The 70,953-nt window shown below is 49.9% G+C and overlaps 1 protein-coding gene across 5 annotated transcripts; it reads right to left on the bottom strand.

Annotated features, from left to right (window-relative positions):
- Positions 1-20,298: 20,298 nt before the first annotated feature.
- LOC102459519 (guanine nucleotide exchange factor for Rab-3A) lies at positions 20,299-62,982 on the bottom strand. 5 transcript variants are annotated; one of them, XM_075928378.2, is made up of 11 exons: positions 62,559-62,982; positions 40,733-40,970; positions 40,310-40,405; positions 39,070-39,147; positions 37,515-37,730; positions 31,896-32,021; positions 29,695-29,823; positions 29,482-29,594; positions 25,782-25,881; positions 24,236-24,302; positions 20,299-23,879 (listed from the first exon to the last, which is right to left on the bottom strand). In XM_075928378.2, the coding sequence occupies exons 1-11, from the start codon at positions 62,717-62,719 to the stop codon at positions 23,797-23,799; spliced, it is 1,407 nt and encodes a 468-aa protein (XP_075784493.2). In that variant the 5' UTR covers positions 62,720-62,982; the 3' UTR covers positions 20,299-23,796. The 5 variants fall into 5 exon arrangements, with proteins under 5 accessions (XP_075784493.2, XP_006111802.1, XP_075784491.1 ...); XM_006111740.5 differs by lacking the exon at positions 31,896-32,021 and adding an exon at positions 28,404-28,427 and having other exon boundaries at positions 62,559-62,977; XM_075928376.2 differs by lacking the exons at positions 31,896-32,021; positions 62,559-62,982 and adding exons at positions 28,404-28,427; positions 58,287-58,443.
- Between the last annotated feature and the right edge of the window lie 7,971 nt (positions 62,983-70,953).

Genomic DNA, 70,953 nt, shown 5'->3' with positions numbered 1-70,953 from the left:
GGACAGGGCCTGGTCTCTTATTTTCCTCACTGGCCTTCCCAACCTGTCAATCAGTCCGAGCTGGAGTGTTGGCTGCTTTCCATTGTCTCTGGGGTCTGTCAGTCTCAGGGCCCTGATTTCTCATGGAACCTTCCCCTTTTGATACTGGGAGCTGGCAAACCAAAAACTCCCACAGAGTTTTAGTAAGGGGCTAACAGTCCCCTTACATTTGCCCAGCTCCCTGTGAACTCTGGCACAGTTGGTGCCGAGCTCCAGCAAAAGCTGCATCACAGGAGTGCAAACCCTGCATTTCTCTTAAATACATAAATAAGAGAAAGAACTGCCCAGTGGTAGGGAGCTAGCCAGAGGCCTGGGTATGTTCACCTGCCAGAATTCCTCTGTGATTGCAGGGGAGTCTGTTAGCCTCTCTATGCCGCAGTTCCCCTTCAGGGATAATAGCACTGTCCTACCTCACAGGCCTGCTATGAGCATAAATACATTAAAAACTGAGAGGTGCTCAGATATGATGGCAATCGAGACAACATAAGTATCTATGGGTATGTCTACACTACAATGTTAGTTCGAACTAACGGACGTTAGTTCGAACTAACATTCAAAGCCGCTACACTAGCGCTCCGCTAGTTCGAATTTGAATCGAACTAGCGGAGCGCTTAGTTCGAACTAGGAAAACCTCATTTTACGAGAATTAAGCCTAGTTCGAACTTACTAGTTCGAATTAAGGGGTGTGTCGCCCCTTAATTCGAACTAGTGGGAGGCTAGCCCTCCCCAGGTTTCCCTGGTGGCCACTCTGGCCAACACCAGGGAAACTCTATGCCCCCCTCCCGGCCCCGGACTCCTTAAAGGGGCACGGGCTGGCTACGGTGCCCGTGCCAGGTGCAAGCCTGCCAGCACCCAGCCAGCAGACCCTGGACCTGGCACGGCACAGAGCCAGCCACCCGATGCCCCCCAGCCCTCCCCCTCTTCCCGGGACCAGGCTGGCGGCTCCCGGGAGCTTGCCCTGGACCGCAAGAGGCGGGCACCTTCCTGGGCTAGTGCGGACATCGTGGACCTCGTCCACGATCTCCGCACTAGGCACAGGAAAGTGGCCGTCTAGGGCAGGAGAGCTGCCAGCCTGGCCACCCAGGAGCAGGTGTGCATGAAAATCAAGGGGGTCCACTGAGACCCCCGACCCTGAGCCCTGAGCTTACAATGGCCGTCCTGGGTCAGACCAAAGGTCCATCTAGCCCAGTAGCCTGTCTGCCGACAGCGGCCAACCCTAGGGACCCTGGAGGGGATGGACCGAAGACAGTGACCAAGCCATTTGTCTCGTGCCATCCCTCTCCAGCCTTCCACAAACTTTGGTCAGGGACACCACTCCTACCCCCTGGCTAAGACCACTCCATGGACCCAACCTCCATGACTTGATCTCACTTCCCTTTAAACTCTGTTCTAGTTGTAGCCTTCACATCCTCCCTGCAGCAAGGAGTTCCACAGGTTAACTATTTGCTTTGTGAAGAACAACAACTTTCTCTTACTAGTTTCAAGCCTGCTACCCATTCCTTTAATTTGGTGTCCTCTAGTCCTTCTTTATGGGAACTCATGAAGAACTTTTCTGAATGCACCCTCTCCACCCAACCCCTGCTTTTACAGACCTCTATCCTGTCCCTCCTCCATCTCCTCTTTTCTAAGCTGAACAGTCCCAGTCTCTGTAGCCTCTCTTCATCTGGGACCTGTTCCCAACCCCTGATCATGTTAGTTGCCCTCCCCTCTTCCAGCCTTTCTCTTCCCCTCTCCCACCTCCTTTTCCCAGTCTCCCCCAGTTTTGTTCAATAAAGACAGATTCCATTTTGGAAGAAACGTTATCTTTATTTTGTACATCAATAAGAAGGGGGGCTAGGGAAGGGTAAGTGGAAGGAGGTGAGGGAGGAATGGGGTACGAGCCCCCGATGGGGAGGACTGGGCTGGCTCTGCGGGCTTCTGGGGGTGGAAGCTCTCTTGCAGCCCCCTGATTGTCCCCTCTCCCCAAATGGCAGCCTGCGGCAAGTGCAGCCGGGCTGATGGCCAAGTGGTGTGATGTGCCCAGTGTGGGTACTCCGGGCAATCCAAGCCAGGACTGGTTTTCAAGCGGGGCACCCCTTAGAACTGTCTGTCCGGGGTGGGGGTCAGGACCCTTTAAGCGCAGCCCTCGGCTAGCCTGAGACAGCATTTCCACGCTCTAAGTCTTCCTCTGATGCCCTGCCGGCACTGCTTCCGGCCATCCTTAAGCCCTGTTCAGAGTCCACTCAATGTGGACTTGCTAGTTCGAATTAGCAAAACGCTAATTCGAACTAGTTTTTAGTTCTAGACGCGTTAGTTCGAATTAGCTTAGTTCGAATTAACTAATTCGAACTAAGTTAGTTCGAACTAGCGCTGTAGTGTAGACATACCCTATGAGAGAGAGTGAAAGAAATGTGACTCTTCCTGGTTCATCTCAATTGGAAATAGAATGAAGTGAATGCTGGAGGAAGCAGTCTGAGAAGGGGAGGAGAAGAACCTGAAGTACCACCCCTTGCTGGTCAGAGGGACATTCCAATTCTCCCCCAGTGATTTCCCTCCCAGTAGTGCTGCCTTCTTGCTACCCTGCGACCCCTCTTCCAACAATGGACCTGACTCTTCACCCAGGCATGCGCTGAGAAGAGGGCACAGGAGGAATGTCTCCCTTCTCTACACCATCTCCTGCAGCCATGGAACAGGTTTGATGCTGCTTCAGCTCTGCACACCTGCACTTCTCGCTATTTGTTGGACAAGCCCTGTGCCCAACCTGTGCTAATTTGGATCCTGCTGAGGTATCCAGGCAGTCTTTTATCAGCACATTCTGCTTCTTCAAACCTGCTTCACGCATGGAGCTGTCCTCACCTGTAATTAAGAAGCCTTCCCTGGGTGGTCTGCCAGCTGTACTTTCTGGTACAAAGCCGGCACCATGGGCCTGCCCCACATCCATAGGGCTGAGTCAGGATAAAAATGCTGTTAGAGGCTTCCAATAGCTATTTCAGTTCATGGAAAGTAACCACTCAGATCCTGCTGGGATAAAATGCAGAGAAATCTGCATTTCCACTCACTCAAACTAGGCAACTAAAATCTATCATGGTTACAGCCAAGGGAGCCATTTGTGGGGGCTAGGGTTTGAACCCCCGGGATTTCACATTGGAGGTCTGCTTAAAGCTGCATGCCCTGACTCCAGAGGCAGTTTTTAAATGCTACAGAGTTTGAGCTGCTCCCAGTTTTGCCTTTGGGGCAGGGAGTTTGTTATAAAAAGAGGAAGGTGGGGTGATTAAGGATAACAAAAGACTGGGCATTCCAGTAACTGAAGGATGGTTAGATCATCATGAAAACATTGCCAAGTATTCCCTTTAAAAGATATGGGGGTAGGAAATAATAGGAATAAGTGTTGTTCTGCTGGGATTTGCATTGGGATCACTGTGTTAAACTTACAAATGTTCTTGAAAGGGGGTGAACAGGGATTAATTCAAAACTGCAAAGTGTTACAAAGTGATTTCACAAAATTTGGTGATAGGGCAACACACAGGCAGATGGAATTCAGGGTGCATCTAGACAGCATCATTCTATCGGAATAAGCTACATAATTTGTGCTATGCAAATTGTGTAGCTTATTCCGAGTCTAAATCGAAAGAGCTTATTTTGAAATGTGGCACTGTCTACAGTATCAGAAGGCTCGCCATGTTAGTCTGGATCTGCAAAAGCGATGAGGAGTCCTGTGGCACCTTAGGGTATGTCTAAACTACATGCCTCTGTCGCCAGAGGCATGTAAATTAGACTACACAACATAGTCAATGAAGCTGGGATTTAAATATCCCCAGCTTCATTAAAATAAAAATGGCCGCCATGCTGTGCCGGCTCAGCTGATCGTCGGCACAGCGTAGCAGTCAAGACGCAGATTGGTCAACAGGGAATGCCTTTGTCGACTACTCCTGTAAACCTCATACAGTAGACTTCCGATAATCCGGAACCTGTGGGACCAAGGTGGTGCCGGATTATCAGATATGCCGGAGTATCAGGAGGTACTATAAGATGGTTATGTATATACTGTATATAAAGTGTTCTTAACCTTTTTTATTGTACATAATGTATACAGTATACTGTAATGTTTCAGTTTTTTTAACCCCTTTTTACCTTTTCGCTCAGTTCAGCTGCTGCCACTGTTACCTTGTGACTCATTCTTTGCCAAAGCTCACTCAAAAGGCGCTTGCCATTTTGATGCTGGACTATCAGGAGTGCCGGACTATTGGATGCCGGACTATTGGAGTTTTACTGTATTAGCTAACCAAGTGAGCACAGTCCTGACCTGAGAGGATGGAACAAGAGCACCCAGTGTTGTCAAGTAACTACACAAACAAATTGCAAATAATCAAAGAGAAGAAGAAGATCTAGGGACCAACGAACCCCTTGTAAAATAAGGACAGAATGTCAGGTTAAGGATAGGGTTGCCCACTTTCTATTTGCAGAAAACTGAATACCCTCACGCAATCCCCTCCCCACCCCTTCTGAGGCTCCGCCCCCTGCTCATTCCATTCCCCTTTCCTCCATTGCTTGTTTTCCTTCACCCTCACTCACTTGCACAGTTTCAGCAGGGGGTTGGGTTGTGAGCTCTGGGTGGCTAAGCTGGAGCTTGGGGGTATGGACTCTGGAATGGGGCCAGAAATGACGGATTCCTGGTAAAGGAGGGGGAACCGGGCTGGAGCAGAGATTTGGGGTACATCAGAAGGAAATGAAGGCTATGGGATGGAACAAGAAATAACAGGTTCAGGATCAAGGAGGGGGCTGTGGGCTGGGGATTAAGGTGCAGGAGGGTGAGGGCTCTGGCAGAGATGTAAGATCAGGGGTGGAGCTGAGGATGAGGGGCTTGGGGTGCAGGAGGGAGCTCAGGGCTGGGGCAGGCAGTGGAGGTGCAAGAGGGGTTGTGGGATGCAGGCTTCAGGTGGCACACACCTCAGGTGCCTCCTGGGAAGTGGTGTCGTGTCCCTTCAGTTCTTAGGTACAGAGGTGGCCAGGGAGGGTTTGGCTATGAGGCTCCCATTGGCTTAGAACACATTCACTTTCCAAGGTTATTTCCACCCTCTCTGGGGCACAGCAAACACAGCTCCCACTATGTCCCTCCAGACTCTGTAAATATGCCAGAATCTGGAATGAAACCCAGACATACTAATAGCAGCAGGCAGCCATTGTATGTGAAAGTGGGTGGGAAGAAACTTATTTAAATAAGAACATAAGAATGGCCATATTGGGTCAGACCAATGGTCCAACCAGCCCAATCTGCCAACAGTGTCTGCCAACCCTGTCTGCCAACAGTGGCCAATGCCAGGTGCCCCAGAGGGAGTGAATCGAACAAGTAATGATCAAGCGATCTCTTTCTTGCCATCCATCTCCATCCTCTGACAAACAGAGGCTTGGGACAACATTCCTTACCCATACTGGCTAACAGCCATTTATGGACTTAACCTCCATGAATTCTCTAGTTCTCTTTTAAACCCTGTTAGAGTCGTAGCCTTCACAACCTCCTCAGGCAAGGAGTTCCACAGATTGACGATGCACTGTGTGAAGAAGAACTTCCTTTTATTTGTTTTAAACCTGCTGCCCACTAGTTTCATTTGGTGGCCCCTACTTCTTATATTATGGGAACAAGTAAATAGCTTTTCCTTATTCACTTTCTCCACACCACTCATGATTTTATAGACCTCTATCATATCCCTCCTTAGTCTCCTCTTTTCCAAACTGAAAAGTCCCAGTCTTTTTAATCTCCCTTCATATGAGACCCGTTCCAAACCCCTAATCATTTTAATTGCCCTTTTCTGAACCTTTTCTAATGACAGTATATCTTTTTGGAGATGAGGAGACCACATCTGTACACAATATTCAAGATGTGGGCATGGGATTTATATAAGGGCAATAGGAAATTCTCTGTCTTACTCTATCCCTTTTTTAAAGATTCCTAACATCCTGTTTGCTTTTTTGACTGTCGCTGCACACTGCATGGACGTCTTCAGAGAACTATCCATGATGATCTCTTTCCTGATTAGTTGTAACTAAATTAGCCCCCATCATATTATATGTATAGTTGGGGTTATTTTTTCCAATGTGCATTACTTTACATTTATCCACATTAAATTACATTTGCCATTTTATTGCCCAGTCACTTAGTTTGGTGAGATCTTTTTGAAGTTCTTCACAGTCTGCTTTGGTCTTAACTACCTTGAGCAGTTTAGTATCATCTGCAAATTTTGCCACCTCACTGTTTACCCCTTTCTCCAGACCATTTATGAATAATGATTGGTCCTAGGCCTGACCCTTGGGGAACACCACTAGCTACCCCTCTCCATTCTGAAAATTTACCATTTATTTCTACCCTTTATTTCCTGTCTTTTAACCAGTTCTCAATCCATGAAAGGATCTTCCTTCTTATCCCATGACAACTTAATTTACATAAGAGCCTTTGGTGAGGGACCTTGTCAAAGGCTTTCTGGAAATCTAAGTACACTATATCCACAGGATCCCCCTTGTCCACATGTTTGTTGACCCCTTCAAAGAACTCTAAGGGTATACCTACACAGCAAAGTTATTTTGAAATAACAGCCGTTATTTCGAAATAACTTTACCAGCGTCTACACAGTCAAACCGCTATTTTGAAATTAAATTGAAATAGTGGAGGGCTTATTTCAAAATTGGTTAACCTCATTCCATGAGAAATAGCACCAATTTCGAAATTGCTATTTCAAAATAAGCGCTGTGTAGATGCTTATTTCGAAATAGGGGGCCTCCAGCCCTTCCCAGGGTGCCCTGGTGGCCACTCTGGGCACAACCAAGAAAACTCCTCTCCCTCCCGCCCCCCCCCATCTCTCCCCCCGGAGAGCCCTTAAAGCGGTAGACTCTGGCCACAGTGCCTGTACCAGCTCCAAGCCTGCCAGCCCAGAGCCAGCAGTCACTGCACCTGACCCAGTGTCCCCAGCATGAGCCAGGCAGCCAGTGCCAGCCAGCCCTCCACCACTCCCCAGGACCAGTCTCCCAGCTCCCAGGAGTCTGCCAGGGGACAGAAAAGGCAGGTGTCTGCCTGGGCCAGTGCAGAGATCAGGGACCTAATTCAGGTTTGGGGGGATGCCGCCAACATCCATAATCTCTGCACTTTCTTTCCCCAGTCTCACCTCAATTTCTTTCCACACCCCGACCCCAGTTTTTTCAATAAAGAGGCTTTGTTGAAATGAACACGTGTCTTTTATTGTACATCAGGAAGGAGGGTTGGGGAGGGGTAAGTGGAAGGATGTGAGGGAGGAATGAGGCACAAGCCCCAGTGGGGCACACCAGGGAGACTGTTATTGCCTTCAGAATGTGGTGCCAGGTTCGCAGCAACATGTCCAGGAGAAGCACCAGCGTGCTCAGGGGTGGCTCCGGCTCCATGCTGCAGAGTGCTGTGGTATCCTGAGTGAGGGCAATCAGAGCACGCCGAGGAAAAAAATGTTTTGCTGTCCCTCAGCGAGGTAGGCAAGCAAGCAGGGAAACATTAGAACTGGCTGTCTGGGGGGGGGGGTCCCTTTAAGCACAGGTCTCAGATAGCCTCAGGCAGCAGCCACACGAGGTAACTCCTGACCTGATGCCCTGCCAGAACCGGTTCTGGCTGGCCTTAAATGCGATTCAGTGTGGACGCGTTATTTGGAAATAAGCTATTTTGAAATAACTATTTCGAAATAAGATATTTCAAAATAATGCTGTAGTGTAGACATATCCTAATAGATTAGTAAGACATGATTTCCCTTTACAGAAACCATGTTAACTTTTGCCCAATAAATTATGTTCTTGTATGTGTCTGACAATTTTGGATCGCCTCTAGAGCCCTTTTTAAATATTGGCGTTACATTAGCTATCTTCCAATCATTGGGTACAGAAGCTGATTTAAAGGATAGGTTACAAACCATAGTTAATAGTTCCATGTCACGTTACTGGATTTTGAGGGGAGCAGCCAGATCACTGCTGCACCCATGGGGGGGGTGTTGGCCCCAAAAATGGTATAAAAGGGGGCCATGTGAGGTGTTGAATAGTAGCTTGCTGTCTGATAATCCTATGTATGCTAGTCATGTGATTGTATAATGCTTCTGTGTGAAATTATAAGCATGTACTTTGTATGAATACTGAATATTTCTCTGCATGTGGTTGAGCATTGGGCAGAGCCTGGCCTATGGACATGCTAATTAGCGAGGCCCTGTGGGACAATGGCACTCAATGGGCCAAGGACACACCTAAAGAATAAGGGCTGAAACCTGAGGGCTGACAGCAGGGAACACAGGGATAGGCCGCTGGCCAGGTGACCTGCTGCAGCCAAGAAGAGACCAGGAAGGATGTATAAAGAGTCCATGTGGTCAACGCCATCTTGGTCTTCAGCTCAGCACTTCATCCCAGAGGCAGCAGTGTAGGGATTGAAGAGCCAGAAAGAACTGTGGACCCATCCTGATCCTAGGATGCGCAACAAGGACTCTTAAGCCAGCAGCTGTAACATCTCTGCTAGAGCCTGCATCGAGAACTGGGAGATTCGATGCATGTAATGTATGATTCTTTAGCAACCTTACTCTCATGCTTTTCTTTCTTGTGGTAATAAACCTTTAGAGGATAGATTCTAAAGGATTGGCTCAGCGTGATTTGTGGGTAAGGTCCAGAGGGTAAATTGACCAGGGATCTGTGGCTGGTTTCTTGGAATCGGACAGAACTTGTTCGGGGTAGGTGGGATTGGGTTCTAAGACCCCCCACTGGTGTATAGGCCTGGGGCCATCTGGAGCACGGATATTGCTGGGGTGTCGGAGGGGTTTTGCTCGTGAAGCTTCAGGCAGGCAGCTGAAGCGCTCTCTGGGACTGGTTTGTGGCCTGTTTGGAAAGGTCACCAGTCTGGGGGCTGTAAGGAGCCCCAAATTTGAGCAATTCGCCCTGAGCGGATGCCCTCAGCTGTGCCCAGACCGGCCCGGTCCATCACAGTAATTTCACATTTGAGTTCTTTCAGAACTCTTGGGTGAATGCCATCGAGTCCTGGTGACTTGTTACTGTTAAGTTTATCAATTAATTCCAAAACCTCCTCTAATGACACTTCAATCTGTGACAAGTCTTCAGATTTGTCACCTACAAAGGACGGGTCAGGTTTGGGAATCTCCTTAACATCCTCAGCTGTGAAAACTGAAGCAAAGAATTCATTTAGTTTCTACGCAGTGACTTTATCGACTTTAAGTGCTTCTTTTGTATCTCGATCGTCCAGGGGCCCCACTGGTTGTTTAGCAGGCTTTCTGCTTCTGATGTACTTAAAAAACATTTTATTAACTTTAGAATTTTTGGCTAGCTGTTCTTCAAACTCCTTTTTGGCTTTTCTTATTACATTTTTACACTTAATTTGGCAATGTTTATGCTCCTTTCTATTTACCTCACTAGGATTTGACTTCCACTTTTTAAAAGATGTCTTTTTATCTCTCACTGCTTCTTTTACATGGTTGTTAAGCCACGGTGGCTCTTTGTTTTTGTTCTTCTACTATGTTTTTTAATTTGGGTATACATTTAAGTTGGGCATCTAGTATGGTGTCTTTGAAAAGTGTCCATGCAGCTTGCAGGGATTTTAGTTTAGTCACTGTACCTTTTAATTTCTGATAGTAATGGGCAGAGGCATCTCACAGAGAGCCAGCTGGGAGGGCAAGAGAGACTCCCTGGTCATGTAACCACATGATTCCTGGGGTCCCAGCTCCCCTCCCCTTAGCTCTTCCCCTCAGCATTCCCTCCTCACAGACAAGCATTGTAACGTATAGCTGGGGTAAGGGGTTCATTCACACAAGAGTTTATATGGGTGTGCATATGAAGTTATAAATGGATATGCAAGAGAGTAAGGGTATGTGTCATGTCCCAGATAGCAGTATGTGTGATGTACCTTTGAAGGGGGAGTGGTTGTGTCTCAATGTAAAAGTACCTCAGCGTGTGTGTTTGTGTATAGCACGTTAACGCATGTTGTGCTGTGTATGCAGCTATAGGAGAGGAGCAGTGTGTGTCTGGCTGTTGCAGGGCTGCATAGGCTTGCTCATGTCTGTTGGCAGGTCACCGCATTTCTATTAGAACTGGTATTCATTTGGATGTTTAAATGACTTTGCATCGAATATCCTTGTGCCAGGGCATTTGCTTCCTGGGCCTTTTCCAGTGGCAAGCTGACCCACAGGAACAAGTCTGGGCCTAGCAAGCTTTAATTGAACGCTGGCGAATGCTCCCAAAAGCAAGCCTTGAATTAGTAGGCACGAGTAGTCATACCTCAAACCTCATTCTTTCAGTCACTCTGGTTCAGTCAGAGTCTCTCTCAAACACACCCATGGTTGTCTGATCAAAGTTTGAATTTCAAATATTGCCTATACATAGGGGGACCTACTGGTGACTGTCTGAAGTCACCTGGGGAGCGATGTCACATGACCCATACATCCAAGGCAATCGGAAGTGAGGCACAGACAAGACACATGGGAGAAGAGGCAACATGTGTCACATCAATGCCTGGCAGAAAAGGCTTCATCCAGCTCTAGTGAATGTCTAGCACAGGGGTCAGCTACCTATGGCTCTAGCACCAAATATGGCTAAGTACAAAACCAAATATGGTCTTTTGTCATTCCCGAAATTCATTACATTTATTAAATTAAAATGAAAAATTAATTCCAAATTTTAAAACCATGTAATTACTCATGTCAAGATAGTGATAGAAATGTAGCCCTGTTAGTCTGGGGTAGCTGCAGCAAAATTCAGGACAATGTAGCACTTTAAAGACTAACAAGATGGTTTATTAATGATGAGCTTTCGTGGGCCAGACCCACTTCCTGACCCACGAAAGCTCATCATCTAATAAACCATCTTGTTAGTCTTTAAAGTGCTACATTGTCCTGCATTTTGCTTCATGTCAAGATGATCTTCTTTTTTTTTTTTTTTTTTTTTTTTTTGGCTATTTCCCCTTTAACCAGAAGTGAAAATGAGACGATGTGCCCCAGTAAGAACTGGCTGTGCTGTGACAAGAGCTGCTGGGGGCAGTCTACTCGTTTAAAGGGCCAGCTGAGGGCATGCTGTAGGGGAGACGTGCACTCCCAGCCAGGATAGTGAGAGGGGCTGGTGGTTGCAGATGCCTCTATCTGGCTGTGGTGACCTGGCTCCAGCCCCCATCTGACTGCTGCAGTCTGTCTCCAGCTGCTGTGCTCCTGGGCAGACCCTGCAGCCCAGTCTCAGCAGCCCTGTGACTGCTGCAACAGCCCAGTCGCAGTGGCCCAGCTTGGGCTCCCAACGCAGAAGCCTGGCCAACAAGGCCCCAGTCAGTGTCCAGCCCCCATCCAGCCGCAGCATCCTGTCCCCAACCCTGATTCTGGGGCAGGCCCCATGGTCCAGCCCCCATCTGGCCACAGGAAGAGCTGGCGGTGGCCCCCCTCCTGCTGCGGCATGGGTAGGAAAGGAAGCCACAATCCGGTTGTGGTGATCCTGGCCCGGCTGCTCATCCAGCCACTTCTGCCCTGGTGCAGCAACCCAGCCCCAACCAGGTAAAGTAATCCAGCTCCAGGGCTCCTCCACATACTCTACTTCCCACCTCCAGTGCTCTGCCCTGCCTCCTGCACCTGCCACACCCCCCAATTCCTGCCCGAGCCCCCCCCCCCACACAAACTACATCCACAAACACACCCCCAGCAGTAGCTGAAGTCACATTAAATAAAGACCATGAGTACAATGTTTCATTTCTGCTATTATTAGGTTACTTCTCTTGTGGTCTTGGCTTTCTGTTGCAAGAAGACACAGGATCATAGAGGCAGTGAGTGAGGATCATGCACTGCAAGGCCTGGGAGGTAAGGGAAGCAGGTCTGTCTGGGCCATGTCTGAACAATGAGAATGATATACATTGTCAGGGTGTATCTCGTGGATAATGTGTGGGATCGGTGGGAAAGCATACTGAAACATTGTGTTCCACGTGATGAGGAAGGCGTCTCCTAGTGATCCTAGCATGAGACAGGCTCTGGTGCAGAAATGTGGGCATTTGTGGTTCGTTTGTGACATGAAGAGGTCACTCTGTGGGTAATCCTATTAGCGAACTATCGCCTTGAGGAAGCTAGGATGTATCTCCCACTCGTGTTCTGAGAAATGACGGCTGAACATGTCTGCCATAGTGTTTTGGGAACCTGGTAAACAGGTGGAGACGTTTATGTTGTTGCAAAAGCACCATTTCCAAAAGATAACAACTTCATAGAATCATAGATTAGGGTTGGAAGTGACCTGAGGAGGTCATCTAGTCCAACCTCAACTAAATCATCGCAGTCAGGGCTTTGTGAAGCCTTGCCTAAACCTCTAAGGATGGAGATTCCACCACCTCCCTAGACAATCCATTCAAGTGCTTCTCCACCCTCTTAGTGAAATAGTTTTTCCTGATATCTAACCTAGAACTACCCCATTGCAACTTGAGACCATTGCTCCTCGTTCTGTCATCTACCAGCTACTGAGAATAGCCTGGCTCCATCCTCTTTGGAACTCCTTTTCAGGTGGTTGAAGGCTGCTATCAAATTCCCCCTCACTCTTCTCTTCTGAAGACTACATAAGCCCAGTTCCCTCAGCCTCTGCTCAGAATTAATATACCCCAGCCCCCTAATCATTTTGGTTGCCTTCCACTGGATTCTCTCCATGTTGTCCACAATCTTTCTGAAATGAGGGGCCCCAACATGGATGCAGTACTCCATATATGACCTCCAAACAGAGGGTATGTCTATACTTGCTCCCTAGTTCGAGCTAGGGATGCAAATGCAGGCAACTGAAATTGTTAATGAAGCAGGGATTTAAATATCCTGCACTTCATTAGCATAATCTCGCCTGCACGTTACTCCGCTCAACAGCTGATTCGAACCAGAAAGTGCACTCCAGGACCTGGTAGTTCGAATCAAACCCCTTGGTTCGAACTAACGTTACTCCTCATTTTTTGAGGAATTAATGAAAGTTTATGAATAACAGCTACTCTAAGGGGTTGGGAAGAGGGTCAAAAAAACAAAAAACATTCTTTTGAAGAAGTCAGTAACTTGGGGAAAGGAAAGAATGAGGGAAACCAATAGGTTCTTTTTAAAAAAAATTGTCAGCAAGGAGAAAAGCCAAGCACTGTCACAGAGCTCCATCTGTAGCCAGGGATGGTAGAGAAGGAATCAAGGGGGTTGAGTGGTGTGCACTGGACACGAGCAAGCACTGCTAAAGGCATCACAAGACTGCTGCTGCATGTGCGTGGCACGACTGAGCACTGCTAAAGAAAATGTATTTTGCAAGGATGCACCAACACAGGGACACCAATGGAAGAAGAAGGGATGCTTACATCAGCATATCTTAGCTGGGCACTGCACCTCAGCTACACCTCCAGAAGAGAAAAGAGCTGGCAAAGGTAACTCTTCTGGATCCTGTGTGAGAACACCACATCCACCAGTTTCCCACAAATGTCTTCTCTAGCAGCCACTTCCTGAACTTTGGCCCCTGTCACAGCCTCCTGATTCTCAGGGTGGCTCTGGCTGCCTGGAGACAGGATCTGACAGGTAAAACCTGGCACATCTGGCTGTTGGATAGGAAAGGCCTCTGGCCATGCAACCATCAAAAATGTTCATCCAATAAGCATATTGCAGTGGGCTGTGATAGCAGGATGATGTAACAAATAAGGTGCACACAGTAGCTGTGGAGATGAGCTGACCTTTATGTTTCTACATCTGCGGAGATTAGCAGCCACGTGGCATTCAGCTCAGTGCAGTTTCAGATCTCTCTCACACACACATGCACACACACACACACACATTCCATTTGTGCTTTGTGCCAGGAAAGCCATGACGATCAGCTGACAGATTATCTAGGGACAGCCATAATTTATTAATACAGGCCATTGCATCGTATCTGAGACAGCAAAGCTATTTTGCACTCTAGGCCTAGGGAAGCACTCTGTCTTCAGTGCCAGTGTGTGGTAAATGGGGAGAACTAGGACTGTTAACTGGAGATGCATGTAAAGCAGCGCTGCACTCACCAATATGTAGATTTATTAGTCCTACAAAGCCCAAGAACTATGTGGTGCATTCTTGAGTGTCATCTACTGTCACATTCTCTATTCATAATCACTCACTCTCTTTACAAAGCACCCCTGTGACTGTGACTATGCTGACAGCCTGATTAGTTTTTCATTGAGGCTATGTCTAGACTGCGGGCTTCTTTCGGAAGAAGCTTTTCTGGAAGAGATCTTCTGAAAAAACTTCTTCTGAAAGAGAGCGTCCACACTGCAAATGCGCATTGAAAAAGCGATCTGCTTTTTCGATAGATAGCGTCCACACTGAACGGCATTCTTCCTCATAGAAAGAGGATTACCAATGCCGGAAAAACCTGAAAAAACTCTGTAGTGCAGACATATCCTTACATCAGCCCCACACAGGTGTAAGACCATGGACTTCAGGGTTAGCTCCGACTGATACTGGGCTGGGGGGAGCAGAGACTTGGTCCTGCACGTTGTGCTATTATAGAACAAAAGATCTTGTTGTCATGCAGGAGGGATCAGAGTTAAGGTGTCAGTGGCAATCTCCTGCCTTCAGGAGGTTAAAAGAATCCAGGCTGCCCCGACACAGATTTAAGGACATTTCCATGAATTTTGCACATTTCCATGAACATATCTGGGACTTTGTCCATACTTTGTACAGTCTACAACCCAATTTTCCTTTGCTATAAAATCAGAGGCCAATTTCCTTCACTGTCTCCCCTCCCTCCAGTCCCCACTAAGGAAGGCACCTACTTTGTTCCCTGTAAATCCTCTGTATTTAGGGTTGCCAGGTGTCCAGTTTTGAACCAGATAGTCCAATATTTGAGCTTTCTGTTCAGAAAACAAATTGGGAAAATATAAATGAGAAAATAGAAATGTCCAGTATTTTCTAAATAAGATGTAATGTAGATTGTGATGTAATGTCACATGTGTCCGGTATTTTCGTTAAAACCATCTGGAAACCCTATCTGTGTTAAGTACTAGACTGGCTGCAGGCCGGAGGAGCCTTTGTCTGTACCAGGCCAGCAGAGAATGCAGCTCTTGCTGCCTGTTTGCCAGGGTCAGGCACCCAGAGAGCCAACAGCAGTAGCCATTCTCTGTGCTGCGCTAAAGAGTTTGGTGGAAAAAATCCAATAAGAGGGGAAAGTGGGTTATCTGGATGGAGCAGGAAGAGAAGTTTTTTCTTGGGTAGCCAGGACCAAAGCCAGACAATTCTCTAACATTGGGCACTGCATTTTCAGAGCGAGAGAAATGGAGTGAAGGTACTTACTTTACAACTTCCTAAAATTTATAATGAGCTGCCTATAGGGATCATTCTGAATCACACTCTAACATGTGTGGACGTGGATGTGGTATACCTAGACTTTAGTAAGGTGTTTGATACGGTCTCGCATGATATTCTTATCAATAAACTAGGTAAATACAACTTAGATGGGGCTACTATAAGGTGGGTGCATAACCAGCTGGATAACCAAACTCAGAGAATAGTTATTAATGGTTCACAATCCTGCTGGAAAGGTATAACAAGTGGGGTTCCACAGGGGTCTGTTCTGGGACCGGCTCTCTTCAATGTCCTCATCAATGATTTAGATATTGACATAGAAAGTACTCTTATTAAGTTTACAGATGATACCAAGCTGGGCAGGGTTGCGACTGCTCTGAAGGATAGGGTCATAATTCAAAATGATCTGGACAAATTGGAGAAATGGTCTGAGGTAAACAGGATGTTTAATAAAGACAAATGCAAAGTGCTCCACTTAGGAAGGAACAATCAGTTTCACACATACAGAATGGGAAGCGACTGTCTAGGAAGGAGTACAGCAGAAAGGGATCTAGGGGTTATAGTGGACCACAAGCTGAATATGAGTCAGCAGTGCGATGCTGTTGCAAAAAAAGCAAACATGATTCTGGGATGCATTAACAGGTATGTTGTGAGCAAGACACGAGAAGTCATTCTTCCACTCTACTCTGCGCTGGTTAGGCCTCAGCTGGAGTATTGTGTCCAGTTCTGGGCACCACATTTCAAGAAAGATGTGGAGGAATTGGAGAGGGTCCAGAGAAGAGCAACAAGAATGATTAAAGGTGACCTATGAGGGAAGGCTGCATGACCTATGAGGGAAGGCTGAAGGAATTGGGTTTGTTTAGTTTAGAAAAGAGAAGACTGAGGGGGGACATGATAGCCGTTTTCAGGTATCTAAAAGGGTGTCATAAGGAGGAGGGAGAAAACTTGTTCATCTTGGGCTCTGAGGACAGAACAAGAAGCAATGGGCTTGAACTGCAGCAAGGGAGGTTTAGGTTGGACATCAGGAAAAAGTTCCTAACTGTCAGGGTGGTCAAATACTGGAATAAATTGCCCATGGAACTTGTGGAATCTCCATCTGTGGAGATATTTAAGAGTAGGTTGGATAAATGTTTATCAGGGATGGTCTAGTCAGTATTTGGTCCTGCCATGGGGGCAGGGGACTGGACTCGATGACCTCTCGAGGTCCCTTCCAGTCCTAGTATTCTATGATTCTATGTACGACAGGTGCCTGTGGGAGCCAGTATAGCTCATCTATACTGCCATCTAGTGGTGGAATGGAAAATAACAGAAATATTATTATTAGTAACTTTCAGTGGCTTCAGAGGGGTAGCCGAGTTAGTCTGTAACTGGAAAAACTTAAAAAACAACAAATAGTCTTGCAGCACCTTTCAGTCCAGCTTCATTTGAAATCACAGGAATTATTTGGGACAGAAGGAGCTGGCACAGCTCATCTGCTGCTGGCTAAGGCCTATCCGCAGAAACCTTTCAGAGATTAGTCTCAGTTCCTGCTTGGTGAAATACAAACTTAATTTATCCTTGCCTGGGGCCCTTTAGCACTAGCCCGCCTGGCACAAAAAGGCCAGAGGACCAGCCTGAGATTGCATCCCTCTCTCCACCCCAGGAATAAACCAGGCAGAGAAGGCTCATACGCTGCTGTACCAGTCTTACCCTGCCTCCACATGAGAACCAGGCAGAGGGGGCATGCCGAGGTAGGGCACACGCAGACTGGAGGAGAGACAGATCATGGTGAATCTGCACCTCAGTGATCCACTGTGCCCCTGCAGTGGCTCACAGCATTCTCTAGAAGCTGGGGAACAAGGCAACCCTGAAAGCCATGCTGAACCATCACCCGCTGCCTTTGAATGATTTCCCTCTGTTCCTGGACCTACACTGACATAGGGTGGAGTCTGCCACTATGTTCCCAGCTTGAGGGTGTGTCTACACTGCACAGCTTTTAGTGTCAACACAGTCCTGTCACTAAAAGTCGGCATGTGTAAACGCTGTTTGTTGACACTTTTGCCAGCAAAATAATTCTAAGCCTTCACAATCAGAGGGCTCCTGCCCACAAAGCAGCATTCACACTTGCTGAGGCAAAACTTTTGTCCTTGGGGAGAGGACAAGAGTTTTGTCCATCAATTGCAAGTGCAGTCAAAGAAGTTTGTGTAGTCTCTTGCAGCTCAGGCTCTAGTTAATCAATTCAAACTCCAGGGCTGCGTCTAAATTGGCAAGTTTTTCCGCAAAAGCAGCTACTTTTGCAGAAAAACTTGCCAGCTGTCTACACTGGCCGCTTGAATTTCCGCAGGAACACTGATGATCTCATGTAAGATTGTCAGTGTTCTTGCGGAAATACTATGCTGCTCCCGTTCGGGCAAAAGCCCTCTTGCGCAAATGCTTTTGCCAGTGTAGACAACGTAGTATTGTTTTGCGCAAAAAAGCCCCAATGGCGAAAATGGCGATCAGGGCTTTCTTGCGCAAAACCGCGTCTAGATTGGCACGGACGCTTTTCCGCAAAATGTGTTTTTGCGCAAAAGCGTCCGTGCCAATCTAGACGCTCTTTTCCGCAAATGCTTTTAACGGAAAAACTTTTCCGTTAAAAGCATTTTAGAAAATCATGTCAGTCTAGACGTAGCCCAGCTGTCTGGTAAGTCTGACCCCACAGGGATCTAGATGCAGCAGTAGAGTTCCACCTTGGAACATCCCCCAGGCCTATAGGAACCTAAATTGCCTCCCAACAGCCAGAAAGGCAAATGCATGGAAACTTCATTTGAAAGTGTCTTGTTTCTTTTGCCGTTGGAGGGGGAAACAGCCTTTCAGAGGAATAAAACAGCACTGAGGTGAGAAGGGCCAGCTGTTCTCAGGAAGAAAGGCTATTGAAATAGGACAGTACTGGTAAAATAATGATGCACCCAAGAGAAGAGTCACATCTCCCTTTTCCCATGGGCTGCTAAAAGGGAAGACAGCCAGGCCTTGCCAGAGTGATTTCCTAGGCCAAGTCTACACTGGCACTTTACAGCGCTGTAATTTTCTGGCTCAGGGATAAGGGGAAAAAACCCAGGGCACAGCAAATCACAGTGCTGTAAAACACCAGAGTGAACCAGGCTATATCCCTGTCCCCGGGGCTGTCAGCTACTCCTCTTGCAGGGGTGGTCCAGAAGTTGCACCATGGCCATACTTTTCAGTGTAAAGCAGTGCCACAGCCGCGCTTGGGACTATTCAGTGTGGACAAAGCCTTAGGGTACGTCTACAATAAGCAGCTTTGAGCGACAAGCCTGCGTCGTCATATGAATGCTGTTTGTTGGCACTTTTGCCCAAAATACTTCCCCCCCCCCAGGAGGGGGGTTGGCGCTGTCGGCAGGAGAGCATTCCTGCTCACAAAGCAGCATTCACACTTTCACTTGCCATAGCAAAACTTTCTTAGGATTTTTTTAAGCACCCACGAACAAAAATTTTGTCAACCAAGTGGGAGTGTAGACATCCGCCTAGAGTCCCACTGCATCCCAAAGCCATGGACTGGGATCTCCTGCTGCATTAGTGTAGGAGAGTCTAACCTGCTGTAATGACACAGGAGAAAGGAGGATGAATGCTGGGGAACCCTGACTCCCTATCATTGGGGACGCATTTCAGTGCTGGCCTTACACTCACCTACTGAATGCCTTGGAGCACTGGTCCTGCAGGAGAAACAGTGTAACTGGGGAAAGATGGTCAGGTTTCTGAAGCAGACAGTCCAACCTGTGGAGCTGTGTGGGTGGGGATCCTACCAAATAGGTATGAGGCAGTAGCAGTCCCCATAGGACAGAGATGTTCCTGGTGGATATGCAGCCTCCACATAAGGAAAAGCACTATCCACCAGGAAGTGTTCCTTGCTTGGTTCCTGCTGGAACATGGAGAAACAGGCCAGATCACAGAGCAGGAGACTTTTCATTCAGCAGGATACACATACCCTCAAAAATGACTCCAGCCACGACTGTATTACCCGTTCTGCATGCAGGTGAGCTGCCCTTCAGCTGAGCCTGTTCTAACCAGCAGTGAGGCAATACTGCTCCATACCCATCCCCTGCCTGCCAATGCTCCATTGATGAAATCATGCACAGATGAATGAGAATTAGCTGGTTATTGTCTTCCCCTGCCCCTACTGAAGTCAATGGGAGTTTGGCTGTTGACTCTATATGAGTCGGCTCCAGGGCTGCTGAAGTGAATGAGTGGGTATAAAACCACAGCACTGAAAAGTGCCCAGGATCCTTTTCTATTTAGGTGAGTGACCTCCAGGGTATCTTTACCCCCAGTGGTGATGAGGAATGGCATCTGGCTGCTGTGTAAACCCATCTGAGATGACCTCTCTTGCAGCGGGTCCCCATTGCAGGCCAAGGGTGACCCAGATGCTGTGCATGATTTAGACCGGCACATTTCTGGACACTTTTCTGCCCAGGTCCCACATGGCAGAAGTGAAGGTGTAGTGCTGTGAAACCCCTTAACACTCAGCAATTGCTCTACCTGTAAAACAAATCTACTGCCATCAGAGGAGTTCGAACCTTACAACCTTCAGCACCAGCTAAGTCACCTGGTCACAGAAAATAGCTGACACATAAGCATCCTATACCACTAGAGGGAGGCAAAGACCCACATTCTCCTAAGCTGGCTACACAATCACTACCATTCCACCCTTTAGGTAACAGTACCATGGTATCCCGTTCCTACTGCAATACTGAAGTGGTTCCAGTAGTTCTGATTTGCTGGGTTTACAGTGAGATCAGGGCATCTCCGAGTCCAAGCAGTGCAGGAATTCAGGCTGGTGTATTATGGGCACCAACTCCACTCGATCCATGAGCCCCCTACATGAGCTTATCCTGAAAAGCCTTAGTCCAGCTAATTATCAGAGCTATTTGGATCCTTGTTTTGGCTCCCTCAACTTTCCTTTCCCTACTTAGTCTGGCCGAACCAAATATGGAGTCTACAATTGTGAGTCTTCCTCTAGGCAAAGGTTTATTTTTCTTTACAAAGAGAAGAGGGCTGTTCAAATTGAGTAATTTCAGACTAATTAACACATTGTTTTTGTCTTACATTTACAACAGAGTGTCTAGATCAATAATGGCTTGCATTTCTCTTGCTCCTTTCCTCCCAAAGCATTTTACAAATTGATGGGGAAAGCTACACACCTCACCCAGTACTGACATGCAGTGACTTTAAGGCTGGAACACAGAAAAATGGATCCAGGTGGAACGGCAAGGAAGGAGCTGAAATCTGAATCTGGGGAGAACGTTTCTTACTCTCCCTCATCACAGCTGGTGTAAACCAGAATCGCTCCACTGGAGTCTGAGAGATGCTGATTCACACCAGCTCAAACTGACATCCAGCCTCGCTCTCTCCAGTAATTCAGTGCAAAACACCTTCTCTTGCAGAAAACAGCCAGGACATTCTCAGCCAGATGCAATGAGGATTTCCAGGGCACCCAGTTGCCAAAGAGGAATTAGATCTTGTAATTCCACCACTATTCCAGGCAACTGGGGCCACACCTGGGTGCTTGCGTTTCAGGCCAGCCCTGTTCTGAGGAGGAGGAGACAGGCACCTTCAGAGCATTTCCAGCATCTTCCTCCCAGATCTCTCACTGAGGTGCAAAACTTGTGTTTCACTTATGATCAACCCTGTGCCTGCAAGTGTACGCCCTCAGGGTGGCACCCAGGGCCACCAGACAGAGCACCCCACAGAGCAGCATGGCACAGCCAGCATTGGCATGAGGAAAGGAGCGCCTCTCCCAGCGTTGCTGCCTCACACTCAAGCTCTTCCGCAATGAAGCATCCGCTGCCTTGCAAAGGGCACAGAGGTTCTACAGCCATGGTCACCAACCAGTAGATCGCGATCTACCGGTAGATCTCGGAGGCTCTAAGAGTAGCTCTTGAGCCCTCTCTGAACTGCGCACCTGTGCAGTACATTTATATTAGATTTCCTCATTTGAGGAGCAGCTACTCAGCAAGCAACAGCACAGGTGAGTCGCTGCGAGGAATGGTGGGAATTTAGCAGTATAAGGATTGGGGATAGCAAGTGATGGAGAGGAGGAGAATAGAGAGGGCGGGGCTTCAAGGAAGGGGCGGGGCAGTAGATCTTGGCTTGGTCTGTCATTTAAAAAGTGATCTTGGGTGTAAAAAGGTTGGAGACTACTGTTCTACAGCCATTTCCCCTCCTATCCCGCCCCCCATCCCAGACAGCGGCAAAGCAGAATGGAAGGCCAGACAGGCACAGAGTTTTCCTTTGCATGTTATCAGGTTACTTGTGTAGCAGCTTCTCCTGGATCGGAGTCTGGCTGCCAACAGGCTGAATTGTGGTCCTGCTGCTGGCAGAGGAGATACAGCACAGAGAAGCGCAGTCCTGCAGCGCCACGTGAGATGATGCAACAGCACATTGTGGCAGCTGAGATGAAACAGTAGATGAGGTGAATTATTCCATTATAAAAACAGTCCAAGGCAAGGTGCTGGAAAGCCTTGTAGTGGGAGTCCAAGGACTTCAATGAGCTTTGGATCAGGCCCTCCCAGGATACTCCTTTATTAACAGCGGGAGGGGAGATGTGAGCTGCGGTGGAGCCCCAGATGCTGTCACATACATGCAGGGGTGTCTCAGGGCTCCCTGCTGGGCACCTGGGAGATGATTAAGGAAGCACTGACAAGTCCAACATACGAGTAACTGGATGAAATTCTACAGCCTCTGTTATATAGGAAGTCAGAGTAGATGCTCTAATGGTCCCCTTCTAGCCTTAATCTGTAAGGTTATGTCTAAACTGCATTCCTCCTTTGAGAGGAATGCAAATGCAGCCGAGCAAAATTGCAAATGAAGTGCGGATTTGAATTTCCCATGCTTCATTTGCAGGATCGCATCCGGACACCTTTTTCAAAATACCCTATTTCGAGATAAAAAACACTGTGTAGACGCAATTATTTTGAAAGAAACCCCTTCTTTCAAAATACAGCCGGTCCCCGAGTTACGAACACATTGACTTACAACCGTTCGTATTTATGACCAACCTCTTATACAGCCGGTCCCCGAGTTACAAACGAAATCCGCACTTACGAACAGTGCGGCTGTACGCAAGTGAATGTAATCCAATTTACGAACAGATCAGGTTACGACTTAGTGTTTGGTACGTAACTTGTTCGTAAGTTGGGGACCGGCTGTAACCCTTACTCCTAAAAAAATGAGGTTTAACGTTTATTTCGAAAGAAGGGGTTTCTTTCAAAATAACCCCATCTACACACCGTTTTTTATCTCGAAATAGGGTATTTTGAAAAAGCGGCCGGATGCAATCATGCAAATGAAGCACAGGAAATTCAAATCCGGACTTCGTTTGCAATTTTGCTCGGCTGCATTTTCATTCCTCTCTCGAATGCAGTGTAGACATGTCCTAATGGAGCAGCACAGAGTGGCCACTGAGCAGTGACTGCCTGAGTTGGAAGCTATAAGGAGAGCCAGAGAGGCGACAGTCCCAGGCTGGAGTTTATATTGGGACAACAGGAGGGTGAATGCCTGAGGCTGCTGGCTAGAAACAGGAGTGGCTAGCAGGCACCTTTCTGTGGCTGGGGCTTATAGCAGAGCAATGGAGAGGTGCTCATTCCTGAAGTGACCATCGCAGGCCACCATTGCCTCATGAGGATATGAGGAGACACCGTCTGCAGCCTACTGCAGCCAACTTCAGCACAGCTGTAGGCCGCTTAGCCTGCTTCCTGTTCTGCAATTTCCATTTGCTTTGCGGCCGGCCGAGGCCCCAGGCACTAAGCTTTGGTTTACACTGTAGCGCTTTCCCCACAGCAGCTCGGAGCTGGATTACAAAACCAAACCCTGAGCTGAAAAGCCCCTCTTGTTGTGAGTGGGCCAATGGAAAGAGGCTCCTCGGGGCAGCTGCCAGAGGAGCAGGGAAGCACTTGGAAAACGCTTTGCATGGCTCTCAGTGAGGTTATCGTGTGGTACATGCATTTGCAGGGGGCCCCCGTAAGGGCTGAGGGCACAGCTGGGCAATCCTGCACCCCTGCCTCACTCAGGCAGAGGAGTGGAAGTGGGAGGGCCCAGCTGCAGTCCATTGCCGAAGGGCACTGTGCCAAACAGGGCAGCCCAGGACATCCCCCTCCATGGCAGGTCTCAGAAAAACTGCAGAAGCTAGATCATATATAAAATTTTAAAAACTGGCTATAGGCAGCATAGAGAAACGGGTCAGGACTTAGAGCAGGCCGCTCCCCAGAGCTCAAAGGACCAGCCCGTCTCTGGGGGCAAGGGGAAAGGAGAGGGTGTCTGCATCTCATCGTCACTGCGAGAAGGGCAGCACAGAGGCCTTTGGACGAGGGAACTCATGCTCCTCCCCTCGGTGGTTCATGTCAGGCCAGGAGGAGGAGGGAACCCGTCGGCACCACCTCCCCCGGGTTGTCTGCTGGCGTATGCGATGTTCACGCTGGGCGGCTCCCTTCAGACTGCAAGGCCCCGCCTACATCGTGCTGGGGTAGAAGCCCAGCTTGGCCATGGACATTTCCCTCCTGAGCCGCATGATTTCCCAGTACATCAGCTCCGCTGCAAGGCAACAGGGCAGAAGGGTTAGCCAGCCCCAGCTAGCTGCCATGTGAACCACATGGCTCAGCCCCCTACCCCACTGCTCTCTGCAGAGTACACAGGGACTGGAGCGAGATATAGGAGTGACCCATCCTGCTCAGCCATCCCTGCAGCATGAGGCATAGCCCCCCCCAGGCAGGGAGTGTGGGACCCCTTCCTTCCTTCTCTGCCCCCTTCCATGCTCCCCACGCCTCAGGCCTCTTGTTCCCATTCCTTGCTGTGGAGCCGAGTCTCATTCGGAGACAGGGAGCCCCTGCTGACCAGAGGGGGGGCAGCCACACCCAACCCTCTGCTGGGGGCTGCTAGTTGCCTCTTACCATCCTGTCTCACCAAGCCCTGCTGGATGTAGCGAATGTAGGTGAAGAAGTTGCATACGGCTGTGATCTAGGAGGGGGAAGAGAGAGAGAGAGAGAGACACTGCTGTAGAACAGCTTGACCAGGGGAACGGGCAGACACAGCAGGGCTTGGCCAAAGCAAACACAGACACACTGGACAAAGGATCTCTCTTCCTGAAGGCTGCAGGGTTTGGCAATGCTGTCACACATCTCTGTGCTGTGGCGGCCTCCTCTGTGCTCACAGGGCCGAGTTTCACAAGTGCAGAGCACCCGCAACTCCAGCTGGAGTCAATAGGAGCAATGGGTGCTCAGCACTATTGTCACAGCTGCCTTTGAAAATCCCGACGCCAACCCATGGGCCTCTCCCATGCAGAAGAAGAATAAAATGGAAAATGCTGCAGAAGAGCAGATAAGGGGCTAGACTGGGAGTAAAGGACTGTGGTGTCTAATTTCTCCTCTGCTACTGAGGCTTGGTGTGACCGTGAGCAAGTCACTTCACCTCCCTGGGTCCGTATTTCCTCATCTGCAGCAATACTGCTGCGCTTTGAGAATTATGGATGACAACAGCTTTCTGAACCCTGTGTATTTTAAGGTGAGGATAAGAGGTAGGCGAGAGGCAGATATTTATGTGCATTCACTACCAGAAATGAATGCTGCTTGAAGATGAGCGGGGGGCTGACAAAGTTTCACTCAAATATTTGTAACTAAAACATCTTAAGCCAGAATTTCATGACCTAGAATGTTTACATTTTGAGAACCACATAAACTTGAAAGGAACAACTGAGCTCTGCTGAAAGAAGTTTTTACAACATGGGAATTTCTCCTGTTTGAAAACAGCCTGGGTGGAAAACTACCCTGTTTGCACAAGGAGTGGTTGTGCTACACTGGACTGTTTTTGTTAAAGTAACATTTTACCTGCATAGCCAATACGCCACAGCTCTACCCCAGACAGTGACTGCTGCAGGGAATGATTTGCTCCTTGTGCCCCCAAATCAGAAAAGCACTTAAACACACCTCTACCCTTTAGGCTAAGGCTTGACAGCTCTGCCAAACGGAGCCATAACCATTTGCTTAAGTACATTGCTGACTCAGGGCTGTAATAATACTGAATAATTTACCTTTTCAGAGCCCTCCAAAGTAAAAGGAGATTCTGTTTCCAGAACAGCCCTAATCATTGCTCTCTGCTGCACAGTAACGAAACCCGGCATTCAAGGAACAGCGAATTATAGTGTTTGACAAAGGAAATCAAAGCTTCCCAGAGAATGAAATCACGGAGAACAGAGAAGACATATTCTGAACGTTACTGTTGCCTTCAATGAGTGACACAACCCAGACTACTGCATGCTACCATACCCTGAGAAACAGGGCTGAGGAGCAGCGATTGCTTCAGAGTGACTGAGCCAACCTAACTCTAGGAGCCAAATTCATCCCTACTGACTTCTGTGGAGCTACACCAGGGTTTGAACAGCTTCCCTTTCTGGAAGAAGCCAAGGAGAAGAGACAGCCCCTAGGATGCTGCATGACTCACCCTGGCCCTGCAGGATGGTGAGATGTAATAATAGTTCCCAGAATCCCCCAGCTTGATGCGGTGTTTGCAGGCGCGGGACAGGCCACTCAGAGCACACTTCCTGCAGGGAGAAAGGAAAGCAATGCTTCAGCGAAGGATAGCCCCATGGCACGGCAGCAAGTAGCTTCCTCAAGCCAAATCTCAGCAGCCAGGTGAGAGTCAGTCAGAGCCCAGAGAGGAAAGAGGAAGGTGAGAGCTGAGTTCTCTACTGCCAAGAAAAAAAACTACCAGAAGGGGCAAGTACAGGAGAATTCTCATCATGGGTTTGCACAGGAGACACCAGGAGCTATGCAATCCCCCAAGTGAACTGCTACAGGGCTCTGCACTCCAGGGCTCCCCCTGTAGGAGCTGAAATCAGAAAGACATGCAGTGCTGGCTACAAGCCAGGAGAAAGCTGTTAGATGTTAGGACAAAGTAATGTCACACATGTAATGAGTTCTATCTATTCTCTGCATCTCCTCCATCATACATGCACTGGTGAGTTACTTGGCCTTAGGAAAAGGGAAGTTGTGTTCTGTGAGGGGAGGGAGGGCATTCCTTCATCACTGCTCAGGGCTGGATCTATTTGGTCAAATGGCAGCTACCCGCACTGGCCCTGAGACCTGGCATAGAGCACGTCCGTAGGGTTGCAGCCAGCAGGCACATGCCCAACTCAGATTGTGGTTCAGTTTCTCCAGGCAGACACATGGCACCTCAGACTACTCAGAACTTAAGCTGTTCTATGCTATTATTATCAAAATGGGTGGTGGAGTTTTAGGGCATCATACAGAGTCTCTGATGGATGAGTGCCACCTGGACAATTCAGTCTGGCCCTGCACTTTGCAGGATCTTTCACTACTTGATTCTCATTAATCTAGTCTCCAGCCTTCTATTGAACTCTGCAGTGATGGTTCATTGGCCATCCCCTTCAGTGTTCTGCGCATCCCTCTTAGACCGTCTTCTTTCTTAGCCGTAAAGTTCATGGCTCTTTTTCCTACCATCTACTGAGACTAGGAATGTTCCCCTTTCTCAGGTCAGTGTTATGCTGAAAGTATTTATAACCCTTCATGGACCTGATGACCTCCTGAGGTCTCTTTCAGCCCTATGATTCTATGAACCCAAAGGCCAGCTCCTGATCTGTCACACTGGTATAAGTCCAGAATAACTTTCCTCTTCCTTTGGCTCATGCCCAGTTCAGAACCAAAGCCTAGAGCCCTTCCTCAAGCAAAGTTTTCACTGAAGCCAATAGGACTTTTACCACAGTTCCTCATCATCTGGCTCTGTGCACACAGTCACTCACTGGGTGGGTTGTCAGTAGGAATGGAAACCAGTTTCAAAATACAGGCTCTAGCATTTGATTTAAAAAGGGTTAACTCCATTATCTTGAAGGCTGATAACCTCTTCCATGGTCCAGCCACATAGGGGATACATTATACACTCTGCTAGTGAGCTACTACATAGCTCCTTCAATTTCTCCTTGCGTACGTCCTCTCTTCCAATCAGTGTATCATTTCTTCATTGTCCTTTGACATGTGCTTTCCCTAGAGGCTTATTCTGCTAGAACCCAGAGCACAGAGTCAGTCGGTTACAACGTGCCGATGCCACACAGAAACCACGTTCAAACGTTAACTTTTAACTTCAAAAATATGAACTCAAAAAAGAAAAGGGTTATAAATTAAATGCCATCTGCAGCCAAAGTGAAATTCTCTCTTGTTCTGGCATTTTCATTGCATGACTACATGGACTACACACTGGAACTCATCTCTGATTATGCTCCACTGGTCATCTTGCTTGCAGTTGGTATCTTGGAGGCAGTGAAGTTACTGTCTGCTATAGAGTCACATTTAATCAGATGGGGCCTGATCCAAAGCCCAATGAAACTGGTGGGAGCCTTTCCAGATCAAAGGCCAGGAGATGTTGGGGTATCCTGATCTTCTCTGTCTTGATTCAGCTGCGTGCAAAGAGAACTCAAGTTTCCAGCATCCCACCATACAGGCTAAAACTTAAAGAACAACAAATAGTCTTGTAGCACGGCTCGGAGAGATTTCCTGGTATTTGTCATCATGTCCTTCCCTGTCGCCACACCTCTGGCCTGGATGCAGGCATCACTCCTGAGCTGTGAAAGTAGCTAGGATCGCCACCACCCAGGCAGGAAGAATCAGCGAGATGGGGAATGTGCAGGATCACTTGTGAGCCTCTTTCATTATCTTCTCTCCCTCACTAGCAAGGTTTAAACAGACAAACACTGGCTAACACACACAAGCAGAAAAGCCTGGCCAATGCTTTCTGAAATGAAGAGTGATTTGGACTGCCTGGTTTTTGAGACCTATAAAAGGGACGGAATTTTCAAAGAGCACTAAGCACCCCCCTCTGGAAACCAGACCCTTTTGTGATGTCTCAAGATAAGCCCAAAATCACTAGCCACTTTTAGGCCATTTGTTGCAAAGAGGGTTGTAAGTGGGGCCTTCAATTCACCTTCCAGCATATTAATAGGATTGAAAAAATTACTGGCTGAAGTCCAGCCTCAAATCCATTAGTAACCAGGTGAGTTAGTAACTTGTTAATGGATCAGAGATCTTTAATCATTGGCTAAAAATCACTTACGTGACAATTTGTGACCGGAACCCGCTGTGGGAAAAGACAAAAGAACAGAAGGCAACCAGTCAGGATACACACAGGATGGCTTGTTTTTGACCTGGAACTAACACTCACTGAGTGATTTGTTTTGAGAAGAAAGAGACTGTGGAACAGCTTGCCATGAATCCCGTGTGTCATTCAGGTTATTGCCACATGACATGACAAACGACCTTTGGTTTAGAAGAAGCTGCTGTTAGCAGAAGGAAAAAACCCAGACTGACCTAAACACAACAGCTAAGCAAAATCCTCTCTCTTAGTCAAGAAATATAAAGTTCAGGAGTCTGACCGCTATCTGTTTGCAGTGGTATTGGACTGAGCCACTTCGGCACTGCCCTTCCTTGGGTGATACCCTGTAACACCAGGACACAGACAGACAATTGATTCCCAAGCTGTCACAGGAGGGATCTGAAATCAGTCGATACAACTCTGAGGAAGGCTTGGGGTGACAGAGAGGAGAAATGAGTGTGCTCATTTTGCCCCAATTCAAACCCACCTGTGACCTAGAGCATCATGAGTATTCAAAAATCTGATGTGAACTTAGATGCAATGGGACACATGCATAGGAGAAATATCAAGAGGGGAGGAATAAAAAACACCATCTGTAGGTCACCCAGCTTCTGAGGGTTCTCCTAGTCCCAGTACTTAGCAAATTTTTCCCTGGAGAGAAAATGTTTTCAAACAACTCCCCCTTGGGTTCCTCCTCCGTCTCTAACTTTAAGTTAGAGGAAGAAAACATTCTGTAACTTTGTGAAATCAAAATAGTTTTTTCAGTCCCTCAAGGTGGACTCCAAAGCCTCAAACTTCATGTGGTTTTACCAGCCCCGATGTGGTTTTACCAAACCTTGCGAGCTGCTGCCCTCGGTTTGAGATGGGAAAGCTAGCTTGAGAGGCATTTCTACAACAAACTACTCAGCTACTACCCAGTCCTGCTCAGATGCTAAGAGATAGCGGAGACAGAATGCAGATGAACTGAGCCAATGTGTGGGACAGAACCTGCCACAGCCTTGGAGGAGGCTGAAGGAGCACCTGGGAGAAGAGTCCTTACTTTGGTCCACCACATTCCATCGCTGACACCTTCACCACAGGCAGTGCCTGGGTAGCGACAGGCTCTATGGTGAGCGTGTTCTGCTCCACTGCCTCCCGCACCAGCTCCGAGAGCTACAGCAAGAAACACAGAGCTGAGTTCAGACCAGCAACGCTCATGCCCAGTGCAGTCTGTAAGATTCCCCCAAGTCCTGACGTCTGCTCCCGCGCTCACCTCCTGTTTGGTGAAGTCCAGGCAGGGCCCCACGTCTTCCCGGTAAATCCTCTCCAGGAAGGAGCAGGATTTCTCCAGAGTCGGGGATTCCTTCCAGGCCTGGAACTCGGCGTACAGGATGGAGTCGACCTGCAGTGAGCATGAAGGGAGACACAGGAAGAGAGAAGGTGTGGAGTTGGGGGAAAAGACACCACAGGAGTTAGCACACCTATTCCCCAACTACAGGGGTGCCTTGGAACCCACACAGGAACTGCAGAAAAAAGCAGGATCACTTCTGGGGGAACTGCTGTATCTGCCTTGTCTGCCACCCATCTTAGCATCTCTGAGGGTATGTCTAGACTACATGCCTCTGGCGACAGAGGCATGTAGATTAGACTACCCGGGAGAGGAAAATGAAGCGGCAATTTAAATAATCGCCACTTCATTTAAATTTAAATGGCTGCCGCGCTGAGCCGATCAGCTGTTTGTCGGCTCAGCGCGGTAGTCTGGACGCTCCCAGGAGGCATACCTGAGAGGTTGACAAATGCCTTTGATGTTGACCCCGGAGCATCCAGACTACTGCGCTGAGCCGACAAACAGCTGATCGCACAGCAGCCATTTAAATTTATTTAAGATTATTTAAATCGCCACTTCATTTTCCTATGCCGGGTAGTCTAATCTACATGCCTCTGTTGCCAGAGGCATGTAGTCTAGATGTACCCTTAGAGATCCACATGGCCAAGTGAGGGTAACTTACGGTACGTCTAGACTACATGCCTCTGTCGCCAGAGGCATGTAGATTAGGCTACCAGACATAGGAAAATGAAGCGGCGATTTAAATCATCGCCGCTTCATTTAAATTTACATGTCTGCTGCGCTGAGCCGACAAACAGCTGATCAGCTGTTTGTCGGCTCAGCGCGATAGTCTGCACGCGCGGGTGTCGACATCAAAGGTATTTGTCGACCACCCAGGTATGCCTCCTGGGATGAGGTTTACCTGGGTGGTCGACAAATACCTTTGATGTCGCTACCCGCACGTCCAGACTATCGCGCTGAGCTGACAAACAGCTGATCATCTGTTTGTCGGCTCAGCACGGCAGCCATGTAAATTTAAATCGCCGCTTCATTTTCCTATGTCTGGTAGCCTCATTTTCCTATGTCTGGTAGCCTAATCTCATGTAGTCTAGACGTACCCTTAGGCTGAGGCCTGTGCAAGGCCCAAGTTCCCCCAGGACAAGACAGAGAATATCCACTGGGGGGAGACAGCCACTGAACACATGTATGGACCAAATTCCCCTCTCACCCCCAGAGAGGATAGGCAGGGGTTGTCCACAATGACAATGAAGGTAGAAAATCTCCTAGGAGAAAGTGATCAATGCAGCAAAGGGATGAGTCAGAGAGGTTTTCAGTGAGCAGCCATCACCATTTTTATCGTAAGTGCCTTTCTGTAGCAGGGCGTGCTGGATCTTTAAAGACAGGTCTTACCCAGAAGTCTTGGAGCTGCTGCAGCCCAGAACTGTGGCGTTCTGGGAGTTGTAGTTCCCAAAAGTGATGGGGCCTATAAGTAGCAGAGAATGCACAGAAGGGAAATGAGAGTATAAGAAGCAGCCTCCCTCAGAGCACTGAACCTGTTAGGGGTTCTCTGCAGAGAGGGAGTAGCTTCCCAGGCCATGGGAGCAGCTTCACCCATTCTGCTTTGCAGAGGAACTCAAATTTGCTGCTGTGAGAGACACATGGCAGATTTTGCCTCTTTCCTGGTCTCTCTCATTTTATGCCCTGCTTCCGTACCCCCTCCCAGCATGCCCTACAATTCCCATTAGTCGAAAGCCAAATCGCAATATGCCTTCACTCTAGGCTGCAGCAGTGACAGGACCGTGCTGGGCCTGGCCCTGTTCTTAAACAACCAGCAGACCCAGTTACAGTTTGTGAAAGGAGCACGTGGAAGAAAAAAACAAAACAAGCCCAGCATGAAAAGAATGCAATGACCAAAGCAGCCCAGTCCCCCATCTCCCTAGATAGCACACTAGCTCTGTGCTACAGAGACTGCTCACCTGGTGCCAGGATACAACTCCAGAGCCACACAATGGAAATCAATTAAAGAAACAAAAAATGGATGTTAGTGTGAAGAAAGGGAGAAAGACTGAAGGTGTAAGAGGCTGGTGAATCCCACCCTCCCCTCAGCCTGTCCTCTATGCCACCTCTGTTCTTACTCCAGGGGTTACCTGCTGCAAGGAGGACGATGAGGAAGAATCTGCCACCAGGGACTGCCAGCCTGGCTCGTAGGTGATGTGGATGGCCTTCCCCGGGACAATACAGAGGAGCAGAGAGAGAAGAGTGGGTACCCCAAACTTTGAAGGACGAGTGGAGAGTAGAGAGACAGACAAACAGACAGACAAGGGAACAGTTCAGAGGGACAGGCAGAGAAAGAAAGGCAAAAACATGACACAGAAGACACAGAAAACTCGAGTTCTGCCAGTCAGCATGTTGAGTGCCTCTCAAAAGGTCACAGGTTCCTCAGCACCTCCTGGGCCTAAGTTCTCATAAGTGGCCAGGGATTTGCAGTTGCTCAGTTTTTGGGTGCCCAATGATTAGCCTTAAAGAAACCTGATTTTCCCACACGGTTGGGCAACTCTGAGACCATAAAACCCCACAGAAGTGCCTAAAGTCCGGCATCTAAAAACAAGCATCCAAATTGACTAGTCATATTTGAAAAATGTGGGCCCGGGATTTTAGGCATCAGGCTAGCTGTACCAACGGAAATCCCTTGTGTAAATGTAACCCACATATCTCCTGGATGTGATGTACTATTCCATCTAGTGGTACCAAGACCACTCAGAGGGTGTGTCTACACAGCAAAGTTATTTCTGAATAACTGCTGTTATTCCAAAATAACTATGCAAGCGTCTACACAGCAATTCTGTTATTTTGAAATAATTTCGAAATAACAGGATGGCTTACTCCAACTCCTGTAAACCTCATTCTACAAAGACTAATGCCTATTCCAAAATAGCTATTTTGAAATAAGGTGTGTGTAGAGGCTCCACGGCTGCTATTTCGAAATAGCCCCTCACCAGGGCCATTCTAAGTTATTCCTCCCGGGGCTCTAAATCGAGATAGCACGTCTACATTAGGGAAGCGTCAGATTAATTTTGAGGCTTCCCTGCAGTGTAGACATGCTATTTTGAAATAAGCTATTTTGGAATAACTGTTCTGGAATAGCTTATTCCGAAATAACTCTGCACTGTATAGGCATAGCCAGAGAAAGAATAATAAGTCTGCTCTACAGCCTTAGCTGAGCACCAGTTGCTTTTGAGTTCCTGTGGCAGAGACTCATGCACTAAGCTCCAGAGCTCCCAGGTTTGGTTCCATTTGTAGGGTCTCTCTATCAGGGTCTCTCTTTACATAAACACAGTTTACGCCAAACTAGTGTCAGGACTGCACACTTAATGAGCAAGAAAGGGAAAATCATTACCAGCTTTGGCATTCTACAAGCACCTTCTATCCAAGAATTTGCCATCAATTGCAGACCTTCCATGATTGACCCTCACAACAAGAGCAAACAATTGACAACATCAGCAAACACAGCCCTTTGTTGTTTATGAATTGCACACAAACAGAGCAAGACTTTAACAAGTTTTTCCCCACCTCAAAACTGTTCAGCCAATACTTGGGCTGCATTAGCCTTTCAGCTGTTTGAGATCGGGAAGTCACTAGTCCAGCTGCATGACTGGACACCTGAGTCTTATTGCTTCGGGCCCCTGATTGGATCACTTTGTTTAGGAGTTCACTGGGGTTTTGATTAGGGGGTTTTAAAGGGACAGTCCCATATTTAAGCCTTCCTGCAGGTGTCCCGACTTCTTCTTAAAAATAGGCAAATTGTCCAATGTTTTCTGTCTCCTCTCATCAGTACCAACTCCTGGTGCTGGTTGGATTCCTGCTCGCCAGCTGCCTGCCCACCAGAGATGAGTGGGACGATGGGAGTGGGAGTACAAGGCTGGCAGCAGGGCGAAGATGCAGCACATGGGGACGGCCGATCCCTTGCTGGTCCATCAGCACAGCTCCCCACTGCGTGCCTGCTCTCGGCCAGCAGGGCCCCACCCCTGGCTGCCTGCTGTGAGCTGCAAGAGTTGGTGAAAGTGGGCAAGTGCCAGGCAGTAGCCAGTTACATGCCAGGAAGGGACAAGCTGCTTTCAGCCACATGGGCTGTGTCTAGACTGCATCCCTTTTCCGTAAAAGGGATGCAAATTAGACATATGGCAATTGCAAATGAAGCGAGGATTTAAATCCCCCCCGCTTCATTAGCATAAAAATGGCTGCTGCTTTTTTCCGGCTCAGTCTCATTTTAAGAGGGATAAGGGATCTTTCAGAAAAGGCTTTATTTTCCAAAAGATCCACGTCTAGACTGGCGCTTTTTTCCGGCAAAGCTCTGAGCCGGAAAAAAGCGGCAGCCATTTTTATGCTAATGAAGCGGGGGGGATTTAAATCCCCGCTTCATTTGCAATTGTGATATGTCTAATTTGCATCCCTTTTACGGAAAAGGGACGGAGTCTAGACACAGCCATGGAGTGGGAGGGAGAATAGATGAGTTCTGCAAGGACATGGCAAAGTCATCCCTTTCCCCTGAGGCTGTTAGCAGCACCTGCTCTCTCCCTCCGGCAAAGTGCTGAAAGGCTGCTGCTGGCTGCATTCTAGTGTGAACCCTGGCAGACATGTGGGGCAGGAGCATTGACCTTGTGTTCCCCCCCATGGGTTCCCTTGGGAACATGTGGTGCTAGGTACCAGGGGAGGTGGGTCTGTCTCTGAAGCCCAGCCAGGTGCGGAGGGTGAAGAACGCTGGGCTGGGAGGGTTGGGTCGGTAACACCCCCCATGACCATGTGAGAGAGGTCTGTGGGAGTGTGTGTGTCTCTGTCATCTCTCCCCGTGTTTATATGTGGGGGGCATGTTTCAATCCTCCGTGTGTGAACCCTAAAGCCTTAGACGTGAGAAGATAAATCAAAAGAATCCTTCTATGCAGTATTTCTTTTTAACAGGAGCCCAGTCAACTTTATATTAATTTGAACTTTTGTACTGATTGCCACTGAACTTGCTTGAATATAAGTAATTTTACCAGGTAACCCATATTCAGCACAGAGAAAAATGGGCACCCTAGTTTTTATTTATAGAGAGAGAGGTAGCTGTGTATAACCGCAAACCTCTTTCATTATTGTCATAAGGATTCTTCTATTGGGTTACATGCTTCAACTTCACATTTATATATCTGGGTTCTTTGCTATATGATCAAGAGAAAGGTAGATGCAAACCACTGAGGCAGGACTTCATGGCTATGTATCTGACTTTTCCTTTAATTCTCTCCTCACATTCACACACAGACTCAATGTGTATAATTCTAATCCCATATCTAGTGCACTTCAGCAGGTGCTTAATATCATTCGCTGGGTCTATGTATGTAAATTAGACACTTCGAAATTGCAATATCCTGCGCTTCATTTGCATAATCGCATCATGGCGCTCTTTTGAAAAAGAGGTTAACAGGATCTTTTGAAAAAGCCTGCCATTTATGAAAGAACCGCATCTAGACCATGGGTTTACTTTTCAAATGGCGTTTTTCTGAAAGAGCGCCATGATGCAATTATGCAAATGAAGCGCGGGATATTTAAATCCCCGCTCTATTTGCAATTACGAAGTGTCTAATTTACATCCCTCTGTCAAAAGAGGGATGTAGTCTAGACACAGCCATTGAGGCCAGGTCTACCCTAAAAGGGAAGGTTGACTCAAGATATGCAAGTCTAGCTATGTTAATTACGTAGCTGGAGTCGATATACCTTGCTCCAGTCGGCTTCCCTTATTCCTCACAGAAGCAAAAGTACCGCCGCTGGTGGAGGTGCCCTCTTAGTTTGATTTATCAAGTCATAACTAGACTAGCTAAATCAAACTCCGGGAGAACAATCAAGGCATCGATCTTCAGTTTAGTGAAGACATGGCCTGATTGAATTCACCCATCCACTGTTGCCATTCCTTGAAGTCAGACAATCGAGCCATCCTCTCTGGCCACCTCTCCCTGGTCTGATTAGCTGCCTCACTTCCTGGCTGCATTCTAGGTACAAGTCAAATGAGCCAAGAGCCTCCCTGTGCTTGAAATGCTTCCATGCTGCAGACACCCATGCTGCTGAGATCTGGTGGTGGAGACAAATCATGTTCCCCCTGCCCCACAGCCATGTTTGTTCTTCCTGTTCAAATGCCAAAAGTTGCTTCCTCATCCCTCCATCTCTCACACCCCCAAGGAGTTTTCCAGATGGCCATGCAAATGCTCGTTCAACGGTGCATTCACACAAATAGTCTTAACCCTGTTTGCAGAAAGAGAAGTTCTGGCAAACCCATGTTGTACTCACATCAGTGTTCAGGGACGGCAAGAGAAAGGGGGCACAAAACTCAGTGAAGGAAACCAACGATCTGAATTGAAAGAATATCCAAAAAACTGCTTGAATTTACTACCCTGACTCTATTTAGGAGGCAGGTAATAGCTGCTTTGGAGGAAGGGACACTGAGGCCCAGGGAGGAAAGGTGACTTGCCCAACATCACAGAGGGTATGTCTACACTACCCTCCTATTTCGAAATAGGAGGGTAATGTAGGCATACCGCAATTGCAAATGAAGCCCGGGATTTGAATTTCCCGGGCTTCATTTGCATAAGCCAGGCGCCGCCATTTTTAAATCCCGGCTGGTTCGAACCCCGTGCCGCGCGGCTACACGCGGCACGAACTAGGTAGTTCGAACTACCGTTACTCTTCATTCCAATTCAAATCCCGGGCTTCATTTGCAATTGCGGTATGCCTACATTACCCTGCTAGTTCGAACTAGCGGGGTAGTGTAGACATATCCAGAGTGAGGCCGTGGTAGAGTGAAGGAACAGAAACAAATTCTGACTCTCAGGCTATGTCTAGACTTCAGGCTTCTTTCAGAAGAAGCTTTTCTGGAAGAGATATTCCGAAAAAACTTCTTCTGAAAGAGAACATCTACACGGCAAAAGCACATCGAAAAAGCGATCTGCTTCTCCGAAAGATAGCATCCACACTGAATGGACGCTCTCTCGCATTTCAGCTGTGATTACTATGGGTGGAGTGGCCACCAGGGCACCTGTGTTTTTTCCTCTTCTTTTGAAAGAACTCCCTCTAGCCCGTCCACACACGCCTTTTTCCAAAAGAGCTCTTTCGCAAAAAGGCTTCTTCCTGGTAAAAAGAGGTTTACCGATGTTGGAAAAAACGCTCTGTTCTTTCGATTTTTTTTTGAAAGAATGGGATTGCAATGTGGACGTAAGTGAAGTTTTTCCTAAAAAACTCTGCAATGTAGACATACCCTCAGCACTGCAGTCTAACCCCCCAGGCCACACTTGACTGATGGGAAACCAAAGCAAACCCTGCATTAGCCAGAGCAGCCACTAGATTGCAGAGGCAGATCAGGAAAGCCACTTCCTAGTAGGCGCTTACTGCCTGATGCCAGTGCAGCTAAGTGCCTTATCCATACCGCAGAAGCCCTGCAAAGATACCTGGGTTGTTTCCAAGAGGGTCTCTCCTGAACCCAGACTGAAATGAGTCCTGTAAGGGAAAAATCCACCCTTGGGATTTTGCCGAGAAACCCCCAGCTCCCAGCACAGCAAGACTCAGAGGACTCCTAATCCACTAATGGCCTTACTATGAACATCGCAGGCAGTGTTCCAACACTGAAACCACGGAGCAGGGGAAAGGCTGGGGACTCTGCTGACCTCCAGGGAAGTCCCTAAGACGATCCCTCCAGCAGCTCCCTACCCAGTTGCTCCAGCCCACACAGACTGGATTTCACCCACCTCTTTGCACTCATGGCTGACGGACTCCAAGGGTAGGCTCTGGCTGGTGGCCGTGACTACGGCGCTGCTGGTGCTCTTGTTCCGCCCGTGCCCTTTCCTGAAGACGGTTTTGGAGGGGCTTTGGAGCTGGGGGTGCAGCTCCCGGTTGGGAGAGGAAGGGGTGGAAGTGATCACCAGAGTCTTCAAAGCAGTCACCTCTGCCTGCAGCATGTCAATCTGGGAGACAAAGGAGTGTCAACAACGCCGCCACCTCCACCCAGCGGAGCCCCCTGCACCATGCAGGGAGTGCATGCTCAGGATCCAGGGGCATCTGCACGACCCAGCCACACCCTCAGCCGAGGAGACATCTCCTGATCCACCCAGAGCACCCACCCACTTCTTCCACCCCCTGCCCCATCCTAGAATCCCACACTATGGAGCAGGGGCTATACAGATCAGAAACAGCATGCAGAGCCTTCCCTGCCCCTCCCAGTCCACACCCCCACCCTCCCTGGCTACGCAGGCAGGACCTATTTAAGCCTTACAGCCAGAGACCAGTAGCAAGTGCAGTCCCATGCCCCAGTGGTACATCCCGATCAGGGAAATCCCCTCCCTAATTCCTTCCTCCCCAGACCCCCTTATCCGCGGTGCCCGAGGCAGCAGCTTGTTTGCTAGGCCACAAACTGCAGCTCTGTGACGCTGCTGGCCAGCTCTGTGCTTGTATGGGCCCAGGTGAAATTCTGGGCCCTGTTTTTCACCAGAGAGTTGGATCCGCTGCTGGCTTCAGCAGCACGTTTCCCCACATTCAGTGGCCACTGCGAGGAAAGCTGACAGACTTGCTGAATGTCTAGAGGCCAGTAGTCTGGGGCCTAGAGCAACCACCTCCCGGAGCCCCACCTCCACTCTACCCTTACCCCAAGCCCTGCCCCACTCTGCCACCGGCTCCTGCTCCATCCCCTCCCACCTCATTGCCTGAAGTCCGCTCTCCCAAGCACTGTGAGCTGGAGAATACTGAGGGGCCTGGCATGGGGGGATAATAGGGGTCAGGCCCCCCCATACTCCCCACAGATATGGACACCAGAGCAACCCAGCAACCAGCTCCACTCCTCCCTGCTACCCATCTCCCAGCCTGCTGCTCTCCACTTCACCATGACGGCAGGGAGCAGAGAGACCCAGCCTTAGCCTGCTGCACTCCCCCGAGTGATGCAGAGCTCAGGGGGACAGAGGGGCGCGGGCTAGGTCTAAGGCCAGGGCTGGGGCACTCTGCTTCCCACCATGGTGAGTGGAGCAGGCTAATGGGTCACTCCAGCTCCCCCTGACACAGTCAGTGTGGGGTCCCGACGTCTACTGCCGCCCCATGCCAGGCCTCCCCGATGACCCCCCAAGCCATCCTGGGGCTCCGAAAGAGTGGGGCCTGGAGCAGACATCTGAAACCATCAGGACGGCTGAGTCTGGGAGGTGCCACGGGGAGACTGGATGGGATGTGCCCCTCAGCTATGCTGATGTCCCCGGGCCCCTGCCCACAGGCAGCCCCGTGTCTGTACAAAAGCCCAGGGTGGGCTTGGAGAGTCCTCACCTTTCCTCGTGCCTCCCTCAGCTGCTTCTCTGACGCTGCCTGCTTCGTGTTTGCATCTCGCACCATCTTGTGCGCTTCCTGCAGCAGACAGAGAGAGCATGACCTGCTGCCCGTCGCAGCCGGAGTCCCAGCCACACACAGCCCCTGCGGTGAGGAATCCCGCAACGCCAAGCGCCAAATCCACCCTGCCCCCTGGGGTTTTACGTGCAGCTCAGCAATTCTCTGGGGGGGAAGCAGGGTACTCAAAGGTGCCTGTAGCAAGAACAGTGTGGACCTCAGAGCACAACATCTCTCCCAGCTCCCCTGGGGCACGGCCCCGATACAAGCACATGTCCAACTGGTACAGTAGAGCCCCGACCTTCCCTTGTCCTGTGCCCTGGGCTGCTGGAAGACAGGATTTTACTGGCCTGGGAGCTCCCCAGGAGCCATGGCATAAGAATGGAGAAGGGGCCAGGGCCAGCCCACAACATTTTGGCACCTGAGGTGGGGAGCTCAAATGATGCCCCCATACCCCCTCGCCTGGGCCAAAACTTTGAAAGGTCTCAATTCTGCCTTCTTCCTGTTCTACGCCTCTCATGGCACTCCCCCTTCTCTGTGCATCTAGAGCAGAGAGAATACATCTGCACCAGCAGCAGACACAATTTTCTACATGCTGGGTCCTAGTGGCGCCCCCCCCCCCCACACACACACAGTCTGGCACCTGAGGCAGCCGCCTCAGTTCGCCTCATGGTAAGGCCAGCCCTGGAAGGGGCCACATGAGAACAGCTGCAGCAAGCAGGAGGCAGGGCTAAGGCACCCGCGAAAGGACTGTCTCGCTTCAGCAGCAGCAATCGAATAAACCATGATGTGGCCCAGCCGTTGGATGAGGGGCAGAGGGCACAGACACCCAGCCTCTCCTAGCACAGCCCACGTCAGCCTCGGCTGGCTGCAAATCCAAGTGCCGTGAAGACACGGGCTGCTCCGGTTCATGCTTCCTGCCAGAGCGGCTGGGGTGACTGGCGCAGAGCGGTGGAAGGGAGAACGTCTGTGCCCCATACTAGTGCCCTCCATGCTACCCCTCTGACCCATTAACAGCGCCACCAACCTGCACCTCTCCCTGCCATGCACAACTGGCCAGCTCTGCTGGTCAGCCTGGGAAGGCTGCAGAAAACCCCATGGCTGGGCTAAGTGAGGGGAGAGCCTGGCCCCAGGGAGACAGCGAGTGAGCTCAGATAGCGAGGAAGGGGGAGGGGAGCGATACCTCAAACAGACTGGCAGTCAGCTCCTCCAGCTCCTGCTCCAGCTGCTCTCTGACCTTCGACAGCCTCTCACACTCCTCGTCCTTCAGCTTCAGCTCCTGCAGCGGGGGACGCCGGGGACTCGGGCAGACGCACCCGCCAGGCCCCCGGGTGCTCTGGAGACAGCAGCCGCCCTCTCCCACATGCCTCATTCTCTCCCGTGGCCCCCTTCCGCCCCCTCCTGGTCTCCACACACTGACACTGCCGGGCCGTCCTCTGTGCGGATTCCAGCCCCCCCTTCTCCCTCCTGCCCCCAATCACTCCAGATGCTTAGGGCACCCACCCACCTTCCAGCCCAGGTAAACTCCAGCCCTTCTACCCATGCCGCTTCCGGTTCCTGGCCTGTGCTTGCCCTCCGCCACCCACCTCCGTGCCCAGGGCTTCACCTTCTGTGCTCGGTGCAGCTCCTCCTTGAGGAACTCCGATCCCTTCTCGCGGATCTCCACCGAGGAGCTGCGCAGGCGGGAGACATTGAGCTGCGCGGTGGACTGGTCGTCATCCTCCCGGCAGCGAGGTTCCACCGGCGCCAGCTCCTTCCCGCCCCCAGACGACGCCAGCGGCTCCCATTGCCCCACCACCGGCTGCTTCTGGAGCTGCTGGCTGCCTTCCTTGAATGGGGCCTGGCTGGGGGGCACAAGCACATGGAACATGAGCCAAGGGAGAGGGATCCAGGCTGTGGAAAGCACCAGGATCCAAGCAGCTTCTGTGGCTCCACCTAGATCTCCTGATTTAAGGGGTTCTCGGTAGAAAGCCCCCCGCCCACACACACACACACACCCAGCGGAAATGAGCCTCCTGCTAACAGCCAGCACAGAGCGGGACGGCGCTCCTCAGGGAGATGCCAGTGCTGCAGGAAGTGCACACAGCTCTAAGGAGTGTGGGAGGCCAGGGGGGACCATGGGGCTCAGCCACAGCTTGGGTTGTAATGGCACATCTGCAGGCCAGATGGATCCTGCTATGCTGGCGTCTCGCCCCCACAGCGCGCGCACACCCTCCCCCCCCCCCCGCACGGCTCGTCCCCCGGCGTGTGATACACGCAGGAGTCCCACTGCCAGGGACACAGGACAGCCAAGCAAGATGTGAGCTGCAGACAGGCCAAATGCCGGAGAGGGCATGAAGGGCCCTCCAGCCCCACTGAAGCCCAGGAGAGCCAAGGGACTGCTGGGGGCTTCATGCAGAAGAGGCCTGGACGCTCAGGGACTCATCCCTCACACTAGACACCGAATCCACCCTGTCTCCTCAGGGGCAAAACCAGGCAAGGGAGGCAGCTCCCAGCCTTCATCCCTCACCATCCCAATCCCAGGTGCCGAAAGCAGGGTGATTCTGCTGAGCCAGGGGGATGTGGGGGGTGTCTTTCTCCTCCCCAGCAGGGGCCTCCTCAGCGAGGTGGGCAGGGGGGGGAGGGTGTTTTGTTTTTGTGGGTTGTTGGTTTTTTGGTTTGTTTGGGGTTATTGGTTTTTTTTTTTTTTTTTTTCGCTCCTCACTTGTGTGCAGACCCCAGCGCTTTCTTCTGTGAGTCACCAGCCCCCGACCCAAAAAAGGTTCCCCACACCTGCTCTAAAGGCAAGGGGGTGAGGCAAGAGGCATCAGACAGGCTTAGCTCAGAGGAGCGGTCTCTGCCTCCTGGGTGGCAGACCTGGGTTCCCACTGTCTTGGTGGAGGGCCTTCTAGGAAGGGAAAACCCTAAACAAGCCACTTCCTCCCATTCAGCTCTTCAAACAAGGGCCAGGACAGAATGGCCAGGACACAGGCTGGGCCCAGGAGCCCTTACAAGGACCAGGTTACTGCCACAGAGAGATAAGGGTTAACGCCAGGGAGGGGGCTGCAGGGAGGCCACCCCACCCCCTGTATCTGTGCTGTCACGCTGCTGCCTGTGCGCCTCCCTCCCCCTCCTCACCCCTGCCAGGGAGAACAGGGAGAGATCACAGCTCCCTGGGAGGAACAACAGCAGGGGAACCACTGAAAGGGGATACAGAGAGCCTCCCCTCCCCGCCCCGAGTTTCATACAGGAGGTGTGCCCCAGGCAAGCACAGCCTGAGTGTGGTATGCTGTGCCTTCTGCAAGGGAGTCCGGCTGCTCCTAGTCTGTGGCCCTGGGGCAGGGAGTCAGCATTGTGTTTATTGACAGAAGTAGGGCGATTAAGATAAGAAAAGTCTGGTAATTAAATTAAGGACCTGGAAGTCATTAGAAGAGCTTGTAAAGCAGGATCTCTGCAGGGGGTGGAGTATTTTTCAGGGGATGCAGAAGAAATACAGCCAAGCCCTCTGTACCACTCCTAATCCTTCCTTGGTTTTGTGCCCTTCTTTTCGCCTAGCAGGGATGGGGAAATGAAGGCCCAGGGCAAGCCCTCTGAGCAAAGGTTACATTCAGAAAAGATGGGAGATCTGAGGGGCTAGGAATAGGGGGGGATCCTTCTGGGTTGGGGGCTGCTGACCCACAGAAAAATCAGTTAGGGGGAGTGGGCACGCGAACAAAAAAACACCTCTTACTGATATGGCCCCGACTGAGAAAGACACTCCTCACATTCCCCTCCCACACTAGTGTCTGGGGAGGGAGGTGGCCAGACTAGCAGATTTTGTGTGCTCCTGCCCCACTGAGGGCCAGCGGGCGGGGTCCAGAGTGCCAGTGCAGGCTCCCCAATGCTGGGGGCGGAGGGGCCAGAGCCTCAGGGCCCAGATCCAGGCAAGCCCAGGACCACATCTGGCCCCTGGGCCTTCATTTCCCCACCCCTGCTAGGCGAAAAGAAGGGCACAAAACCAAGGAAGGATTAGCAGCGGTACAGAGAAGTGTCTGAGTGCCTCACCCATCTCTCCTCACAGCCCCTCGGGGAGGTAGAGCAGCGCTGTTATCTCCATAGAAGGCTGGGTGCTTTGTAAACCCCACTAGGTGCCTTGTTGCCTAAAAAGCTTTGTAACTGTCCCTAAGGCTGAGGGTGTTCAGAAACAGGATAGCCAAGTAGAACCCAGGTCTCACTCCCTATCCAACTCCCTATCCTCTCTGCTGTATGCTGCAAAAGAACAGGACTCGAATGGGAGGAAAACCAAGAAGGCCACTTCTCGCCAAATCCAGCACACTGTCTCAGCAGTGGTTGGGGAGGACATCATGGTTGAAAAGCCCCACACCGCAAGGGGCACTGTGAAGCTAAGATGCTCAGGGTTCTGCTTCAGCACCAGGTTGTGGGCTCAGAGCTCCAGGTATCAGCCTTGTCAGTGGGCCTTCAGCTTTCTGTCCTGGGGCCCAGCCAGTTCAAAACCAGTCCCTGCTCAGTGGCCCCCCTGAAACCTGCTCACAACCCCCAGACCCCAAGGTCCCACACCCTGGTTGAGAACCACTACCTTTAAGGATCTAACAGAAGATGTCAGGACAGGTTAGCATGAGAGCAGAGTGGGCCTAATATTTACTGAATTGTCTTTCTTTATACAGGAACTAGCACTTTTGCCTGGCATTGTTCAGGTCCTTAAGAAGGGGCTCAGGGCAGGGGGTTGGGGGGGGCAGGAGTCAGGATCGGGAGGGTAAGGACAAGCTATAGGCAGAGGACTTTGTGTTTGTATGTGGGGGGGGGGGAGAACCCCCCAGAGTTATGACAGGGCTGCTTGCTCTTCCCCTTCCAGTCCCTGTCAGAAATCGAAAGCAAAGTCCCTGCACTCCCCAGCCAGAGTGAGGAATGTAGCAAACTGTGCACTTTCCCTCACTCACTGATGAAGGGGAACAGCCAGAAATGTCCCCATATGTATGTGGTGCCTTCCCCAAAGGGCGCCTGAGGGGTGGGAGGCTTGGGGTTGAGGCAGCCCTGGATGGGGGAACATACCTCCAGGCAGCCCGTTTCGCTTCTCACTTGTGTGCAGACCCTGTATCTTGTGTGATGATTCTGTATCTTTTCTGTATAGTTTTTTGAGGAACTATCCCATTCCAGGCATATCCCATTTTCCTGGCACAACCAAACTCTCACATTGCTTAGTTTTAAGTTATGACAATAGGAAGGTGCATACCAAATGTGGTGGACCTAGCTCTTATTGTTTAGGAGTTCTTGGACGGACAGACAGACAGAGAAACTCTCTCAAATATAGTAGATTAGATACAGTGTTCCTGTCAGCTAATTTTTAAGTTATTACCTGTTGTTCTGCAAGTTTTGAAGGTGGCTAAATAGTCCCTGTAATCACACTAAAAGTTGCTCCCCAACTAAAATCTGAAATGGTCCCTTGAATAAAAGCCTTCATTATTCACGGCACGGGAATTTTCCAAACCCAGACTCAGCCTAGCTGAGCCCTTGGGGGGAATGGAGACTGGAAGAAGAGGCTGCACGTATTAGCAGCACGACATCCACCCTACAGGGCCCAAGAGTGAGACACGCTGAGGCAAAGTCTAAGATCTCAACTGAGATACAATACAGGTTGCTTTAAAATGACCTGAGGGGAGGACGGTCCTGTGATAGGAATACTGGCTGGGCTGGGAATCCTAGGATCTAATCATGTCACCCCTTCATGCCTCTGTTTCCCCACCTTTAAAAGGCAGGTAATGCATGCCTCCAGCTGACAGGGCTACTGCAAGGATAAGTAACTCATTCACATCTGTATAGCACACCGAAAACACTGAATGCAAGGTGCTACATATGCACAAAGTTACAGTCCTTGATACATTTGTATATGAAATAAGACTCCACAAGGGAGAGTTTTGGCCTTGATTTTTAAGGTCTCTCCTGCAAGACTCATGAGTGGCATGAACCCCACAGCGTTCCCATTACGTCACTTGGAGGGACAAAGGATGAAGCTGACCAGAGCAGGAAATAAAACATGCAGGCTCCAGGAAGTCCCAGAGTTTGTGAATTGGTCTCTAACATGCCCCCAAACTCAGCATCCTCATCCAATGTTTCTCATGAACGTCACTTATAATTTAAAAAAAAAAGGAAGATACCAGCCCATCTGTGTGGGATACAGGTAAACATAGAGGCTATGTCTAGACTGGCATGATATTCCGCAAATGCTTTTAACTGAAAAGTTTTCCGTTAAAAGCATTTGCGGAAAAGAGCGTCTAGATTGGCACGGACGCTTTTCCGCAAAAGCATTTTTGGCGGAAAAGCGTCTGTGGCCAATCTAGACGCACTTTTGCGCAAAAAAGCCCCGATCGCCATTTTTGCGATTGGGGCTTTTTTGCAGAAAACAAATCTGAGCTGTCTACACTGGCCCTTTTGCGCAAAAGCTTTGCGCAAAAGGACTTTTGCCCAAATGGGAGCAGCATAGTATTTCCACAAGAAGCACTGATTTCTTACATGAGATCGTCAGTGTTCTTGCGGAAATTCAAGCGACCAGTGTGTAGACAGTCTAGACACAGCCACAATGGGCCTAAAGTGAAGGGCATTGGCTCCCACGTGATCAAAATTTCAGTGTGGCAAGTGAACCCCTGCCCTTTTTTACCACAAACCTGCATTCCACACACACACCGAGCAACTTGTGACTGCAGAGGCAGGCTCTGCTTTTAACCACACATTTACTGCCTGGTCATAGTTCAGTGCATTGCCATTAATTGGATTGGTTTCAGAGACTGGCACGTATATATCCAGGGCAGAAAGAGAGGCCCAGATGCCAAGCTGAGCTCTCCCTGAAGAGACGCCTCCAGGAGACATGATAGAGCTGGCAGGGGAAGAGGGAATCTGGCAGGGCAGAGTTGGGGATTCACAAGGGACTTGGATGTGGGTGACAGTGTTGCCAAGGGAAGGTGAGGGAAATGCTCCAGGGGGATCAGTTCCCAGCTGTCAAGTGAAGTCAATGAGTGGCAAAGGACCTCGGCGAGCTGGGGAATGTGCACAGCTCTAAGGGGAACCTCCAGCAGGAAAGCAGCAACTCACTCCCCTTCTCAGACACAATGCGCCTGACGCAGCCAACCCCGGTGTCAATCAACAATTACTGTCAATAGCCCCTTGCGGGGGCTTTGTCCCCCAGAGCTGGATGGGGCTGGGAACATCAGCCTCACATTTGGTCTGTGCTGAGCTATGCCTCTCCATGGGCTGTGCCTCATGGAAAGGGACAACAGACGTGAGGGTGATGGGGAGGTGGAGTAGCATGGGGCAGGATCCAAAAGGAAAGCAAAGCAACAAAGCAAAATCAAGAGAGGGACTAAACCAGGGATGGGCAAAAGGGCCTACCTGGGCCGGATCCGGCCCGCCAAGCAAGTAGATCCAGTCGGCGGAGGCCCTGCCACTCCCCCGCCCCTAGGCCAATTAAGGTCTGGGGGCAGAGGAGCGTGCGAAGCTTCCTCTAGCCCTGTGAGAAGCACGCAGCGCTTTGAAGCACGGCACGTGCTCGCAGGGCAGGAAGAGATGTCACGCGCTCCCCCACCCAGAAGCCCTGATTGGCCCGGGGGTGAGGGAGCTGCGCAACGTTTCCTCCACCCTGCGAGGAGCGCACAGCACTTCAAAATGCCCTATGCTCATGCAGGACGGGAGCAGGATGAGGGAAGCTTCGCACAGCCCCCCCCCTCCCGCCAATCAGGACTTGGGGGTGGGGGAGCGCGTGACGTCTCCTCCCGCCCTGCGAGCAGTGCATGGCACTTTGAAGTGCCACGTGCTCCTCGCAGGGTGGGGATAGGGCAGGAGGAAGCTTCATGCGCTCCCCCCACCCCCAGGCCAATCAGGGTCTGGGGGTGGGAGAGTGTGTGAAGTCTCTTCCCACCCTGTCCCGGTCCTGCAAGGAGTGCAAGGCACTTCAAAGTGCCACACACTCCTCACAGGGTGGAAGGAGGCTTCACGTGCCTCCCCCGCCTCCAGGCTAATCAAGGCCGGGGGCGGGGGAGTGTGTGAAGCCTCTTCCCGCCCTGCCACGGGCATGAATGCCTAGTGGGAAGAGGGGGCAATTATGGTCTGGGGGTGTTGCATATTTTAAAAGAAGAATGCGGAAGTGCCTATCAACTAGTCGAGTAGTCGATGGAAATTCCAACTACTCAATTAACTGCTAGATAACATCCTTAGTCTGACCTAGTTTCCACTTTTTATACAACTCCTTTTTTATTTTTAGATCATGTTATATCTCCTGGTTAAGCCAAAGTGGTTTCTTGACATATTTTCTATCAATCCTACGCAGTAGGATAGTTTGGTTTTGGGCCCTTAATAATGTCCCTTTGAAAAACAGCCAACTCTCCAGTATTTTTCCTCTCAGTCTTGCTTACCATGGGACCTTACCTACCAGCTCTCTGAGGCTACATCTACACTGCGGCACTATTTCAGGCTACTGGAAGTATCCTAAAATAGCATTTCACATCTTTTAAGTGCACCTGTTATTTCTATATAGATGTTGCTATTCTGGCATCCCTGTAACCCTCCTTCAAATTTTGAAAACGCTGTTTTTAAAATAAGCTATTTTGAGGTAAGAGTGCAGTTTAGACACACCGTGGCTGTGTCTAGACTGGCAAGTTTTTCCGCAAAAGCTCCTGCTTTTGCGGAAAAACTTACCAGCTGTCTACACTGGCCGCTTGAATTCTGCAAGAACACTGACTTCCTACTGTAAGAAATCAGTGCTTCTTGCAGAAATACTATGCTGCTCCCGTTTGGGCAAAAGTCCCTTTTGCGCAAAAGGGCCAGTGTAGACAGCTCAGATTTGTTTTGCGCAAAAAAGCCCCGATCGCAAAAATAGTGATCAGGGCTTTTTTGCGCAAAAGCGTGTCTAGATTGGCACAGACGCTTTTCCGCAAAAAGTGCTTTTGCAGAAAAGCGTCCGTGCCAATCTAGACACTCTTTTCTGCAAATGATTTTAACGGAAAACTTTTCCATTAAAAGCATTTGCGGAAAATCATGCCAGTCTATACGTAGCCTAGCAGTAATAAATAATGCACACCATAGAAATACCACTAAATTCTGTATGACGTGAACACATTTTAGTTGATTGGATTACTCATTCAAATTGGGGGTATTAATGGTACAGTGAGAACATTCACTTTGGACTTGCCTGACCCTTTGCATTTATGTTTTCAATTTTCTGTTGCCTCTGGGTATCTTATTTATAGTTACTTGCGGAAAAGCGTCCGTGCCAATCTAGACGCTCTTTTCCGCAAATGCTTTTAACAGAAATCTTTTCCGTTAAAATGATTTGCGGAAAATCATGCCAGTCTAGACGTAGCCCCTGAGTTTACTAAAATCTGCCTTCCTGAAATCCATTGTCTCTATTTTGCTGTTCTCCCTTCTACCATTCCTTAGAATCATGAACTTTATGATTTCATGATCACTTTCACCCAAGCTGCCTTCCACTTTCAAATGTCCAATCAGTTCCTCTCCATTTGTTAAAATCAAATCTAGAATGGTTTCCCCGAGTACCTTTCTCAACCTTCTGGAATAAAAAATTGTCTCCGATGCAGTCCAAGAATTTATTGGATAATCTGTGCCCTGCTGTGTTAGTTTCTCAACATATGTCTGCATAGTTGAAGTCCCCCATTGCCACCAAATCCTGTGCTTTGGATGACTTTGTGAGCTGTTTAAAAAAAGCCTCATTCACCTCTTCTGCCTGGGTAGGTGGTCTGTAGTAGACCTTTAGCATGATATCACACTTGTTTTTTACCCCTTTTAACCTAACCCAGAGACTCTCAACAAGTCTGTCTGACTAGGGGTGACAGGAAAAAAGAGACAGAGGACGTGAATCCCTGGGTGTTAACAAAACTAGATAACAACTAGCAACTGTATTTGAGAAATCATAGGATAACTGGGAGAGATACTACAGGATTGGATGGGGAAGCAAATATGGTACCGATCTTCTAAAAAAGGAAAAAAGTGAGATCCTGGCAATTGCTATCTGATAAATCCAGCCCAAGTGCCACATAAAAGGACACAAAAATTTACAGAGAAAGAAATGTTTGAACGTGTAGAAGATAACGGGAAAGGACAATTAAGAACTAATCATGCCAAGCAAACTGGATGGTATTTTTGGTTGAATTAAAAAACCAAGGGGAACACAAAATGTATAGCTGGGCTTTAGCAAAGCAGTTGATGAGAGGGTAACACAAAAAGTGACAAAGCAAATCTCGTTCCCGTTGGCTTGAATAGTAGAGGGCTGTCACATGGGCCGACTGAAAAGTGGCTGAAGTTCCATAAACAAGGTGTAGTGAATGATATAAGGCAGCTTGACAAGAGGGACTGGTGTCCAGAGGAACATGACCAAGATCAGCATGTTAGACATGATTTTACTGAACAGCCTCGTTAACGGGTTGGAAAGCTCGCTAATTTAATGCGCAGATTATACTAAATTGGAAAGTGCTGAAAACAGCAGACAGAGGAGAGGAGTATGGTGAAAGAATGGGCAAGAAATGAAATGAGTTTCTGCCAAAAAAAATGAAAGCTAATACCACAGAGCAAAACTAATCCACTAACAGGCTGGAGAGAAGTAGAAATACACCTTGGGAGAGTTAGGACCTGCTCCAAAGCCCGCTGAAATCAACAATACTCTTCCCATTGTGAACCTCTAGCAAACTCCAACCTAGAAAGAAGCTTGTAATGCACTGCGAGCAAAAATCGGTAACTACAGTCTGGGGCGATGTCTAGACTGCAGGCTTCTTTCGGAAGAAGCTTTTCCAGAAGAGATCTTCCAAAAAAACTTCTTCCGAAAGAGAGCATCCACACTGCCAAAGCGCATTGAAAAAGCGATCTGCTTTTTCAAAAGCTAGCATCTACACTGAATGGACGCTATCTCGCACTTCAGCTGTGATAACTATGAACTGAGTGGCCACCAGGGCACCTGTGCTTTTTCCTCTTTCCTCTTCTTTCGAAAGAACTCCCTCTTCCCCGTCCACACATGTCTTTTTCCAAAAGAGCTCTTTTGGAAAAAGGCTTCTTCCTCGTAGAGAGAGGTTTACCAACGTCGGAAAACCCCCTCTGTTCTTTCAAAAAAAAATTTCAAAAGAATGCAACTGCAGTGTGGATATAAGTGAAATTTTTCGGAAAAATGGCTGTTTTTCCGAAAAAAAAAACTATAGTGTAGACATAGCCTGGGAGTGGACACATTAAAGTATATTTATGGTCAACACCAAGGTGATAGCTTCTCTCTATGCAGTGCTGGTGAGACTGCACCCAGTCTATGTATTGCATGCAGCTCTGGGCAGCCCAAATCTCATGTTGGCAAATCAGAGAGGATTAGGAAGAGAGCAAGAAAATTAATGAACTGTTTGGCTGCACTGTTGTATGAGAATACATTAGCAAGCAGAAATATGTACAGTTTGCCCAAACAATGACAAGGAAATGGTATGAGAGTCATTGAAGGGTATAAACACCAAGGCAGGAGAAGAATTAGTCAGAGGGATCTAACAGGGTATGACTAGGAAGAATGAGATGCAGCTAATCAAAGGAACATTTAAACTGTATGAGGCATACAGCATTCTGCTGTAGAAACCAATGGTGCTGCACTAAGGATAAATATGGCACAAAGAAGGAAAACTGTCCCAAAAGGGAGGTCTATTCAGCTTTTAGCAGTCTGGTAAATGACGGGATGGAATTCAAAAATGTAAAATGAGACTGGATAGAGTTCTGAAGACTATCTTGCCAGGACAACCCTTCACCAGCCAGGAGACAGACTAGAGGGTAACTAATAGGTCTTCCCATGTAAGCTCCCTTTGTTCTTCCTATTTCACGAGATGGAGGAAAAGCTAATTCTGAGACAAATCAGGTAAGGGAATAATTACAGGGGTCCAGGGAAAGCAAGGAAGAAGCAAGTAACAACCATGGACCTAACAGTGACTCACTTCATGTGTCCCCAGTGACAGCGGTACGAGGGACACTATTGTTTACAGGTCTGCAGTCAATGTGGGTATTATTTTAGTAACCCACGAGACTGCATCTGCATTCAGATACACTGCAGATAATGGTACACAGGAGGTCTGGCATTGTCCTGTGGACAGGATACTACACTTGTAGCACCATGTTAGGAAATTAGCCCTGGTCACAGCAAGCCCTGTGGTGCCACATTTCACTGCAGGTCTCTGAGTTCCTTACCAACATTATCTAAATAGGCCTCACCCCATTCCTGAGGGATTGGTATTATAGCCCCCATTCTGCAGACAGGGAGACTGAGGCACACAAAAGGTAACTGGCTTCCTCCACGTCACTCAGTGGCAAAGCGAGGAGTAGGACACATAGCACTCAGCGTTTCAGAGCCCATCTGCCAAATACCAGGGTGCTGCTGCATTAACAACCACATCTAATGACAGTGATGTCATGCTTTGTGTAGAGGATATCACAAAAGGGTAAGCACTTATGATCCCAGTCCTGAGCTCTGACTGCTAAACCACGCTGCCTCTCTTGCACTTTGTATCTATATATGACTCTCATGCAACAATTCCAGTGATGCAGTGCCAGGGTGCAGAGTTGTAGGCTCTCATTTCCAGCCCCAGGTCTGCTAGTCTGGACAGTACAGGGCTGACTGAAGAAGTGGGTTTTGCCCACGAAAGCTCATGATTCTATATATGTGTTAGTTCCTAAGGTGCCACAGGACGACTCGTTGATTTTAAAGTTACAGATTAACACGGCTACCTCTCTGAGACTCAGGAAGAGAGGGCAAACCTTGTGACCAGCCAGCTCCCCTACAAGCAACTTGGACAGATATTAAATGAAGGAGCCAGGAGTCACTCAGCGGGAGGACAGGTGCTACCTTGCCAAAAGGCCAAAGTTGAGAAGGGATTTGGAGAACCCCTGGCTAACTAGCCTGTGAAGCAGGGAATGAACAAACCAGAATCACAATGGACATTTTTGTAGTCCTGCCTACACTAGAACTCCACTGCTGAAAGCTTGTCCATAGTTTCCCGGAGATCAACACTCTAGAGCAGTGTTTCCCAAGTGGTGCTCCGGGGAACCCTGGGGTTCCGCAAAGCAAAACAGGGGTTCCGCGAGGAGCTGGCACTCCCCCGCCCTCTCCGAAAGAGAGAGAGAGCCAGCTAGCCAGCAGAGGCATGGGTGGTGAGTTTTATGGGCTTGTGATGCCCATGATGCACCAATATTTGGAGCTGGAGGGGGCCCCGGCCCCAGAGTGTCTCTCCCGTAGCCCCGTCCCTGCCGTGTGCAACCTTCACTGAGCTCCCGCTTGCCAGCTGCTGCTGCCCTGCACGGCATGCTCAAACTGGTGGGCGGGGAGACACCTGGGCGTGATGTAACGTCACGGCCCGGGATTTTAAAACTGCTGGGTGCTGCATTGCACCGTGTGGCTGAGTTGCGGGTTCGGAGTCTGGGGACGGAGCACAGACTTCAGCCCCACAAAGTGGAAGGCAGAAGGTAGGGGAAGGGGAAGGGGAAGGGTTGGGGAAGGGGGGAGGGAGAGGGGAGAGGGGGAAGAGAGGGGAAGGTACCAAAGGGACAGGGTAGAGGAGAGACTCTACCGGGGGCCAAGTGCAGACAATGAGGAAAAAGGCAGGAGGGGAGGTGTCAGTGGGAGGGGGACAGGGTGATGCTGGAGGGAAGACGGTAAGGGCATTGGGGGCTAGAGTGGGGAGAGGGAGGTGCTGGGAGAAACCTTGAAAGAAGGGGTGGGCATGAGGAAGGCCAGAATGGAGCAAGTCATGTGTGAGGGCACAGAGGGGCATGAGGGGAACGGGAGCAGAGGGTGGTGAGGGGGTGGGCATCAGGGAAAAAGAGGGCAAAGGAGGTAGGGGTAGTGAGGGAAGGGGGAGCACTAGGAGGGTGCAGAAGTAAGAGAAGGTGCAAGTACCAGAGGATTCTGGGGTGAAGCAGAAGGGAAAACACCTGCAGGGGAGGAACCAGCACCAGAGGAGAGAGGCAGGGCAGGTTTGTACAGGGAGGTGTTAGAAGAGGGGATGAGGAGGGGTAGCTCACATGATCAGAGTGAGGCTACTGGAGGAGTGGGCACAGGGAGGAGAGAAGGGCTGGTGGAGGGGGGGCAAGTCGCAGGAGGGCTCAGGGCAGTGAGAAGGTCAGGAGTCAGGACAGCAGAGGAGGGTGAGGAGTTGGGGAGCAGCAGGCACCAGGGGAGCTGATGGAACAAGGGGAGGGGACGTGGCGGCAGAGGGAAAAGGTAAAGGTTAAAAAATATTATTAATAACTTGGGTGCCACAGTAGCACATTCAAACAAGCCACATGAACTCAGTACTTGCGAGCTGTGCTTTTGCACAAGAGCATCTATGACAGTGTGGATGCTCTCTTGCCCAAGGAAGTGTTGATGGCCATTTTAGCCATAGGGCTTTCTTGCGCAATAAATTCATGTTGCCTGTCCACACTGGCCTCTTGCGCAAGAACAGTTGTGCAAAAGGGCTTATTCCTGAGCGGGAGCATCATAGTTCTTGCAGAAGAATCCCTGATTTCATACATGAGAACGTCAGTGTACTTGCGCAAGAACACGCAGCCAATGTAGACAGGAAGCAAGTTTTTGCGCAAGAGCAGCCACTTTGGCGCAAGATCGTGCCAGTGTAGACAAAGCCAAGGGAAGGGCGGGAGGGAGGCAGGGGCAGGAAATCAGCGCTGGCTCAGCATGTCTGAATGGTTTGGGGGAAGGTGCAGGGAAATTGAGCTCAGCTGGGTTGCAGAGTGGGGAGGTCCGGGGAGCTGGGCTGGGCTGCGGGGTGGGGGGGGGGGTGTGGGGGGAGCTCAGAGCGGCTGCAGGAGGAGGAAGGTGCCGGGAACCGGGGCTAGACACAAGAGGAGGGAGGGGCAGAGAATCGGCACTTGGCTCAGCAGTTTGCGAGGCTTGGGAGAGGTGCAGGGAAACAGGGCTCAGCTGTGCTGTGGGGGAGGCATGCAGGGCACCAGTGCAGGGCTCAGCTGGCTGAGGTAGATGGGGGAGGGCATACGGAACAGATGGGCAGCTCAGCTGGGATGTGAGGAGCTGCAGGGAACTGGTGCTGCACTCCCTTGGATTGTGGGGGATGGGGCAGGTGCAGGGAACCAGCAAGGGTGGGCAGCTCAGTTGGGTTGCAGGGGATAGAGGTGCAAAGAAGCCTAATGGGGGGGAACCAGGAGCCCTGAAATGATCTCCCCTGGTCCAAAAATCCCTCATTTGGGACCAGGCAGGTCCAGAGGGTGCTAGATCAGGGAGAACCAACTCCTACCCAAGTCCCCTCCCTGGCCCTGGCCCCAGCACCCTGCCAGTCACCCTAGTTCCCAGCAGGACCATGTCTCTGACCTCAGCACCCTGCCACCTGCCTGCCCCAGCACCCTGCCTCCTGAGCCAGCATCCTTCCATCCAGCAGCACCCTCTCTCCAGCCCCAGCACCCACTTTCACTCTGTGCCCTGCCCCCACCAGCACATTTGGGACCACATTAGTGAGGCTTGGGGGTTTTGGGAGGGTTGTTGGGGGTTTTTTTGCATCTCACTTGTGTGGCCCCAACTGACTTTTCTGTGGGTCAGTGACACTTGACTCAAAACAGGTTCCTCACCCCTCATAAATAAAGACAATGCTAAAACCTTTTGAGTTTGACATAATATTTTATTTAAAAATGAAGCCTGGCCAACGAGCCCCAAATTGGATCCAAACCCCCAACTCACTGCAGCATCATAACACTCCTGCACCACCTGACCCCAAATCTGAGCCTATCATACACTGGAACCCCCTGTCCTGAGCCTCTTACATCCCCAAACTCCTGCATCCCCACATGCTCAGTCTTCTGCCACAACACTCCTGCACCATCCACACATCACAAATCTGTGTCCCGAGCCCATCACACTCACAACCTTCTTGCCCTGAGTCCCTCACATATCCAGCCCAAACTCCTGCACCCTCACATCCACATGCCCATGGCTTGCTCAGCACCCCAATCTTCCACCTGAGCCCAACACTCCCGAGCCTGGAGCCCCCTCCCAAGCCAACATCCTCTTCTCCTGCATCCAAATTCCCTCCCAGAGCTTGTACTTCTCTCCCCTTCCCACCCCCAAATCCCTCATTCCCACCCCACACCTCCTGTTTCAACCTAGTGAGAGTGTATAAGGGCTGGGGATAGCAAGTGATGGAGAGGAGGGGAACAGAGTGAATGAGGCCTCAAGGAAGGGTGGTAGGGGGTCTTGGGGAAGGAATGTGATTTTCATGCATTGGTGGGGATTTTCCCTCTCCCCCCCCCTTTTTTTTTTGCTTGACAAGCCAAGGGGTTCCTTGAAATTCTGAAATGCTGAAAAGGGTTCCTTGGACAAATAAAATTGGGAAACACTGCTCTAGAGATTGAGCTTCCGGGGTTTGATTTAGCAGGTCTAGTAAGGACCCACTAAATCGAACGCTGATGGCACTCCCATTGACCCCAGTATTCCACAGGGTCGCAAGGAGTAAGGGAAGTCAATGGGAGAATTTCTCCCATCAACCTCCCACAGTGGGGCTGCAGCAAAAGTTTGATTTAAGGTTCATCAACTCCAGCTATGCTATTCTCGTAGCTGGAGTTGCATATTTCACATCAAATTTCTCGCTCAGTGCAGAGCTGGGCTGAGGAACCTTGCAATCCCTAACACAGTCTGACCCTATTTCCACTGTGAGAAGGATCAATACATTGCCTATGTCCTAAGACTACCCTGCCACAACTAGTCCTCCAGCACAGTCCTTGCTACCGTGTAAATGGGATTGTGAAGTACTCATGCCACTGGGCACTCAGAGCCTTTATCTATATTGCCCTGGTGGGACTCCAAAACCCAAATTTCACTGAGTCCAAGAGGGTGATGGAGATTCATATCTTCTGCTGTTGCTATTGCCAGTCTGACTGGAGCCTGTGCTCTGCAGATGGCGGGGGTGGGTGGGCGGTGTTTCAAAGGCTTTTCACAATAGGAAATACTAGCTAGAAACTTTTTTTTCATTTGGAATCTGTAGAAAAAGAGAAAAATGTGCAGGATCCGCAGTTTTTCCAGCAGGCCCTGCTCGTTTCCTGTGGAGCTGATCTGACAGAGCTATTTCCTGTACGAACTGCCTGCGCGTCTCTCTGGCTAAACTCTGCACTCGAGTTCATACAGTGGATCCTGGCTCCTCTATGCTGATCTCCTGCCACAGATCAGCCTGAAATCCAGGAGTCAGGACTGCCGATTCAAAAGCAGCGTATTGAGTGTACTGATTTAGCACCGTGAGCCAACTCGTTTCTGCACACATCCTGAGACATGCACCTGCCTCACCTGACTTGCTCTGACACTCACTAAACACACCTCTAAAAGGTTTGTGCTCTGCCACACCAAACCGATGCTACCTGCCTATTATGCTGTAGCATGCAGTTCGTCTTTCTTGCATTTTCCTTATAGGCGAAAAACAGTTGGGAAGCAGGCTGGAATGTTATGGCATATGTTGATAATTAAGTCACATCCAGTATTTCTGTATGAAAGATGCTACACATAAATACATTGTATTGGTGCTTTCTTGTGGTACATTGCCTTATACAGATTCTATATTATACACACACACTCCACACACACTTTGGAAAAAAATCAGACCTTGACAAATTCAGCCCACATGGTGACTGTTATTAGAAATTCAAAACCCGGGGTTAAATTGGAAATGCTTGGGCAACCCTGAACTAGATCCATTCCTGTAGATGCCTCTTTCAGCAATGGAGCAGTTTTAGCTGTTTGGAAGCTGTACATTCCCCCCATATTTTACCCTTTCAGGGGTGAGTGTACTACACACACAAATCACAATAACATGCCCAGAGGCCAGATGATGAACAATGCAATAGATGACACTTTTCAAAAAACAAAAAAGGGCAGTTTTCATATTAGGAAACTATTTCCCTCCTAGGAGTCTGATCCTACTCCAACTGGAGTCAGTGGAAACGCAACCTGGCATTGATTTCAGCTGGATCCAGAATCAGACGGAAAATTTGAAGGATGATTCCTCTTCCCACTACCCCATCTCTTTTCCGCATCACCATTAACTCTCTCCGGACTTTTCAGCTTTCATCTCCATCTCTCTGCCTGTTAGCCCTCTCCCCCACATTTCGCTTTATTCCTGTGACCCATCAGTTTCCCATCTCTCTGTTCTCCCTTTCTTCCGTGCATGCTGGTAGCTTTCTCCTGCCTGGTGGATTCTGCCTTACCCTCTTCCCAGCCTTCCAAGCAGCCACATTCATGTGCCGCTAAAGAGCACTATCTGAGGGGAAAAAAACTCTCTAAAGAATAAACATGGTTTCAAAGTGGAATAAGAAGAAACTACAGAGAGCATCTCTCTCTGGACTGCACACCTCATTTTGACACGCTGGCTGCTCCGTGGGGGCACAGCAGTGACTTCGGGAGAACATCCTCCTCCATTTGTGGTTCTAGAAACTTTGTGAACGCTGCAGACACTAAGGTCCCTGCTCCCATCACTGCGGATCTAACATACTCACTGCTTTGCATGTGAGCAGATCTAACCCTTTGCAGACTCCAGGGGAAACAGACCCTCTTCCCACTCATCTCTCCATGCCTGTGCACACAGCTGGGCTGGCACAGATCACACTCTACACCACAACCTCCAAACTGGGAGCCAAAGGACCAGCGCGACAGTGACCCAGAGCCAGGCATCCAGGGCTGGCCACCCCACTGCCCCGCCTGGGTGTTTCTCCCCTGGCACCTACCGAGGGACCCTTTCTCCTTCTTCAGGCACTTTCTGCTCTTCCTTTAGAGACCCTCTGCAAGTTTTGCTGCTTTCCACCAGGCTGGGAAGGAAGAGTGGCCCCAGTGCACCCAACGCCCGGGCTCCCCCAGGCTGGGGTCCCCATGGGGGAGCACCCCAAGCCACAGGAACGGGGGAGGGGGCTGGAACAATTACACGGAGGGGGGGGGTGCTGGGAGCCACTGAGCCAAACGCCAGCCCTAGGCTTGTATCCCAGGCACCACGTCAAGCCAGGGCTTGGCAGCCCCAGTCCCGCACCCAGGCGGAGCTGCTGGAGGGCAGGGGCGCAGGAGGCCGGCACAGGCAGGGGGAGAAGAGACACCCCGCGGACAAGCCGCCCCCCCCCCCCCAGCGCACAGAGGGAGCCAGGGGCGCAGGAAAGTTTCTGGGGGGCAGGGAAGGCGCCGGCTCCGGACCTACCGGCTCCACATGCTGCCTCCGGCCGCTGCCCTCAGGCCGGGGGCGCCGCCGCCATCCCTCCGCCGGGCGGGCCAGCCCAGCGCTGCGGCAATCGCGGAGCCCCTGCTCGCCGCGCCGCCGCCAGGCTCCGGGGTGTGTGTGGGGGGGGGGGGGACATGGGGGTCACATGACCTCGGGGCGGCTCCAATTGCAGCAGGCGCGTCCCCCCCACCCCCCCTCCGAGCCTCATGTGACTCGCCATTCGCCAGCGAGCTCCCCCCCCCCCCCCCAGTCCCGGGCATCCTGTCCGCCACGCGCCGGGCACCGCGCAACTCCCTGCGCAGAAATCGCTGCCCCTGGAGGATGCGAGCGGAAGATCCCGGCTGAAAATTCCGAGCTCGCAGCCTGACTGCGCCGCTCGCTGCCTCGGGCTCCGGGCTAGGGGGCGGCCCGGGAGGAAGATCCCTGGGGAGGCCTGGCTGGCAGCAGCCTGGGCTTTTGGCTTCAGTCACTGGGGCTGCTGCTGCTGCTGCTGCAGCTCCCCCCCCCCCCCCCCCCGGCTTGCAGGGGTTTCCCTCACCTGCAGGGCTTTAAGTTGGGTTCCCTTGAGCTCCCCGCACCCGCCGCTGAACAAACCGCTCCACTTCATCCGGGTGCTGTGGGACAAAGCAGGACCCTGGGAAGTGCCCGGCCTTTGTTTCCCAGCTGGGAGACAGGGGCAAGTGCAAAGGGCGGGGGTTGAAGCACCCGCACCCACCCACACATGCACCTTTGGGACTCCACTCAGTGGCTAGTCTGTGTGTGACCCCTCCCTGTATTATGCAAGTAAAGCATCTGCAGAGGCAGGCTTGGGGATGTGAAATATCGGTTAATTGAATAGTTGAGTAACCTCATGAATTCTATAGTCCCCAGAGGTGGGGCTGGCAGCCAGTGCCCCACTCCCGAAGAGCCCCTTACCACTCTGCAGGGGGTGTCAGATGAGAGCTGGTCCATGAGGGGAGCCAGTTTAAAAACCAGCTCCCCTTGCGGACCAGCTGCCTGTCACCCTTTGCTGCTGCCTCTGATACAGAGGCAGCAGCGCAGGGTGGCAGCAGCCCCTGTCCGGAAGGGGGTGGGGAGGGAAATACATGTAGTCTATAGCATTAACCTAGGAACTTTTGCTTATTGGATAATCGGTTAATCGACCACACTTTTACATCCCTAGGAAGGCCCAGAGCTGCATGATGATAATTACATTATAGACATAGGCTACGTCTAGACTGGCATGATTTTCCACAAATGCTTTTAACGGAAAAGTTTTTCATTAAAAGCATTTGCGGAAAAGAGCGTCCAAATTGGCACGGACGCTTTTCCACAAAAGCACTTTTTGTAGAAAAGCATCTGTGCCAATCTAGACGCGGTTTTGCACAAGAAAGCCCCGATCGCCATTTTTGCAATCGGGGCTTTTTTGTGCAAAACAATACCACGTTGTCTACACTGGCCCTCTTGCGCAAAAGCATTTGCGCAAGAGGGCTTTTGCCCGAACGGGAGCAGCATAGCATTTCCGCAAGAAGCACTGATTTCAGACAGTAGGAAGTCAGTGTTCTTGCGGAAATTCAAGCGGCCAGTGTAGACAGCAGCCAGTCTAGATGCAGCCATATTGTATTTAATATCTCAGATTCCTCCACACTCATTGCCAGGGCCATAATGGGCAGCTGATTAGCCCAAGAGTCTAGTCCAGAAGATCTGCCCTAAGCAACAACTCCTGAAGGGTCAGTCCAGTTCCTCTTCCTCACAGTGAATTTCATGGAGTTTAGTGTCTTTAAGAAGAAATTTTACAAACTAAAAGCTTGTGTGCTTTGCATGGACAAGCCCTAGATCAGGGCTACTCAACTTTGGAAGCCCGGGGGGCCACAATGATACCCACAGAACATGCTGAGAGCCTCTACTTAAGTGTGATTGCATAGATAAGCAAATATATATGCAAACCATTATGCAAATATATGCAAATAGCTTCTTTCACATGGACAGGCATGAATACAAAGATTAAGGCAAGACTACACAACATGCAGGCCCCATTTAAGTCCATTCTGATGATATTAATAAAATGCAATATTTACCCGATTTCCACCCATATGACAGCACTTTTAAGGAGTAATGACAGTCCAGGAATTTAACTACTCAAACACATATCAATGGAAGACTATGGATTACTTTTTTTGTTTTGGCCTCACAATTTTAACAAATCAAACAAAAACAGCCAATACAATCTTTACTGAAATACAGTATAAGTACAATGAATGTGAAGTTAAAGGCACCGAGGGGAGAAGTGGCATGGCTAGAAAAGGAACCCAGGAATCCTGCTTCCCAGAATCCCTTCCTTTCCCCTGCCTGCCCTACTAGGCATGTGCTCCCAAAGTCCTCACAGAGTAGGGACTAGAACCCCCAATACTTTCGAAAAAGCTAAATTAAAAAAAAAAAGCGTCTAGACTACAACCAGCACTTTCAGAAAAGCAAGCCGCTTTTTCGAAAGAAAGCACCCAAGCAGTCTGGATGCTCTCTTTTGAAAAAGCACAGTTTGCATTACATAGCGCCATTTTTCGAAAGAGTACTTTTGAAAAAAGGCGTTATTCCTCGTAAAACGAGGTTTTCCGCGGTCGAAAAAACTGCCACGTTCTTTCGATTTACTTTCAAAAGAATGCAGCAGCGGTTTAGACGCGGGAAGCAAAAAGTCCCAGGATCCTTCATTCTGACAGAAAGCCGCTTTTGAAAGAGGTTTGCTGTCTAGATGTAGCCTGAGCTGCAGCCGACACTGTCACTGCTGAAAACGGTAGGTAGTCGGTTCATACCACCTGACCAAACTTACCCTCCCACTGTTTTGCAGTGGATGCTTCCCTCCCATCCCAGAGGGAGACTGGCACACTTCTGCACGCCAGAAGGCCATTTCCTGCAATCCTTACTCAGGCAGAATTATCTACACATTTGTTAGTCTTTAAAGTGCTACTAGACTATTTGTTGTTTTTTAAGTTTTTCATGCACCCTATGACAGGGCAAGGTGAAAAGGGAATCAGGATTTATGTTTGTGTTTCTACACCTTTACAGCTCATACAAGCCTGTGAAGCCAGTATTTGTATTTAAAGTCTGGGAGAAGAATTATGTTTTGTTTATATTATGTTATTGCGGTTATTCAATGCCGAGGTACTACAACCATCACTACTGCATATCTACGTGATGTCAGTTACAACTTCAGGAAAAGGCAAGCCCTCAGGAAAAGAAAAGCTTGCAGTTTGAATAGACAAGACACACAAGTAGTCCTATCAGCCGCATTTTACAGATGGAAAACTGAGGCACAGAGGCTACGTCTAGACTGGCATGATTTTCCGCAAAAAGGTTTCCGTTAAAAGCATTTGCGGAAAAGAGAGTCTAGATTGGCACGGATGCTTTTCTGCAAAAGCACTTTTTCTGGAAAAGCGTCCGTGCCAATCTAGACACGCTTTTCCACAAAAAAGCCCCAATCGCCATTTTCACGATCAGGGCTTTTTTGCACAAATCAAATCTGAGCTGTCTACACTGGCCCTTTTGCACAAAAGCTTTGCGCAAAAGGACTTTTGCCCGAACGGGAGCAGCATAGTATTTCCGCAAGAAGCACTGATTTCAGACAGTAGGAATTCAGTGTTCTTGCGGAAATTCAAGCGGCCAGTCTAGACACAGCCAGGCAGATTAATCCCCGTTTCGGAAAAAAACGCAGCCACCATTATGCAAATGAAGCACGGGAAATTTAAATCCCGGCTTCATTTGCAATATCAAAGTGTCTAATTTACATCCCTTTTTCGAGAAAAGAGATGTAGTTTAGACACAGCCTATTTATGCCCAATTTTTTCTGCCTTTAACATCTGCATTTAACATCAGCTAAGAATGGGACACATCCAGGCCATTTAATTAGCTTCATTAACACAGGTCCCATAATTGAGAGGAACTTCTGCTGTTTTATATATAAATATTTCCACTCCAGTTCATCTGAGGAAGTGGGTTTTACCCACACAAGCTCATGATTCTATATATTTTGGTTAGTTTCTAAGGCGCCACAGGACCATATGTTTATAAATTTATGGGCTGCCCTTTGCTATCTCCCTTATACCCTGCCCATGCCCACCATCACGTCCCCTCAAATGCTCTTTCAGCCCCTTTTTGCCAGCCCTCAGGGAAGGCCAAGGCACCTAGTCACTGTCACCCTCACCCTCAACTTCAAACCATCCAAGCCTCCTAAGCGTTGGCTCATTACCAGTTTCTTCTCCCCTCAATGTTGTGTCCTACCTCTCCTCTGCCGTGGGCTCCTCCTGGCTCCGTGGTGCATGTGCAGAGCATTCAGATGTGGGGGCAGCAGCTGTCCAGGTCTCAACAGCCCGCTCCCCTGTCTCACACCTGGACAGGTAGCTGAAGGAAGAGGGACTGTACACAGAGGTGCCCGCGTCCATTGCCAAGGGCAGCTGGTGACGGTGGGTGAGGGGGGTGATCACGCAGAAAAGACCTCACAGGAGTCCATGTCATCCACACTGGAAGGGAGGGGGCACTGCTCAGTGGGCAGCCCTGTACCACAACATGTTCAGGGTCCCTTCAGGCCAAGATGGGTGAACAGACAGCACGGCATCCCTAAGGGCAACCTCAACAGTGGCCCGGAAGCCCCAAAGCTCTGCCTGTCTCCCACGCCTCGCTCAACAGCCTGGGACACTGTGGCTCTAACCTTTGCTATCTCCAAGAAACAGCTGGGAGGAGGGGAAAGTATCTTCAAGCTCCGCCAGGCAGCACTTAACTCACAGCCCCATGTAATCATTAACTCTGCAAGGGTTGGCTGTCAGAATGAAGGATCTTGGGACTTTTTGCTTCCAGGAAAGGGGCAAAGACAAGAAGAAAGACCCCAGGGGAGACATTAGAATAGAATGGGCTAGTGAACAGCTTGCTGGATGTCCTGCCTCCACGCAGCTGTGGGTGCTGTCATGGGCAGCTTCACGATTGAGGCAATAGGACAAACACAGGAGCCCTGAGCACCCAAACAAGTTGGAGTACGAGGGTGAGAGAACAGCAAGGAGTGTACAGAAGAGAGCAAAGATCAGCAGGCATCACACAGATACTCCTGGGTTTCGGGCCCCAGGGGGAGGGGTCAATTTTCCTCTTCCCCCCTGGACAGAACATTTCAGGGCAGCTGGAAGTACAAGAGAAAAGTGACCAAATTGCAAAAGCCACATAGTCTCATCCAAGTGCTCTACTACCACCCCCCCTCCGAAGGCCCTATCATAGTATCTCCCATGCCATTCCAACACCTCTTTTGTATCTTATCTACACCCCCCTCCCAGCTTCCTCCTCCTCCCACCCCTCCTCCTCTTTCATCTACCCACCCTGCCCAGCTCCCATTGCTACCCCTCTCTCAGTAACTTGTTCCATAGGCTCATCCCCCTTCATGGGAGGGAGTTCCGCTAGTCCCTTGCCTCTTCTCCCCACTTCACAGGGGGGAAGAGGGGGGCAACTTCCAGCAAACTCAGTCCTTTCCAGAATGCCCCTAAAGCCTCCACCAGCCACTCCTGTTCCTTTTTTGAATGGGACAGAATCTCTAAGCTTTTCCCTTTGATTCTTTAGGGTCATCAACACCCTGGCTGCCCTCTGCTGCATTTAATAATCTCCCCTACCAAGCTCTGTGTTTCTAATACACCCATCATAGGGTAGGGAGGGGGGCAGCGTCTGAGGCCTGGTACATATGTAAAATGTAGTTCGACATGGTGCTCAGGGGCTCAAGGGCCTTAAAAATCCACACCCCTGAGTACGCTCACCTCAGCCTCAACGTAGACACAGCCAGGGGCATTATAGAATGTGGCCCCGCTATCAGGCTATGCCAGCATCACCACAGCGCTGTAGCTAAGCCACTATAGCTAAGGGGCTGTAGGCATGTCCCATGTGCCTAGTTCCACACACAGTATCCCAGATTGGACCCTGCAGGTGCCTAATGTTCTCACTGCATTTTGAGCCCAAGAGCCAGATTTTTAGAGGTATTTAGGCCTCTAAAGATGCAGGCAGGCAGATGGGCACCTAATAGGATTTTCAGTAGCACCTCAGCAGGTTTGATACCCACCTAACCTAAGTCCCATCAGCAGTGGCTGGGAAGTCAGGCCCTTGTTTTGTATTTTATCCTTCCACTAATACGGCCCCTCTTTTGTCCTTTTATTTTGTTGCTCTTCCTTAGACTCTCACTAATTCATCCACATCTTTCCTAATGTGTTTGCTTGGAATTGGACACAGTACAATGGTGAGACCTCACCAGTGTCAAGAAGCACCAGACAAAATCTCCCTCGGTCTCTAATGTATGGTTCCGTATCTTCCTCCATTCCAGTGCTCTGCTCCCATGCATGCATTTTCTCTCTCGCACATGCACACGCTCTCCTGCCTGCGAGCGAGGTATAAATGTCCAGGAATTCAGTGTCTGCTGTAATCCAGGTGCTACTCTGTTCTTGGTAACAAGAGTAGCTGTTTGAGCCAGGACATGCTGCCTAGCCCCAGCCAGACCCTCGACTTCTAGAGCAATGGGATCCAATGCAGCCCAGTTCTGGGCAGTAAGGGTGGGATTGTCAGAATGGAGCCTGCTATCCCTGATTCAGTTTCACCCTCCCAGATCAGGCCAGGAGAGACACAAGGGCCAGAAACCCCAGTAAATGAGCAGAGGGTCCCAGGCTGGGATCTAGAGGCAGCCCAGAACCTACAAACCCAGGCAGGATGTTATTGCCATGAAAACAAGGGACTGGAAATCCAGGCTGCCACTGCTCACCCTCTCCTTCCCTTCCCCCCCTTCCCAGCCAGATGTGTGGAATGTTTGCACAACTGGCTGGAATGTTTTTCAGGAAAATCCCACTGGGAGCCCTGGATCGGGATCTCGGATTTCAGAAGAGCTAAGGAGGGGAGGCCCTGCAATGAGGAATGCGCTCTCCTTACACAATGATGGCCCCCGCCCTGGTGCCGGGATGAAAGAGCCAGTCTGGGCCGAGAGACAACGTTCCACAGCAACATTCCCAAATGAAGCCACCGGAAGAGCAGGGGACTGGCGTAGTTGTGACACCAGTGCCACATTGGTAATGTGACTGCTGGTCACAGCCTGAGACCTAACAACATCCTGGTGCTTCTTGCCAGCTCAGAGCTGTGCAAAGGCTCCCGAGAGGGGACTGGGACCTTACAGCTCCCAGATCCATGATGTGGATGATTCTGCAGGGATTAACCTGAAGCCAGGGGTTAAGGCAGACAGAGAGGAGGGGGAGCTGGGAGGAAGTGCTGCTTACCCAGACGGGGGTGGGGAGGAGGAGCAAAGGAAAGAGCACTGCACTGCCCCCTCCCCAACATAATCCCTGTCTGCGCTTTGTCGTCCCTATCAGGTTCAGACAACAGTGGAAGGGAGGAGGGTTGGATTTATAGTAAGGAACTGAGCTGGGAAGTACGAAATCTAGGTCTCCTTCCTGCTCTCCTCCTGGCCTAGTTCCTTTAAGTCTAGATTTTTTAAAGGTATGTGGGGACCTAATTCTTGTTTATTGTAATGGGAGTCGGGCACCTAACTGCCTTCACAAAGCTAGCCCTTTGGGTAGGTCTGTATTTAAAATTCTACAATAATGCAGCTGCATTGCCTCACCCAGGGCCCTGGGACCACTGCAGTGTAGACCCTGCCTACACCAATGGGAGAGGTTGTTTCATTGGCGTAGCATAGATGCTCCACTCCCTGAGAAGTGGTTACTGTTTCAACAGGAGAATTCTCACGTCAATCTAGCCCTGTCTACACCAGGCCCTGCTAGCACTGTCTACACCAGGCCCAACTAGCACTGTCTACACCAGGCCTTACTAGCAGGCTGTGTCTAGACTGGCAAGTTTTTCCGCAAAAGCAGTTGCTTTTGCGGAAAAACTTGTCAGCTGTCTACACTGGCCGCTTGAATTTCTGCAAGAACACTGACGATCTCATGTAAGAAATCAGTGCTTCTTGCAGAAATACTATGCTGCTCCCGTTCGGGCAAAAGTCCTTTTGCAGAAAGCTTTTGCGCAAAAGGGCCAGTGTAGACAGTTCAGATTTGTTTTGCGCAAAAAAGCCCCAATCGTGAAAATGGTGATCGGGGCTTTTTTGTGCAAAAGCGCATCTAGATTGGCACGGACGCTTTTCCGCAAAAAGTGCTTTTGCAGAAAAGCGTCCGTGCCAATCTAGACTCTCTTTTCCGCAAATGCTTTTAATGGAAAACTTTTCCGTTAAAAGCATTTCCGGAAAATCATGCCAGTCTAGACGTAGCCGCACTGTCTACACCAGGGCCTGGGTTGATTTAACAGCATCACACAGAGGTGTGGATTTTTCCAGTCTGTTTGGACTGCAAGCTCCTGGTACGAGGGTGGATCTCTGGCTAGGAGTTGGTCTGTGTCTATTGATTAAAACTGGAAAATGGCCTTTCGCCCAGTGGGCTACAAACTTTTTTTTCTCGTGAGCCAGTTGAAGAAAATGTATTGATGCCTGTGACCCAACATGATGTGAATAGAATGTGGGTTCTGGGACGGGGCCGAGGATGAGAGCTTTGAGGTGCAGAAGTCAACTCCGGTTTTGGGGGAGGTCAGGGCTGGGGCAGGAGGGGCTTACTTTGTGAGGGGGAGCTAAGGCCGGTTTCCTGCTTCTCCTGGCACCGCAGACCATGCTGCACCCCAGAAGCCGCCAGCAGCCAATGGGAGTGTGAAGCTAGTGTTGGGGGCAGAGGCAATGCACGAGATCCCTATGGGTATGTCTACACTACCCCGCTAGTTCGAACTAGCGGGGTAATGTATGCATACCGAACTTGCTAATGAAGCCCGGGATTTGAATTTCCCGGGCTTCATTAGCATAAAGCCGGCGCCGCCATTTTTAAAAGCCAGCTAGTGCGAACCCCGTGCCGCGTGTAGCCGCGCGGCACGGGGTTCGCACTAGCTGGCTTTTAAAAATGGCGGCGCCGGCTTTATGCTAATGAAGCCCGGGAAATTCAAATCCCGGGCTTCATTAGCAAGTTCGGTATGCATACATTACCCCGCTAGTTCGAACTAGCGGGGTAGTGTAGACATACCCTATGCGCTCTTCCTCCCACCCCAGGGCCAAGCCTGTTGCCTGAAACTTCTGGGGCACAGCACAGCCTGTGGTGCCAGGACAGGCAGGCAGCTGCCTTAGCTCCCCCACTGGTCACCTGAACCCCCTGCAGCAATGAGACCCAGCGCCCGCACAGCCAGGACTGGGTCAGGACCCACAGTGTGAAAACCAGCTGCTTTAGCCCAACAGGAGATGGGAAGAATGCAGGCAGCATCATTCCATGGCATTGTTATGAATGTGAGTTGTACCTCTGTGGCTTGGATTAGTCATGCTGTCTGTTACCCGGGTGCCAGGAATTGTGGATTTACATATCTCTGGGAAATTCAACACTGCCTTTCTGCAAGAAGCAGGCAGTGGCTTTGGATAGCCCCCCTTGGTGATGCTTAAATAACACAGGTGTCAATTGCTTTGAAGGTATTCCACTAAGCTCTGATCAACAGGCTGGCTAGGAACCCTGAGGGAGAGGGGAAATCCAAGCAGGGAGCCCTTACAGGAAAGAACTTGGAGGCAAGTGCCGGTAACAGCTTTGTCGGGAAGCTGAGGGGGAAGGGGGGAGAGTGTCTGCAGGGGAACAGACTGTAACCCAGTGCCCAGACGCAGGAGGATTCCTGCGATAATTGGGACTTACTTAGGACTTGAGAGAAGTGCTCAGCTCTAAGACAACCTATATGCAGGTGCTGTGTAGTTTTAACCCTTTGCTCTCCGACTGTGCTCATGTTCCCATGGATACATTAACAATGCTGGGTTTTCAATAAGCTGCTGGGAGTCACAGCATTTTCATACTGTTCACAGCTCCTGCAGGGAAGTCTAAAGCAGGAACCAAAGCAGCTGGGCCAGCTAAAGGAACACAGTTTGTCAACAGGAGAGCTGTAACCGGGAAACACGGTCTAACAGGGGGGCTGAATCACAGGGTTCTACTCTGGGAGACCTGCAGGCGTGGGCCTGGCACTTGGAACGATGCCCATGAAAAGAGAGGCCAAAGGTGCACCTCACCGCACCTCACCACAGAGTAACTGAGTGAAATTTAATGTCCAGTGATAATCAGGAAGTCAGACTAGATGATCTGAAGGTTCCTTCTGACCTTAGAACCAATGAAGGGTCATTATCCCCATTTTACAGATTGCAAACTGAGGGATAAAGAGATTAAGTGACATGCCCTGGGTCCAACAGGGAGTCAGTGGCTGAGACGGAACTTGAACTCTGATTTCTTGATTCACCATCCAATGCCTAACCTACCAGACCATCCTTCTTCTCTTACACCTCTGTGGGAGCTGAAACGTTTGCAGAATTGGGAGAAGGTGAAAGGCTGTTAGAACTCCCATGAATAAGAACTCAAGGAAAGATTTGGCTGGGGACTACAGCAAGCGGGGGGGTGGTGGGGGTAAGGCTGGGGTGAGACTCATAGCTCTGTTTTCTCTGCTAAAACAGAGCGCTCCCACTCCGTACCTTAGGAGAGCAGACGTAACAAATAAACCCCAGTACACAATTCCTCAATACCCATGGTTAGGAAGTAGAATCATAAACCACTTAAAGCTAGGCCCAACATCTCCCTGCGAGACTCCATTGAAAATTGTGAGCTTGTAATGAAGCTTGGGGGCAGCCTGAGGTCCGGATAAAGACGCACACAGCAGTTGCATCCTTTAGCAAAGGGTTCACTGCCACCTCCAATGGCAAATCCAGCATTCACATAATATTGCCTCAGCAAAGTTTCCATGACTATTGTTTTTATTGTGTCCCTTAGCAGACTGCCTTGGAAACATAAATTTTTCCCTGCAGCCTTTGCGGCCCAAACATGGCAGCTTTCAGAGCCGGGAAGTGAAACGGACCGCAAACTAAACCCAATAGACTTTGCTGAGTTTCACGATCTATTCTTCAAGAAACCAGTTTGTTCACTGACAGCTCGCGAAGGCAGCAGCCTCTTTCCAAGTGTGGCTTTCGTCTCAGTGAGCCGCTGGGAGGCAGGTTGTCCAAAGGTTGTCGCCGAGGGCAGAGATCCGGTCATTTCCCTTCTCCAAGGCTCACCCCTACCCCCTCCCGCCCCCGCTCCCGCAATGATCCTGCCTGACTTTGCAAAGTGCTTTGAGGTCTATGGCTATTACATGCAAAGGGGCACTAAACAATCAAATAAAGGCCAGCCCGGTTTCTCTCCTGGCAGCACAACAGTGCAGTGGGTATCGACTTGGCTGTTTGCTCGGGCAGCCAGTGGCTGGAAGGGCTGAGGCGGCTGGGGAGGGGAGCCGGGAAGAGAGAATAATGCCCTCAGCCAACGAGGAGCCCCAGCATTATTTACTTTGCTATGAAATACAACACAGTTTTATGCTGTGCCCGCAGCAGCAGGTCAGAGCCGCAGGCTGCCTGCTAAATTCCTCTCGGATGGGGGCAGCAAAGTCCCCTGGAGTCCAATGTTCCTCGTAGGAAGAGAGACAAGCAGCCGGCAATTTGTTCCCCCGTTGTTTGCACTGCTGGGGGTTCAGTCTCCTGCCCTGTCACATGCCAGCACTATGAACTAGCAAAGAAGGGGTGGGTTAAATACAGGGCTACCCCAACACCCAAGAGGAAGGGGAGAGCCCAGTATTTAACTTGGGACTCTGTCCAGGTGGCTGCAGTTGCTGGAGCCCAGCTCATCCCCCATTTTCCTGGTGCCCCTCAATAACTCTCCCATGCACAACGTGGGCCCTTGGACTCCAGCGCCACTGGCCATGCTACAGTGAGACCAGCTGCTGAGCTACCTAGAACAGTCTGTGGCGGGCTGGCTCCTTCCAACCCACAGCACTAAAGGCCTGCCCCACTTCCTGTTCTCCACAGAATGCTCACTGGAAGCTCCTCACGTCTAGTGCTTCCTAAGGGGTTTATGAATCCCTTATAGCAGCAAATTAGAGGAGTGATTCCCTTACAGCAGCCACTCAGTCTTTATGTGCTGGAGGTCCCTGTTGGTCCAAGCAGCGTTGGTTACCACATTTTAAAGGACGCCCTGGTTCCTCAGGTCATGTCTACGCTCCAAACGTAAGTTGACCCGTCTTAGTCGGCATACAGCCTCCAGCATAATTACAGTGTGTGTCTGCACTTTGTGTCAGCAGAGCTGGGCAGTTACATCGTTGGGAGCAAAATTTAAGCATGGACCCTTTGTTAGGCCAATGTAAACTGTGTTGAGTCAACCTAAGACCTTGTCTCTACTCACTGGAAGATCAATGCTCCAGCGATAGATCTTCTGGGATTCGATTTAGTGAGTCTAGTAAAGACCTGTTAAATCAAATGCTGAGGATGCTCCCATTGACTGTGATACTCCAAGCTGTCATGGGGAGTAAGAGGAGTTGATGGGAACATTTCTCCCATTGACCTCCCGCTGTGGGGCTGCCCCAGAAAAATTGGTGCAAAGTACGTCAACTCAGCTACGCAATTCACATAGCTGGAGTTGCATATCTTGCATTGATTTTTTCTGCCTAACTCTGCGGAGCTGGCCAGACTTCAGGGTGCCACAATGCTCTCTTTACAGAATATACAAACTGCCAGTTGTAACAGCTGGTAATTAATAATTTCCATGAATACTACTAGTATTAGAGCAGCACGTAATACCAGGGCTCCATTGTGCTAGAG

Source organism: Pelodiscus sinensis, chromosome 5, assembly GCF_052426305.1.
Source record: "Pelodiscus sinensis isolate ZL-2025 chromosome 5, ASM5242630v1, whole genome shotgun sequence".
NCBI lineage: Eukaryota > Metazoa > Chordata > Testudines > Trionychidae > Pelodiscus > Pelodiscus sinensis.
The sequence above is the reverse complement of the archived record's forward strand: the minus strand, read 5'-3'. Positions and strand labels throughout refer to the sequence as shown.

Bases quoted from the DNA above. Each gene is read 5' to 3' on its own strand.
- LOC102459519 (XM_075928378.2), bottom strand. From the start codon at position 62,719: ATGGACGCGGGCACCTCTGTGTACAGTCCCTCTTCCTTCAGCTACCTG. The intron at 39,148-40,309 runs GTATCGCTCCCC...TGTCTGCTGCAG, and splicing joins TGACTGCCAGTCTGTTTGAG to GAAGCGCACAAGATGGTGCG. The intron at 24,303-25,781 runs GTGAGTCATGCA...TCCCCCTCCTAG, and splicing joins CACCATCCTGCAGGGCCAGG to ATCACAGCCGTATGCAACTT.